This window comes from Zea mays, chromosome 8 (genome assembly GCF_902167145.1).
Source record: "Zea mays cultivar B73 chromosome 8, Zm-B73-REFERENCE-NAM-5.0, whole genome shotgun sequence".
NCBI lineage: Eukaryota > Viridiplantae > Streptophyta > Magnoliopsida > Poales > Poaceae > Zea > Zea mays.
The window spans coordinates 125,524,466-125,596,042 of record NC_050103.1 but is presented as its reverse complement, the minus strand read 5'-3'; the positions used below and the strand labels follow the sequence as shown (position 1 = coordinate 125,596,042).

Below are 71,577 nucleotides of genomic sequence, written 5' to 3'. Positions count from 1 at the left end.
TCATTATATTTGCAGAGATTGGAAGCGGCGTAAACTATTTGGCCGATGAGGCGCATGCGAGATATGTTCAAGATAAAATGGCAACGGTTGAGCTGATGGAGGAGGAGGACGACACATCTAGATTGAGTGAGCTTATCGCTCTCGCAGAGGCAGGATTACATGAAGAAGAGGAGGACGACACATCAAGGTTGAGTGAGCTCATCGCACTAGCTGAGGCAGGATTACGTGCTCAAGAGGAAGAGGATGAGTTTATGTCTCAGGCCGCCGAAGAGGTAGAGGCGGCTTATTACAAGAAGTCTGATGAGGCTGAGGCTGAGGATGAGCTATTCTCCCAAGCTGCAGATGAAGCATAAGCCAATTATTACAAGAGAACTGGTGACAAGTGTGATGCAGGACAATGCAGCAAGTGGAATGAGGTTGTCGTTGAGGATTGCACGACGGATGACTCTGAAGATGAGTTACTCATAGATTGTGATTCAGACTGAAGAATTGTAGCCTGTTATGTAGTATTTTCGTATCAAAAATAATTTAGAACTCTAAAGATGCGTTACTTATTGCTTGTTATGTTTTTTACAATTCACAAAAAAAATTTGCAAGAGTTCCTCTTGTTTTATTAACAACCACAGTTCAAATAATCACATATTATAAGACATGTAAGCATTTCAACATATAATACATCACAAAATAACATCGAATATAAAAACATCCACAGAACATAGTTCTTCATACAATGTCCACAAACAAAGTCCAAAATACAATGTCCACAACACATAGTCCAAAACACATAACATAGTTCATATTACAACGTCTCCAGCATGAGTCAAAATCACACAGTTTTCAGCATAAGACCAACATCACAAAAGTATTCATTTCCTCCTAGTCTTACCCTTGCCCTTGGCCCCAAGAGCGTCGGTGCCTGGAGTGTAAGGGTCTCGTGGACGCCTTCTATGTGGTGTCAGCTGTGATGGCTGAGTTGTAGGAGCATTCTGCAACTGAGCTGTGACCGGTCACTGGACGACCAATAATGCTGAGACCAAGAATCTTCTGGCAATCTTCAAGCGTCACAGTCATCTCGCCGCAGGGAAGGTGGAAAGTGTGAGTCTCTGGCCGCCACCTATTGGAAGACAAACGAATACAAAATCATTAGTATGCAAAGTAGATTTGATAATTGTAAATATTAAACAACTAGATAAGTCTTTACCTGTCGACCAGAGCCGTCAACGCCGCTGGGTTGAAAGTGGGCAGCCCACGGCGAACCTGGTACGATAAGACGTCCAAGCCAGCCCTCTGTAGGAGAGGAGTGTACCTCTCATCGTACCTCATCTCCTCCAGAAACCGGTCGTGGGTCCGGACCCGCAGAACGGGCAACACCTAGCAATCAAAAGAATTTCATTAGTCAAATATAGGTCGCATATATTAATTCGAAAATTTAATATATGTGCAAAATATTACCTCTCCCTCTGCGGTGAGACGGCCCCTGTGGTGCTCGTCGTAGTGAGGGTCCAGCAAGTGGAACTGCGCCATCCTGCAAATTAAGATATCAACATATTAGAATATAAGTTGTGTACAAAGTGTGACAAAAACATCGACATATTAGACTAAAATTTGTGTACAATAAAATATATCACACCTGACTAAGTGTCCAAATACATGTACGTGAGTTGTGGCCAAGTCTACCGCATTTTCCGCATTCATTCTGCTCTGGGTCCACGAGAAAGGGGGACGCTCGACCTCTCCTACTGCGACCGGAAACCTGATCCATAACCATGTTGCATCGGCTCCTTTTCCTACTACCACGTTTGTCCCATCGATGCGCTGGATTAGCAACGTATACCGGACCGGTGTACGTTGGCCATTGTGACTCATCAAGAAATGGCTCAAAACGAGGGCTCCAGGTACGTACTAAGCTCTCTACACTGAACTCAGAAGGTATTCTGCTCTCAAATGCAAAGTTACGATGACGTGCGACCGCAACATAATGAGAACATGGAAAATGGTATTGTCTAGGTTTACCACAACCGCACGAGAATGCATCAAGTAACACGACATGTGTCCTCGAAGGTCGCACCTCACCGTCGGAAGTTATGCCGCCTAGTGTTGTTACCTCGTATTTACCCAACTCCTCATCAAAGCATTGTACCTCATGTCTATGGGCACGTTCCTTTGCATTATTAAGGTGTGATGTTGGTTTAGGTGCCCATCTCTGCCCTCGCGTCTGCATTGCCTTGGCCTGCGCGTGTCTATCATTAAACCAAGCCACAAGCCTATAAAAAGTGAATGTTACTATAGCATTGACTGGCATGCCCCATATACCCTTGAGCACACTGTTAAATGACTCGGCCATGTTGCTAGTCTGAAACTCGAACCGCCAGCCACCTTCGTCGTAGGCCCTTGTCCATTTCTGCGGTTCCCTCAGCAATCCAGTTCTTACCTTCAGCATTTGTTGCATCTTTTAGTTCCTTCAACTTATCCTCGAAAAACGAAACCTCCAACTGTCGACATACCTCCTCAAAAAGGGGGAAGTTAGCCTTGCTATGATCCTTTCGAAGAAGATTTTCTGCTAGATGTCGAGTGCACCATCTGTGGTGCATGGGTGCGTAGCCAGGAATCTGCTCTTGCACTGCATTAAGAATACCTTGGTGTCTGTCAGATATGACACCAACCTCGCGTCCAGGGCCTACGACATGGATGCGTACAAGCCACAAGAACCAAGACCAACTATCTCTGTTCTCCCTCTCCACCAAAGCAAATGCCAAAGGAACCAGTGCGTTGTCTGTGTCGCATGATATGGCAACCAACAATGTGCCCTTATACTTCCCAAGCAGAAAAGTACCATCAATAGAGAGCACGGGACGACAATGCCTGAAGGCCTCTACGCACTGCGAGAAACACCAGAAAGCACGAAAAAATATCTCTCTGTCGTTCCTCCATTCATTAGGTTTGGGGATGTACTCGTAATGCATGCCTGTGTTTTTTGCTTTCATTGCATTGAACAATGCTGGTAACTTCTCATAACCCTCCTCCCAATCCCCGTATATCATCTTCCATGCTCGCTGCTTTGCCCTCCGTGCTTTCCCATATTTGATCCTATAACCAAACAGCTCCAAAGTCATGGTCATAATTGACTTCACCTTCAAGTTTGGCTGACCCTTCAATATCCCCAATATCCTTTTCGCAATCAGGGTAGATGTCAACTGACGATGCTTAGAGCTCAGCTCTGTCTGGGCACAAGTGTGTGGACCTACAATTTTGGTGATCTTAAACTTTCCGGTGTCCTTCTGCCTTCAGGCACATACCCTCCAATTACATTCCGACACCTCGCACACAACAGTGTAACGACGCTGTGCATACGAATGTCTCACCTTGAACGGCCTCTTGCGGTTCACAGAATATTCCTGTAGCCATCATCTCAGTGTAGGCAGGTCCTTGAAAAGTAAGCCTACCTTAATCTCAATGCTGTCGGCGTTATCCGGAGCCTCTAGCAGTTCATCGTCACGTCCTTCAGCATATGCACGGGTGGAATGACTTAAACTGCTAAATTCATGTACTACAGGGTCACGCTCCAGACACAAACATCTTATGAGTTCAATTTCTTGCTCGGTCATTTCTTGAACCAGACGGTCATCATCAGAATCTAAGGCCCGTGCAGCCTCATATGGCTCCTCCTCATCCTCAATCTGAACATCAACACTATTGGATGCCCTGCATATGTTGTCCATATTATATGACACATGCACATCAAGATAAGCATCATTATCGATATGTGGAGATCCTGCATCGGGTCGAAGCAAGAAAAACCACATTAAAAAGTCTAATCAAACGAAATAACGATGGATACGAACAACGTGTCAAAGACACTTACTAGGATGATCGTGAACTGGATCCTGGGTCAATGGGATCTCTTGGGGGGGGGGGGTACCACCGGATTAGAAGCCCCACAAACGCCAGGAAGAGGACGAGAAATCCCATACTCGTGCAGACCCGATTGAGCATCGGGCACAACAACCACTTCTTCATGAAGCTCTACCAAAGGAGCTTCAATACGAGATGCATTTGGCATTTGTGGAGACAACCCGACTGGACCATCGCAATGACTAACAGGTAACTTTTGAACAACCACATCCAAACATGGTGGAACCATCATCTTCACAATTCTTAAATATATCACCCAATCATCTTCTGAGGTAATGAAGATCAACCGTCGGACAACTGTTCCATATGTAATATGGGACAACAAACCCTGAATTGATATTCTAGGGCCGTTTATGTCGCAACTAATCTCCTCACAAGCTCGAGCCAAAAGCTTGTCAAAAGATGGTCTTTCATCGAACAACATGGTCACGATCTTCATACCATCAAAAGTAACATTCCCATAAACATCTATCTCCACCCTTCCTCCATGGTATAGTTGTCGGCGTCTCGAGACCGGGGGGTCCCTAAGCCGACGAGTGAGTGTGCCGCGTGCCCCAGCCCAGATGGGTCGAGCGCGTGGGCGAGCGCGAAGGGGGGAAGCGAGGTGGCCGGAGACGGGCGTGAGAGAGGTGGAAATCCCACGGCCTTCGTGTTCGTCCCGCACCCAGGTCGGGTGCGCTTGCAGTAGGGGGTTACAAGCGTCCACGCGGGTGAGGGAAGCGAGCGGCCCCAAGAGAGTGCCTGTCCCGTCCTCGTCCCCGCGCGGCCAACCTTCTCTAAGAAGGCCCTGGTCCTTCCTTTTATAGGCGTAAGGAGAGGATCCAGGTGTACAATGGGGGTGTAGCAGAGTGCTACGTGTCTAGCGGGGGAGAGCTAGTGCCCTAAGTACATGCCGATGTGGCAGCCGGAGAGATCTTGGCACCCAGTCGGTGTGATGTCGTGGCCGTCGGAGGAGCAACGGAGCCTGGCGGAGGGACAACTGTCGGAGCGGTCGAGTCCTTGCTGATGTCCTCCTGCTTCCGTAAGAGAGCTGAGAGCCGCCGTCGTCACAGGGCACGTGGGGCGCCATCATTGCCTATCTGGCGGAGCTAGCCAGATGGGACACCGGTCTTGTTCTCTGTGGCCCGAGTCGGCTCGGAGTAGGGTGATGATGGCGCTTCCTGTTGACGTGGCGGGCCTGCGCCCGAGGTCGGGCGACGTGGGGGCTCCTCCGAAGCCGGGGTTGAGTCTGTTTTCCGTGGCCGAGGTCGAGCCCGAGCCCCTGGGTCGGGCGAGGTGGAGGTCGTTCGGCAGAGGCCGGGGCGGAGTCCGAGCCCTAGGTCGGGCGAAGTGGAGTTCGTCGTCTTCTGGGGCTGAGCCCGAGTCCGAGCCCTGGGTCGAGCGGAGCGGAGGTCGTTTGGCAGAGGCCGGGGCGGAGTCCGAGCCCTGGGGTCGGGCGAAGCGGAGTTCGTCGTCTTCTGGGGCTGAGCCCGAGTCCGAGCCCTGGGTCGGGCGGAGCGGAGGTCGTCGTCTTCCGGGGCTTAGCCCGAGTCCGAGCCCTGGGTCGGGCGGAGCGGAGTTCGCCGTCTTCCGGGGCTTAGCACGAGTCCGAGCCCTGGGTCGGGCGGAGCGGAGTTCGCCGTCTTCCGGGGCTTAGCCCGAGTCCGAGCCCTGGGTCGGGCGGAGCGGAGTTCGCCGTCTTCCGGGGCTTAGCCCGAGTCCAAGCCCTGGGTCGGGCGGAGCGGAGTTCGCCGTCTTCCGGGGCTTAGCCCGAGTCCGAGCCCTGGGTCAGGTGGAGCGGAGTTCGCCGTCTTCCGGGGCTTAGCCCGAGTCCGAGCCCTGGGTCGGGCGGAGCGGAGTTCGCCGTCTTCCGGGGCTTAGCCCGAGTCCGAGCCCTGGGTCGGGCGGAGCGGAGTTTCCTATGGCGCCTTTGGCAAGGCCTGACTGCCTGTCAGTCTCACTCTGTCAAGTGGCATTGCAGTCGGAGTGGTGCAGGCGGCGCTGTCCTTCTGTCAGACCAGTCAGTGGAGCGGCGAAGTGACGGCGGTCACTTCGGCTCTGCCGGGGGGCGCGCGTCAGGATAAAGGTGTCAGGCTACCTTCGCGTTAAATGCTCCTGCGACTCGGTCGGTCGGCGCGGCGATTTAGTCAGGGTTGCTTCTTAGCGAAGGCAAGGCCTCGGGCGAGCCGGAGATGTGTCCGCCTTTAAAAGGGGGGCCTCGGGCGAGACGGAAACCCCTCGGGGTCGGCTGCCCTTGCCCGAGGCTAGGCTCGGGCGAGGCGTGATCGAGTCGCTCGTATGGACTGATCCCTGACTTAATCGCACCCATCAGGCCTCTGCAGCTTTATGCTGATGGGGGTTACCAGCTGAGAATTAGGCGTCTTGAGGGTACCCCTAATTATGGTCCCCGACAGTAGCCCCCGAGCCTCGAAGGGAGTGTTAGCACTCGCTTGGAGGCTTTCGTCGCACTTTTTTGCAAGGGGACCAGCCTTTCTCGGTTGCATTTTGTTCCGGTGGGTGCGCGCGAGCGCACCCGCCGGGTGTAGCCCCCGAGGCCTCGGAGGAGTGGTTTCACTCCCTCGAGGTCTTAATGCCTTGCGCAATGCTTCGGCTGGTCTGGTTGTTCCCTCATGCGAACTGGCCGTAGCCCGGGTGCACGGTCGGGGCCCAAGTTCTCGGGCTGGTATGTTGACGCTGTCAACGGTTCGGCCAGAGCCGGGTTTGCGAGAGCAGCCCCCGAGCCTCCGCATAGGGCGAGAGGGCGATCAGGGACAGACTCGGCTTTTTTACATACGCCCCTACGTCGCCTTTCCGCAAGGAGGAGGGGGGGAGAGCGCCATGTTACCCTCGATGGGCACCGAACATGGTGTCTCCGGTGAGCTGCAAGCGGGTAATCCGAGTGGACGTCCGTGCCCCGTTCGTTGGGGGTCGGCTAGGGGCCCAGAGGCACGCCCAAAAGTACCTGCGGGTGATCTGCCGGACCCGGTCCCCTGGCGACGGGGTCCGAGGGCTCGATGCCTCCCTCCGATGGGATTCAGTTACAAGATCGCTCCCGCTGGTCTCGGAAATGTCCTAGGGTACCTCGGGAGCGCAGCCCGAGCCTTGGTTATGTATCGACGTCTGGTCATCCCTCGCTCGGCGTCTGAGGCGACTGTGAACCCTTCGGGGGCCAGCCTTCGAACCCCTGATCAGTAATGGGCGCGGAGCCCGAGTAGCCTGAGGCGGCCGTGGAGCCCTTCGGGGGGCCGGCCTTCGAACCTCTGACCAGTAGTGGGTGTAGGGCTCACGCGATCTGAGGCGACTGTTGAACCCCTCGGAGGGCCAGCCTTCGAACCTCTGATCAGTAGGGGGGCTCGGAGCCCGGTTCCTTCACAGGGAAGGATCCTTTTCGGGGTATCCCCCTTTCCCGGTCCCTGTTGCAAGAGATAGAGAAAGAGGAAAAAAGGAAAAGGATACGAAATCGAACGACGTGGCGTACCTTTTTTGGCGCGGTTATTACGGCGTAGGCGAAGCGTCGCCCGCTTCTCCTGCCAGAAGCGCCGCCTGTCCCGCCGCGGAGTTAATGCGATGGGGTGAGTTGTTGGCAGGGCGGCCGTTGCGCGTGCGCGAGCCGTTCGAGGAACGGATCACGGGCACCCTGTCTTCACGCCGTGAGAGGGGGTTCTCTTGCTGCCCCCGGACGGGACGTGAGTCTGGCCGACAACGTGACCACTGCTCCCGCCCGCCTGCCACCGTCATTACTGCCGGCCCACTTTCGGCTGTATTTACCGTCGCGCCAGGCTGGCGCTGCTGGGTCGCGCGCTGGGCCGCCTCGAGTCGCGGTATTGGTTCCGCAACCGAAGAGGCGCGGTGGTGGCGCAAGTGGCGGTGCAGTTGCTTGCATGCAGCATCTGGCACGCCGGTTGCGTGACGCGTGGGCCTGGGCCTCCATGCTGGCGCGTTGGGAGTCGGAGAAGCGCGTCCACCTGGCGCGGTTGCATGCCGCCTGCATGACTGCCCGCCCCTTCCGCCCGTTGGTCTGGGCAGAAGTGGGGGGTCGCTTGTAACCGCTGGGCGGTTGTGTGCACCGCGCGCGGCGGTTTGGCTTCTTCTGCTCTGAGCCAGTTTGCATGACACGCGGGACCCAGCCCCCGCGCCGCAGGGAGGGGCCTTGGAGCGTGTTGGAGAAGACTCAGCCCGTGACGTTTGGGGGCGCACGTAGGGAGAGTTGCCTTTAAAAGGAGGGCGACCCCTTTCGTAAGGTGACCATGTCTTCTCGCTCCCTTATGCGCCGCGTCTTTCCACCTTCCAAGCCCCCGGATGGGGGGTACCCGCCGTCTTTTCGCCTCATCGTTGGAGGAACGCAACTCCATGGGAGTTGGTACCTTTCAGCCATCGCTCGGCTTCAAGGATTTTCATCACACAGCCCGGTTGCTCCCCTCCGCTGGTGGTCACCCGAGACGGTGACCTTCAGCTCCTGGATGGGGAGAGGCAAGCCGGGCTGTGATCCCGATCCCGCCCTCAGCGTCGAGGGTGTTCGTCATCCTCGCTGGGGCGGGGAGCGAGGCGAGCCGGGGCTCTACCTCCTGCGTTGGTCGGCGGGCCACCTCTTCTTCCAGCTTCTGGTGGTGGCAATCGCCCTCCAGCCCCGCGGCGGAGACGTCCTCCAGCCATGCCGGGGAAGGCGAACTGTTGTTGCCCAGCTAGGATGCAACATTCCGCCCCCTCCCTCGCATTCGCGGCGAGGACGGCAGCGAGGACCTGCCGGTGCACTTGGGAGCGGCCCGCTCTTTGGCTTTAATAGCTGGTTCGCATCCCTTGAGCGGGAACGCGAACGAGAGCCCTCCGGTGGCCGCGTCTACCTGGGACCATGGCTGCTGCTGCAGAGGTCGCTGGCAGGTCTCCTGACGCTCGTCGCCCCGCAGGCTCGAGGTTGCTCATACCCGCGGGGACGGAACCAGAGTTCCGTTTGTAATGGCACTTCGAATGCCGGTGTTTTTTGTTCATTGTGGCTGTCGAGGCCTGAACATGTGTGTAATTTTGGCACGGAGCCGTGTTTTTTCCTTATTTTTTAGCACTAAGACTCGCCTGTCGATTATCTGAATCGCTTCACCAAGCATGAGTCGCCCCGTGTCAAGGTGACGAGTGAGGTATCCGTATCCCGGAGGCGTAGGAGTCCCTCGGCTCGATCGACCTTGTTGTCTGAGGCTCCTCTAGCTTAGTTAAAGAGACCCCTTGGCTGCTCTTCGACGAGCCGAGGCCAGGGGTAGCGATATCAGCACGAACAGAGGCGGAGTTGGCTTGAAAAATGAAAACCTGGTTGGCCGGAGCCTAGCCGGGTTGTCCGTCAGCGGGACCGATGCCGGAGTTGATCAGCCGAGGCCTCGGACCGGGCTGGCGCCCTTGGAAGATGGTAGGCTGAGGCCCCTGGGGTAACCGGCCGAGCCGCCTGCTCGGGCCGGATTCTCGGAGAAGTCCCTGGACCGTGTCGCCGTCCGAGGCTGGGTCGGACCTCGCTGAAGGCGTCGTCGATGCCGAGGGTGCTACAGCCCCCTTCCAGCGTGAAGACCCGAGCCTGCAGGATCAGATTGTCTTGTAGCGTGTGCCTCGCTGCGTTGTAAAGCTGCGTCTCTTTTCCTCTTGTTTCGAGTATCTGGACTTTTTGTTGGTAACAGGGATGTTTGTGCGGGCGAGAGTTGCTTCTCGCGGAAGGTGATGAGTGAGGTATCCGTATCCCGGAGGCGTGGGAGTCCCTCGGCTCGGTCGACCTTGCCGCTTACGCGTACTTTCACCCGTCCATGGGGCCCTGTCACTGACTCAGTCGAGAAGGCTCGAAGGATCGCTTCGGCAGAAGGGCTTCCGAACGTAAAGACTTGTTCGGTCCGCGGAACCACTTTATCCGAACGCGAGTTACTTATCGCAGAAGGTGATGAGTGAGGTATCCGTATCCCGGAGGCGTAGGAGTCCCTCGGCTCGGTCAGCCTTGGCTGCTTACGTGTACTCCGTCGTTTCCAGGACCCACTTTTCGAAGTAGTCAAAAAGCACGAAAGATATTCTGGCAGAAGAGATCTTTTTTCGAGGAAAATTTCGACGCAGAGGGGGTTCCCCCCTTTTTAGCCCCCGAGGGAGGGTCGGGCTTTGCCGAGGCAAGGCCGACCCTTCCTTGATGACTAAACTCTGCGTGGGTGCGAGGTATATGAACAACTTGAAAACATCTTAAGGGTAGAAGCGACGTAGCTGTTTGATGTTCCAAGCGTTGCCGTAGACCTCGCCTTGACTGTTGGCTAGCTTGTACGTTCCGGGCTTCAGAACTTTGGCGATGACGAATGGCCCCTCCCAGGGGGGCGTGAGCTTGTGCCTCCCTCGGGCGTCTTGCCGCAGCCGAAGCACCAGGTCGCCCACCTGGAGGTCCCGGGGTCAGACCCCTCGGGCGTGGTAGCACCGCAAGGACTGCTGATACCGCGTCGAGTGTAGTAAGGCCTTGTCCCGAGCCTCTTCCAGCTGGTCCAGCGAGTCTTCTCGGCTAGCTTGGTTGCTTTGATCGTCGTAGGCCCTCGTCCTCGGGGAGCCGTATTCCAGGTCAGTGGGCAAGACGGCCTCGGCCCCGTAGACCAGGAAGAACGGCGTGAAACCCGTGGCCCGGCTTGGCGTCGTCCTCAGGCTCCAGACCACCGAGGGGAGTTCCTTCATCCATCGCTTGCCGAACTTGTTGAGGTCGTTGTAAATCCGAGGCTTGAGCCCTTGTAGAATCATGCCGTTGGCACGCTCTACTTGCCCATTCGACATGGGATGAGCCACGGCGGCCCAGTCCACCCGGATGTGGTGATCCTCGCAAAAATCCAAGAATTTTCTGCCGGTGAACTGGGTGCCGTTGTCGGTGATGATAGAGTTTGGGACTCCGAAGCGATGGATGATGTTGGTGAAGAACGCCACCGCCTGCTCGGACCTGATGCTGTTCAGGGGTCGGACCTCGATCCACTTGGAGAATTTGTCGATGGCGACCAGCAGGTGCGTGTAGCCCCCGGGCGCCTTCTGCAAGGGACCGACGAGGTCCAGACCCCACACAGCAAAGGGCCAGGTGATGGGTATCGTTTGCAGAGCCTGAGCAGGCAGGTGGGTCTGCTTCGCATAGAATTGGCACCCTTCGCAGGTGCGGACAATTCTAGTGGCGTCATCCACCACCGTTGGCCAGTAGAAACCTTGCCGGAAGGCATTCCCGACGAGGGCTCGAGGCGCTGCATGATGGCCGCAAGCCCCCGAGTGTATTTCTTGCAGGAGTTCCTGACCTTCGGCGATGGAGATGCATCGCTGGAGGATGCCCGAGGGGCTGCGGTGGTAGAGCTCCTTCTCATCGCCCAGCAAGACGAACGACTTGGCGCGTCGCGCTACCCGCCGAGCCTCGGCTGGGTCGAGGGGTAGCTCTCCTTGGCGGAGATATTGCAGGTACGAGGTCTACCAATCTCGATCAGGCGTGGCCCCGCTCCGCTCCTCCTCGACGTGCAGTGCCTCGCCCTCGGGGGCCGAGGGTACCTCGGGCTGAACCGAGGACGTCTCGGGCTGGGCCGAGGGTACCTCAGGCTGGGCCGAGGGTACCTCGGGCTCGGGCATGTCGTTGATCTTGACGGAGGGTTGATGCAGATCCTGGGAGAAGACGTCCGGGGGAACCGTCGTTCGCCCCGAGGCTATTTTTGCCAGCTCGTCCGCAGTCTCGTTGTAGCGCCGAGCGATGTGGTTAAGCTCGAGCCCGTAGAACTTGTCTTCCAGGCGCCGAACCTCATCGCAGTAGGCCTCCATCTTCAGGTCGCGGCAGTGGGAGTTCTTCATGACTTGGTCGATGACGAGCTGTGAGTCACCGCGGGCGTCGAGGCGTCTGACCCCTAGCTCGAGGGCGATCCGCAACCCGTTGACCAGAGCCTCGTACTCAGCCATATTGTTGGACGCCGGGAAATGGAGGCGTAGCACGTAGCGTAGGTGTTTCCCAAGGGGCGAGATGAAGAGCAGGCCCGCGCCGGCTCCCGTCTTCATCAGCGACCCGTCGAAAAACATGGTCCAGAGCTCCGGTTGGATTGGAGCCGTCGGCAGCTGGGTGTCGACCCATTCGGCTATGAAGTCCGCCAACACCTGGGACTTGATGGCCTTCCGAGAGGCGAACGAGATTGTCTCGCCCATGATTTCCACCGCCCACTTTGCGATCCTGCCCGAGGCCTCTCGGCACTGGATGATCTCCCCCAGGGGGAAGGATGACACCACAGTTACCGGATGAGACTCGAAGTAATGTCGCAACTTTCGCCTCGTTAGGATCACTGCATACAGCAGCTTCTGAACTTGTGGGTAGCGGATCTTGGTTTCGGACAGTACCTCGCTGACGAAGTAAACTGGCCTCTGAACGGGCAATGCATGCCCCTCTTCTTGCCTCTCGACCACAATCGCGGCGCTAACCACCTGAGTGGTCGCGGCGACGTAGATCAAGAGGGCTTCTCCATCAGCTGGGGGTACCAAGATAGGTGCCTTTGTGACTTTGTGAGGAGCGCCTTCAGGTTCCCGAGAGCTCCCTCGGCCTCAGGGGTCCAAGCGAAACACTCGGCCTTCCTTAACAGGCGGTACAGAGGCAGACCTCTTTCGCCGAGGCGTGAGATGAAGCGGCTCAGGGCCGCGAGACATCCCATGACCCTCTGTACGCCTTTTAAGTCCTTGATGGGCCCCATGCTGGTGATAGCTGCGATCTTCTCCGGGTTGGCTTCGATGCCTTGCTCGGAGACGATGAACCCCAAGAGCATGCCCCGGGGCACCCCGAAGACACACTTCTCGGGATTGAGCGTGACGCCTTTCGCTTTGAGACATCGGAATGTCACTTCAAGGTCGGAGAGGAGGTCGGAAGCCTTCCTTGTCTTGACTACGATGTCATCGACGTAGGCCTCGACTGTGCGACCGATGTGTTCGCCGAACACATGATTCATGCACCGCTGGTACGTCGCGCCCGCATTCCTCAAACCGAACGACATGGTGACATAGCAGTACATGCCGAAGGGCGTGATGAAAGAAGTCGCGAGCTGGTCGGACTCTTTCATCCGGATTTGGTGATACCCTGAGTAGGCATCGAGGAAGGACAGGGTTTCGCACCCAGCAGTGGAATCCACGATTTGATCGATGCGAGGTAGAGGGTAGGGAACCTTCGGACATGCTTTGTTGAGACCAGTGTAGTCTACACACATCCGCCATTTCCCCCCTTTCTTCCTCACAAGCACAGGGTTGGCAAGCCATTCGGGATGGAATACCTCTTTGATGAACCCTGCTGCCATTAGCTTGTGGATCTCCTCGCCTATCACTCTGCGCTTCTCCTCGTCGAATCGGCGCAGAGGCTGCCTGACGGGTCGGGCTCCGGCCCGAATATCCAGCGAGTGCTCGGCGACATCCCTCGGTATGCCGGGCATGTCCGAGGGACTCCACGCAAAGACGTCGGCGTTTGCGCGGAGAAAGTCGACGAGCACTGCTTCCTATTTGGGGTCGAGCCCGGAACCGATCCGGATCTGCTTGGAGGTGTCGCCACTGGGGTCGAGAGGGACGACCTTAACCGTCTCCGCTGGCTCGAAGTTGCCGGCATGTCGCTTCACGTCTGGCACCTCTTTGGAGAGGTTCTCCAGGTCGGCGATGAGGGCCTCGGACTCGGCGAGGGCCTCGGCGTACTCCACGCACTCCACGTCGCATTCGAACGCGTGTTTGTACGTGGGGCCGATGGTGATGACCCCGTTGGGGCCCGACATCTTGATCTTCAGGTAGGTGTAGTTGGGGACGGCCATGAACTTCGCGTAGCATGGCCTCCCCAGTACCGCGTGGTAGGTTCCTCGGAACTCGACCACCTCGAACGTCAAGGTCTCCCTTCGGAAGTTGGAGGGCGTTCCGAAGCAGACGGGAAGGTCGAGTCGTCCGAGGGGCTGGACGCGCTTCCCAGGAATGATCCCGTGGAAGGGCGCAGCGCCTGCTCGGACGGAGGACAGATCGACGCGCAGGAGCCTGAGGGTCTCGGCGTAGATGATGTTGAGGCAGCTGCCCCCGTCCATCAGGACCTTGGTGAGCCTGACGTCGCCGACGATGGGGTCGACGACGAGCGGGTATTTCCCCGGGCTCGGCACGTGGTCGGGGTGGTCAGCTTGGTCGAAGGTGATGGGCTTGTCGGACCAGTCTAGGTAGACTGGCGCCGCCACCTTCACCGAGCAGACCTCCCGACGCTCTTGCTTGCGATGCCGAGCCGAGGCATTCGCCGCATGCCCACCGTAGATCATGAAGCAGTCGCGGACCTCGGGGAACTCTCCTGCTTGGTGATCTTCCTTTTTGTCGTCGTCGCGGGCCCTGCCACCCTCTGCGGGTGGCCCGGCCCTGTGGAAGTGACGCCGAAGCATGACGCACTCCTCAAGGGTGTGCTTGATGGGCCCCTGATGGTAGGGGCACGGCTCCTTGAGCATCTTGTCGAAGAGGTTAGCACCTCCGGGGGGCTTCCGAGGGTTCTTGTACTCGGCGACGGCGACAAGGTCCGCGTCGGCGGCGTCGCGTTTCGCTTGCGACTTCTTCTTGCCTTTCTTCTTGGCGCCGCGCGGAGTAGACGCCTCGGGAGCCTCTTCCGATGGGCGGCCTTGGGGCTGCTTGTCCTTTCGGAAGATAGCCTCGACTGCCTCCTGGCCAGAGGTGAACTTGGTGGCGATGTCCATGTGGCAGAACCACCCGAATTATTCCAGTTTAAGTGCCTAAGTCACGCCCCAGGGGTCGTAACACACATAAATCAGAATAACCCGTCAGTCCCTCAGATCTAGTCTGATAGAGCCACTTAACCAGGATCAAATTCCACAATCCCACTCGAAGGTGAGTCACAGAAGAAATACAATAAAACAGGAAACCTCAAATTAAGTACCGAGTTATTACATAAATCGGAGTTTTTGAGTAGCAAATAAAGTTCACAAAATAAAGCGCAGCGGATAATCGATGTCGTCGGTAATGAGGAAATGGGCAAGGCCTAGCCCACTACTCCTCATGCTCCTCTCCTGCCGGAGCAACATCCCACTCGACCGTCTAACCCGGTGGCAGGGTGGTAGGCCAAGTCACACCATCAACCAATTCCTGCATGGTACCTGCAAAAATTGTGCCACAAGCAAGGCTGAGTATACTAATACTCAGCTAGACTTAACCGGTGTGAGGAGTCTACTCCTCTACCTCTAGACTATGCAGCTGTTTGGCTGAGGGGTTTGGTTTGCCAAAAGCACTAGCTGTTTCTAAAATCAATTTTTTTTAGCTTTTCAATTTCTACCATCATTAACTTAGCTAGATTTGCTCCTTCTAAGCATACATGGTAACAATCAATTAGTTGAATCAACAAGTTATCTCATGTAGTCCACATTTCACTTCTTACTCGATGCAGTACAAGGAATCAAGCAGTCTCATTAGCTGCGAGAAGCAGACGATTCGAATCGAGTTTTAAACCTTGCAAGGTAAACCTAAACACACGGCATGTCAGGGTACTCCGACCCCGCACATGACAACCGTCCCCATCGATTCCCTGTTCGCGTCCAGGCCTCACCGCCTTGGCATACAATGCTCCACTGACCCCGGCTGCCGCCGTGCAGTGACCGCACTTGTACCCACCATAGCTAGCATGGGAGACCCAGTCTCAGGTCGCATGAGGGATAAAGTCCACGCCCGACTTCACTCAGGTACTAGGTTTACCGGTTACCATTTTTCCCGGCATGTGCTTAGTACGTTCAAAAGCTTGACTCAGGTATCCACACATTAATCCTTAATTCATTTTTCCCGTCTCATGGACAAGGCATCCTCCCTGGATCCAAATCCATAGACCAACATAGATCCCGTTATCAAGATGAATACAATCAATTCCTGACCTCGCGCGAGTGCTAGAAAAATCACTCGACTTCTACCGAGATCCTGATTAGCAAGCAGCTACTCGACCTAGCATACTAGTATTCATCTCAAAAAGGAATCCTAAGTTCATGCAACTAGAGGTTTCAAGCAACTCCTACACTTAAGTGCACATTGCAATCCTACAAGCATTAAGTGTAGTAAAGTAGCATATAATAACATGGTTATGCATAAAACCGGGGCTTGCCTTCAATTGCTGGGGCTGCGGGGAGATCCTCAATAGCAGCCTCTGAAGCCTGCTCCTGGTCCTCCTCTTGGACAGGTCCTTGCTCGGGGATGAGCACGTACTCTCCGTCGGCAAGATTACAATCTAATGAATGCAATGCGTAAGATATATGCATGATATGATATGTGCTTTTAGAAATTACAACTTTTAAAGGTGTAGGATCTTTTGAGTTTAAAACAAGTTAACTTTACTTATGTAAAACCCTTAGTGGTATACTTGGTAAATTGGGTTAGACTTAGCTAAGGTAAGTGGTAGGTTTATTTTTTTGGGGTTCCACTGAATTCCTTTTAAGTCTTAGGGATAAATGATAAGTTCTCAAGTTAGACTTATTGGGATGAGGTTTATTCCTTCTTCTCTTTTCTTTTATTCTCTTTAATGTTTTGGAGTAGGTTTGAACTACAAGTTGCTTTTATAAAATTCTAAAAATTCCACAAACATTATAGTTGCTTGTTACTGGTGTATGTTTCCCTGTCTCAAAATTTGGGGGTCAGCAAGTGAATAGTTTTCTCTGGACAAAATTATTAAACTCTGGGGCAGAAGGGGTGCTTTGAACTACAACTACTATTTAATAGTGGGTAATTCTCTAAAACTTATTTTTGCTAGCTTTTAGGTGTTATAACATGACTTGATACAAATTTCTAATCATTAATACCTCTTAATAAAGTTTCTATGGTTTTCTCAAGTTTCTAGCCAAATGGGTGCTTTCTACTACCACTATATTTGAAAAATATCAAACAACAGAGTTCTTATTTTTCATAGTTAGTATTTTGTGCAAGAGCAATCATTCTGAAGTTTGGCTTCTTTTTGCTTAAGGGAAGGGGTGGTTTGCATTATTTGAATTAAGTGGTCTTTCTCTTTAATTATTAGCAAAAGGTATGGGTTTACTTCTTCTTCATGGGTTTGCATTTTTCTCTGGTAGTTTACCTCATCATGAGCTTAGCAAATTTTTGGTTGCCTATTATCACATTAAAAGGGGTTGTTCATGATTTATTTGGAAAATGCCTTATTATCACCTTGTATTTATTTTCTTTACTTAAAAAGTTGGGCTGAGGTGCTCTGTATTTTTGTAGTGGGGCTCTGGTGGTTATAAGTCCACTAGATTTTTATTAATCATTTTGGTTATAGTTTTGTAACTCTAATAATTGATTTTCAGTCTATATGAGGCTAAACAAATCATCTTAATTTAAAACTGGTCCAAATTAATGGTCTCTGCATTTTTCCTAGGTTCTCTGTTGCATAAGTAAACTAGGAAAAATAATATTAATCACTGTTCATCAATTTCTAAGGCCTTTCTGATTTTCTCTAAGTTTTGGACAAATTAGCTTTAAATGAAAAACTACATCATATTTTTCAATGCTGGGGTTCCTACTATTTTTAAATAGTGTCTAAATAAGGTTTAAACATCTACAAATTTTCTTAAGTTCAGCACAGAAGAAAAACTAATTTTCCTTAATTAAACAAGGTTTAGTGGGTTTCTGTTTTTAATTTTAAACTTTAAAATTTTGAACAGAAAGCATGGAGTTTACTATTTTTAAATGATAGATCATAATATTCAGGAGCTAGCAAAATTGGTTTGACAACTTTTTATTAAGATTTCATCAAGTTATGGGTTTTCTAAGTTCTGTGGTCATTTTAAAAAGAATAACAGAATTGATTAAATGGAAATCCACTTTGCACTGGGGTCCCTGGCGATTTTCTAAGTTTCCCTCGCGAATCAGTCCTTAGGTTACTATTCGCATGAGTCACTGACATTACAGAAAACCCCTCGGGTTCTACCAATCCTAACCCGAGGTCCTTCTTCTACCTTAAACAGTAGCCGCGGCGGAGAAAAGGGCGGAGGGGCTTACCGGCGGCGAGGTTGCTCCGGTGAAGTGGTTGAGGATGAAGGGGAGGTCTCGGGGATCACAACGGTGTGCGGAACGCCGTCAGAGATGGCCGGAGTCGGTCGGTCCACGCGCGCAGGCAGGGATGCTCGTCGGCGGCGAGGAGACCGGCCTTGTCACGGCGAGATAGTTCAATCAAATAGGTCAGGGAGGTCCACGGGATGCCAGAGAAGATATGAGCGAAAGGAATTGGGCGGAGACTCACTGGATAGCTCGGTCCACGCGCGGCGGCGGAAGACCAAAGTCCGGTGAGGTCGATCTCGGGCCTCCGGTGAAATCTGGCCGGGTCCGAGGGCTTGGCAAGCTTCACGGGCTACTGGCGAAGCTAGCCGAAGCACTGGCTGGGCTTGAGGGTGGCTGGAGTGGGCTGGCCACGGTGGCCGAAGCTCTGGCGGCAATGGTGGGCGGGATTAAGCTCGCCGGAGCTAAGGAAAGGTGGCTGGCCGGAGAGGGTGAGTGCAGGGCGAAGAGAGGTGCGCCCGGGGAGGCTTTATAGGCGCGGGCGGGCATGGCCGAGGGCGTGGGCGCGCGGCGGACTTGACCGGACGCCGGGGTGAGCGCGCGCGCGGGTTGGGCGAGCTCTAGCGTGCCGACCAGGGTCGAACACGTGTGCCCATGCGTTCTGCCCAAGTTCTGGCGCGTGTGGTCGCTCATCCGAGCCTGCTCTCGCCTTGGTCAGTGCACAAAACCTCTTCTTCTCCCTACAAGCTACCATTCTTGTGTGGGGGTCATAGGATTTTGCCTACTGGTTGCAGAGATATGGAGCCAGGAAATCTGGTCTGTCTCCCTGCCCAAACCCGAGGCAAATCCAAGGTTTTGTCGTGTCTAGGGCTCGCGTCCCAATGCCATCTTCTGGCACACGACAGAGGGGTTAGTTAGACACAATTTTGTCAATGGGGCCATTAGGATTCGAGTTAGGGATCAAGGTGAACATCCCTGATCTTTGGCTCAAGGTCTGAATTTCAGAATTCTGAAATTCAGAAATCCCAATGAGTCCCCACATGAGAAGCTTGATTTGGGGTTTTATTTGAGTTATTTTGGCTAAGCTTTCTCAACATTTCTTGTTGCCCATTAAATATTCTTTAATTTTCATAATTGGCTCAAGTCATAATTTTAAACTTTTCATTCCCTTTTTCTTATTTTCTTGAATTTTGCTCATGGGGCTCACTTAGGGTTCTTAATTAGGGTTGCACATTTTTATCTTTTCAAAGACTCAATTGTTTTGATCATGTTACTTTTATGTATATACTTGGTGAATTCTTTATTACTTAAGTTGTTTTGATGCTCATGCTTACTTTGGTTCACATAAAATGATGGTTCTTGGTTTGGCATTTGAGAAAAACCCTAAGTGACACTGGGGTGTCACAGCCTTCCCCCCTTAAAGGAATCTCGTCCCGAGATTCGGGCCAGAGTCCTCCCAGGGTGAAGCGAAGGGTGAGACTGATAGGAAAAAGGGTGATGATTGTTATCATTAGGGCAAAACTGCTCTTCGAATGTCATTCTCTTTGCAACTTCAGAAGGAAGTCCTTTTAAGTTTTACTTTATAGTTTCTTCATTCTGAATTGAGATCATATTTTTGAAAATTAGATTCGAAAGGCAGGAGGAGGGGTTGGGGGGTGATTACGTACCAGCTTCCTTAGGTAGGTAATCGGGAAAGTTGGATCTCAGGAATTCCTCGGTTTCCCAAGTAGCTTCCTCCTCTAAGTGATTACTCCACTGGACCTTGAACATCTTGATCGATTTAGCTCGAGTTGATCTTTCCTTGCAATCCAGAATCTTGGAGGGGTACTCTTGGTACGATAGATCTGGCTCTATCTCCAATTCTGGTTCTGCTATGATCTCGGTCGGCAATCGAACACACTTCTTCAGCTGAGATACATGGAATACACTGTGAATGGCAGACATCTTTGAAGGTAACTTCAGCTTGTATGCCACGGGTCCACATGCTTCGATGATCTCATAAGGTCCAATGTAACGAGGGGCTAGCTTGCCTTTGATCCCAAACCTCTGCACTCCCTTGGTGGGTGATACCTTGAGGTATACGAAACTTCCCACCTCGAACTGGAGAGGTTTCCTTCTTTTATCATGATAGCTCTTCTGCCTGGCCTGAGCAACTTCTAGATTTTTCCTGATTAGCTTGACCTTCCTTTCGGCTTCAGTCACTAAATCAGGTCCAAAAACTTCTCTCTCACCAGGTAGAGACCAATGGAGTGGTGTCCTGCACCTTCTTCCATAGAGAGCTTCAAAAGGTGCCATCTTTAGGCTGGATTGATAACTATTGTTATAAGCAAACTCTGCCAAGGAGAGGTGCTTATCCCAGTTCTTGCCACAATCGATCGCACAAGCTCTCAGCATATCCTCCAGAATCTGGTTTACCCTTTCCGTCTGACCATCAGTCTGTGGGTGGTAAGCTGAACTCCTGATTAGCTTGGTTCCCAAAGACTCTTGCAATTGTTCCCAAAATCTGGCAACAAATTGGGCTCCTCGGTCAGAAACAATGGTCCGAGGTAATCCGTGCAAACACACGATCCGGTCAATATACAATTCTGCATATTTCTGAGCCTTATCAGTGGTGTGCACAGGAAGAAAATGTGCCACTTTCGTCAATCGGTCCACAATAACCCAAATTGAATCATGATGACGAGAGGTGTTGGGCAGACCCACAATGAAATCCATGCTGATGTCGTCCCACTTCCACGAAGGTACGGACAGTGGTTGCAAGGCTCCAGCGGACTTCAAGTGGCTTGCCTTTATCCTCTGACAGGTGTCACACTCTGATACATACTGGGCTATCTCCCTCTTCATTCTGGTCCACCAGTACAAAAGCTTCAAATCATGGTACATCTTGGTGCTTCCCGGATGCATAGAGAATTTGGAGAGATGAGCCTCATCCAAAATTTTCCTCTTGAGCTCCTGGTCCTTAGGAATCACCAATCTGCTTTTGAACCATAACACACCTTTCTCATCCTGGCGGAAACAATTATACTTCTCAACCTTCTGATGGAGATTCTTCTTGATAATCTGCACTCCCTTGTCACTGAGCTGGGCCATGATAATCTGGTCTTGCAAAGCTGGCTCAACAGAAATTTGAGACAAAGAACCAGAAGGAATCACTTCAATTTGCATCTTGCTCAACTCATCACACAAGGTGTTAATGCGAGAATCCATCAGAACACAATTGCATTGCAACTTCCGACTCAAGGCATCTGCTACCACATTAGCTTTCCCTGGGTGATAATGTACCTCCAGGTCATAATCCTTGATCAGCTCTAGCCATCTTCTCTGCCTCATGTTGAGATCAGCCTGAGTAAAAATGTACTTAAGGCTCTTATGATCAGTGAAGATGTTGCAGTGGGTTCCCATTAGATAGTGCCTCCACATCTTCAATGCATGAACCACTGCTGCTAACTCAAGGTCATGAGTGGGATAATTTTGCTCATGAGGCCTGAGTGCTCTTGAGGCATAAGCAATGACTCGGTTGTCTTGCATCAAGACACAACCTAGTCCGGTGCCAGAGGCATCACAATATACATCAAAAGGCTTGCTGCTGTCGGGTTGCGCCAACACTGGTGCTGTGGTCAGATGCTGCCTTAATGCATGGAAGGCATCTTCGCACTTCTGACTCCACACAAATTTGACCTCTTTGTTCAGCAACTCAGTGATAGGCTTCGCAATTCGAGAGAAGTCTGGAATAAATCTTCGGTAATAACCAGCTAATCCCAGAAAACTCCGAATCTAGCGAACAGTTGTTGGTGGCCTCCAGTTCATCACCTCTTGCACTTTATCAGGATCAACATCTATTCCATCCTAAGAGATAGTGTGACCCAAGAATTTGATTTCCTTCAGCCAAAAATCACACTTGGATAATTTGGCATAAAGGTGGTGCTCTCGCAGACGTTGAAGCACTACATGCAAATGCCCGACATGTTCTTCTTCGTTCTTTGAGTACACTAGAATGTCATCGATGAAAACCACCACGAACTTGTCCAATTCCGGCATGAAAACAGAATTCATCAGATATATGAAATATGCTGGTGCATTTGTCAACCCGAATGACATCACCAAGAATTCATATAGCCCATATCTGGTTGAGAATGCCGTCTTCAGAATATCACTTGCTCGTATTTTGATCTGATGGTAGCCAGAGCGAAGGTCTATCTTGGAAAACACCTTGGCCCCGACCAACTGGCCAAAGAGAACATCAATACGAGGCAAAGGATACTTGTTCTTGATAGTTACCGCATTAAGAGGGCGGTAATCTATACACAGCCTCAAGCTTTCATCCTTCTTCTTCACAAACAGTGCTGGACATCCCCAAGGCGAAGTGCTTGGGCGAATAAAACCCTTATCCAGCAACTCTTGCAATTGCTTCTTCAACTCTGCCAACTCAGCGGGTGGCATTCGGTAGGGCCTCTTGGAAATTGGGGCCGTTCCCGGTTGCAACTCGATGGCAAATTCAACATCCCGGTCCGGTGGCATTCCTGGCAATTCATCAGGAAAGACATCTGCATACTCACAGACCACTGGGATCTTCTTCAGGGGTAACTCCGTCATAGAGAAAGCACATGACTGAGAAGAACCCTGACTAGGCAGAATCAAAGTGAAATTCCCGCAGAAAGGAGAATTAACTTCCACGGTACGACTGGCTACATCAAGCACAACTTGGTGCAAGGTCATCCAATTTGCCCCTAGAATAATGTCCACATTTTCCAATCCCAACACAAGAAGAGTGGTTTTGATAATGTGGCTTCCCAGTTGAATAGGCACACTTTGGTTTAATTGATTAGTTGCAATTTTACCCCCAGGTGTGACTATCATGAATGACCCTTTTGAGTGAGAGAATGGCAGTTTGCATTTAGCACTGAACTTTTGGCTAATGAAACTATGAGATGCACCAGAATCAAACAGAATTAAAGCAGGTTGATTATAAACTGAAAAGATACCGGTCATGATAGGAGCTCCTTCTGGCACTTCCTCTAGAGCAGTGAAGTTGAGCTTCCCTTGCCTGACTTGCACCTTCTGCTTTCTTCCCTTGTCTTGATTTGGTGCTGGCATCTGCCTCTGCTGGTTCCTGGGACAATTCTTGGCATAGTGGCCCACGTTGCCACAAGTGAAACACTTGTTCCCATTGCCCTGGCGGAACTGCTGCTGCTGCGGAGGCTGATTGTTCCTTGGGGCGGGAGCTGGATAGCGGTTGGGTGCCGGCTGCTGCTGCTGCTGAGGTGGCCTGATCACCCATCTGCCTGCCTGCTGCTGAAAACCCCTGCTCTGATTGTGAGAAACAATCCGGAACCTCTGAGCCTGAGCGGATGGTGCTGCCATTGGTGCCTTTCTCTTCTTCTCTGCCCGGTGAGCAACAATGCAATCCTCCTGGGAGATGGCCATGTTGACCAACTCATTGAAGCTATCAGCCCGGACAGTGTTGAGTCGTTCCCGCAGCTTGGTATTGAGACCCCTGCGGAAGCGATCCCTCTTCTTTTCATCAGAATCAGCATGATACCCTGCATACTGGCATAAGTCGTTGAAGGCTTGTGCATACTGCAGTACCGTGCGGGTTCCTTGATTAAGGGCCAGAAATTCATTCAACTTCCGATCAAGAATGCCAGCTGGGATGTGGTGTCCCCTGAAGGCAGTCTTGAATTCCTCCCAAGATACCTCACGATCAGCGGGGAGCATAGCACGGAAGTGGTCCCACCAAGTCCGAGCAGGGCCGCGAAGCTGCTGTGCGGCGAAGCGAGCCTTGGTCTCATCAGGGCAGTCTCCTGTGAGGAGGGGAAACTTGGACTCGACGACGCGGAGCCACACGTCGGCGTCCAACGGATCCTCTGCCTTGGTGAACAAGGGCGGCTGCGTGCTCAGAAACTCCTGGTATGTTGCCATAACCGGAGGTCGCTGATGCTGGCCTCCACCATGATGCTGTTGGTGGGGCTGGCGCTGCAAGAGCTGTCGCAGAATCTCATTCTGCTGGGCCATCAGCTCCTGCACTGTGGGAGCTGGGGGAGGTGGCGGGGGAGCTTGCTCGTTCTGCCCGTGACGCTGCCTAGCTGCCATCTGAAAACAGAGATTGTCGCCATCGTTATCCCAACTCACAGTTTCGAACGACAAGATATCATCTCATATGGAAGGAAAAATACCATAATCATAATATTAGGTTCGAAATGAAGATAACATGGTGACAAAAGATCCCACAGATTTCAAAAGTTTACAGGGTTACATCAATCAGGGGAAAGTACCCATAAGCCTAGTCCAAAATGTGATACTACTAAGCTCGCATAGGTTTCTATCCGCCTAAAAATGTCAAAGCGACTGCTTAACCCTGAGTGGTAGAAGCGACACTGGATACGGGTGAAGGAGGCATCGCGGAGGTAGTCCCATTGGCACCCGGGGCTGGTCCTAGCTCCTCGGGAGCCTCTTCTCCCTCGCTTCCTGCTTCATTGGCCTCCATCTCCAGGTGGTGCATGTCCAAGTGGTCATTGGCTTCCTCGAGTTCCCTCTGCACATCGTGAAGCTGGTTCTCCAAGACATCAATAGTGTTGTCTCGGATCTCCACTTGCTGCTCCAGGGTGGTAATACGCTGGCTCAGCCTTTCCACCTGCAGATCCTTCTCCACCAACTCTGTGGATAGGTCGACCACAAAATCTTCCCGACTGTCGAGAGTGAGCTTGGCAGCCTGAGCGGTGTTAGCAAGAAGTGTCATAGCATCGCTCTGAAGGGCCTGAAGGCGGTACAGCGCACTCATGCACTGAATAGTGACCCTCCCAACCAAGTCAGGATACATTGCCCACACATCCTTCACATGGCTCACGCGGTTACACCACATGGGATCATCCTTCTTCTCAGCAGGGAAGAGTCCCAAGGGGTGCATCACCATCTCCAGGGGATGGTAGCCATAGAAAGTCGTCAGAGTCTTCATGGCCGCTGCCTCAACGGTGTCGTCCGTCCTGAGTCCAATTGTCTCAGAGTCAAGAGAACGCCAACCCGGCTGAAGGGTATGAGCCTCCAAAGTCAGCCAGACCCGACAACGAGGTACCCGATGCTCCTCATACAACTGCACCGTGTACAAAGGGGGCGTAGGGTAACCGGCGGAGTTAAGCACTTCCCACAAGATGGAAGGAAAGCCATCGCGAGAAAGGAAGTCAGAACTGAAACGAGAGTCTCCTCCACTGGCGGGGATGGGTGAATTCATCTGCGGAAGGGAATCAAAGACAAAGATTATGGTGGAAGGAAAAAGAAAAAGAGAGCCCGGATGGTTTTAAAGAAAGGGGGTTAGCTCAAATTTTAATTCCTCTTTGGGGTTTTATAATGCATGCATGCTGGAAGAAACGTTGCCTCTCAAAAGAAAGATAGGGTGCCTTTTTAGGGCATCCTTAAAATATAAGTATTGGCCCATAGGGCCTAATTAATTAGCCACCTATTTCTCCCTCTATGCCTAAGGCCTTTCGTCCTAGGTCTAGCGGTCTAGTCCTGTCGATCCGTAACAGTTTCTAGGCAAGTTTTATATTTTGAAAATTGGTATTCATGGTTTATTGTCCTTCTCTGTGGTGGAATTTGCTCCGATACCAGCTGTGGCAGAACCACCCGAATTATTCCAGTTTAAGTGCCTAAGTCACGCCCCAGGGGTCGTAACACACTTAAATCGGAATAACCCGTCAGTCCCTCAGATCTAGTCTGATAGAGCCACTTAACCAGGATCAAATTCCACAATCCCACTCGAAGGTGAGTCACAGAAGAAATACAATAAAACAGGAAACCTCAAATTAAGTACTGAGTTATTACATAAATCGGAGTTTTTGAGTAGCAAATAAAGTTCACAAAATAAAGTGCAGCGGATAATCGATGTCGTCGGTAATGAGGAAATGGGCAAGGCCTAGCCCACTACTCCTCATGCTCCTCTCCTGCCGGAGCAACATCCCACTCGACCGTCCAACCCGGTGGCAGGGTGGTAGGCCAAGTTACACCATCAACCAATTCCTGCATGGTACCTGCAAAAATTGTGCCACAAGCAAGGCTGAGTATACTAATACTCAGCTAGACTTAACCGGTGTGAGGAGTCTACTCCTCTACCTCTAGACTATGCAGCTGTTTGGCTGAGGGGTTTGGTTTGCCAAAAGCACTAGCTGTTTCTAAAATCAAATTTTTTTTAGCTTTTCAATTTCTACCATCATTAACTTAGCTAGATTTGCTCCTTCTAAGCATACATGGTAACAATCAATTAGTTCAATCAACAAGTTATCTCATGTAGTCCACATTTCACTTCTTACTCGATGCAGTACAAGGAATCAAGCAGTCTCATTAGCTGCGAGAAGCAGACGATTCGAATCGAGTTTTAAACCTTGCAAGGTAAACCTAAACACACGACATGTCAGGGTACTCCGACCCCGCACATGACAACCGTCCCCATCGATTCCCCGTTCGCGTCCAGGCCTCACCGCCTTGGCATACAATGCTCCACTGACCCCGGCTGCCGCCGTGCAGTGACCGCACTTGTACCCACCATAGTAGCATGGGAGACCCAGTCTCAGGTCGCATGAGGGATAAAGTCCGCGCCCGGCTTCACTCAGGTACTAGGTTTACCGGTTACCATTTTTCCCGGCATGTGCTTAGTACGTTCAAAAGCTTGACTCAGGTATCCACACATTAATCCTTAATTCATTTTTCCCGTCTCATGGACAAGGCATCCTCCCTGGATCCAAATCCATAGACCAACATAGATCCCGTTATCAAGATGAATACAATCAATTCCTGACCTCGCGCGAGTGCTAGAAAAATCACTCGACTTCTACCGAGATCCTGATTAGCAAGCAGCTACTCGACCTAGCATACTAGTATTCATCTCAAAAAGGAATCCTAAGTTCATGCAACTAGAGGTTTCAAGCAACTCCTACACTTAAGTGCACATTGCAATCCTACAAGCATTAAGTGTAGTAAAGTAGCATATAATAACATGGTTATGCATAAAACCGGGGCTTGCCTTCAATTGCTGGGGCTGTGGGGAGATCCTCAATAGCAGCCTCTGAAGCCTGCTCCTGGTCCTCCTCTTGGACAGGTCCTTGCTCGGGGATGAGCACGTACTCTCCGTCGGCAAGATTACAATCTAATGAATGCAATGCGTAAGATATATGCATGACATGATATGTGCTTTTAATAATTACAACTTTTAAAGGTGTAGGATCTTTTGAGTTTAAAACAAGTTAACTTTACTTATGTAAAACCCTTAGTGGTATACTTGGTAAATTGGGTTAGACTTAGCTAAGGTAAGTGGTAGGTTTATTTTTTTGGGGTTCCACTGAATTCCTTTTAAGTCTTAGGGATAAATGATAAGTTCTCAAGTTAGACTTATTGGGATGAGGTTTATTCCTTCTTCTCTTTTCTTTTATTCTCTTTAATGTTTTGGAGTAGGTTTGAACTACAAGTTGCTTTTATAAAATTCTAAAAATTCCACAAAAATTACAGTGGCTTGTTACTGGTGTATGTTTCCCTGTCTCAAAATTTGGGGGTCAGCAAGTGAATAGTTTTCTCTGGACAAAATTATTAAACTCTGGGGCAGAAGGGGTGCTTTGAACTACAACTACTATTTAACAGTGGGTAATTCTCTAAAACTTATTTTTGCTGGCTTTTAGGTGTTATAACATGACTTGATACAAATTTCTAATCATTAATACCTCTTAATAAATTTTCTATGGTTTTCTCAAGTTTCTAGCCAAATGGGTGCTTTCTACTACCACTATATTTGAAAAATATCAAACAACAGAGTTCTTATTTTTCATAGTTAGTATTTTGTGCAAGAGCAATCATTCTGAAGTTTGGCTTCTTTTTGCTTAAGGGAAGGGGTGGTTTGCATTATTTGAATTAAGTGGTCTTTCTCTTTAATTATTAGCAAAAGGTATGGGTTTACTTCTTCTTCATGGGTTTGCATTTTTCTCTGGTAGTTTACCTCATCATGAGCTTAGCAAATTTTTGGTTGCCTATTATCACATTAAAAGGGGTTGTTCATGATTTATTTGGAAAATGCCTTATTATCACCTTGTATTTATTTTCTTTAATTAAAAAGTTGGGCTGAGGTGCTCTGTATTTTTGTAGTGGGGCTCTGGTGGTTATAAGTCCACTAGATTTTTATTAATCATTTTGGTTATAGTTTTGTAACTCTAATAATTGATTTTCAGTCTATATGAGGCTAAACAAATCATCTTAATTTAAAACTGGTCTAAATTAATGGTCTCTGCATTTTTCCTAGGTTCTCTGTTGCATAAGTAAACTAGAAAAAATATTATTAATCACTGTTCATTAATTTCTAAGGCCTTTCTGATTTTCTCTAAGTTTTGGACAAATTAGCTTTAAATGAAAAACTACATCATATTTTTCAATGCTGGGGTTCCTACTATTTTTAAATAGTGTCTAAATAAGGTTTAAACATCTACAAATTTTCTTAAGTTCAGCACAGAAGAAAAACTAATTTTTCTTAATTAAACAAGGTTTAGTGGGTTTCTGTTTTTAATTTTAAACTTTAAAATTTTGAACAGAAAGCATGGAGTTTACTATTTTTAAATGATAGATCATAATATTCAGGAGCTAGCAAAATTGGTTTGACAACTTTTTATTAAGATTTCATCAAGTTATGGGTTTTCTATGTTCTCTGGTCATTTTAAAAAGAATAACAGAATTGATTAAATGGAAATCCACTTTGCACTGGGGTCCCTGGCGATTTTCTAAGTTTCCCTCGCGAATCAGTCCTTAGGTTACTATTCGCATGAGTCACTGACATTACAGAAAACCCCTTGGGTTCTACCAATCCTAACCCGAGGTCCTTCTTCTACCTTAAACAGTAGCCGCGGCGGAGAAAAGGACGGAGGGGCTTACTGGCGGCGAGGTTGCTCCGGTGAAGTGGTCGAGGATGAAGGGGAGGTCTCGGGGATCACAACGGTGTGCGGAACGCCGTCGGAGATGGCCGGAGTCGGTCGGTCCACGCGCGCAGGTGGGGATGCTCGTCGGCGGCGAGGAGACCGGCCTTGTCACGGCGAGATAGTTCAATCAAATAGGTCAGGGAGGTCCACGGGATGCCAGAGAAGATATGAGCGAAAGGAATTGGGCGGAGACTCACTGGATAGCTCGGTCCACGCGCGGCGGTGGAAGACCGAAGTCCGGTGAGGTCGATCTCGGGCCTCCGGTGAAATCCGGCCGGGTCCAAGGGCTTGGCAAGCTTCACGGGCTACTGGCGGAGCTAGCCGAAGCACTGGCTAGGCTTGAGGGTGGCTGGAGTGGGCTGGCCACGGTGGCCGAAGCTCTGGCGGCAATGGCGGGCGGGATTAAGCTCGCCGGAGCTAAGGAAAGGTGGCTGGCCGGAGAGGGTGAGTGCAGGGCGAAGAGAGGTGCGCCCGGGGAGGCTTTATAGGCGCGGGCGGGCACGGCCGAGGGCGTGGGCGCGCGGCGGACTTGACCGGACGCCAGGGTGAGCGCGCGCGCGGGTTGGGCGAGCTCTGGCGTGCCGACCAGGGTCGAACACGTGTGCCCGTGCGTTCTGCCCAAGTTTTGGCGCGTGTGGTCGCTCATCCGAGCCTGCTCTCGCCTTGGTCAGTGCACAAAACCTCTTCTCCTCCCTACAAGCTACCATTCTTGTGTGGGGGTCATAGGATTTTGCCTACTGGTTGCAGAGATATGGAGCCAGGAAATCTGGTCTGTCTCCCTGCCCAAACCCGAGGCAAATCCAAGGTTTTGTCGTGTCTAGGGCTCGCGTCCCAATGCCATCTTCTGGCACACGACAGAGGGGTTAGTTAGACACAATTTTGTCAATGGGGCCATTAGGATTCGAGTTAGGGATCAAGGTGAACATCCCTGATCTTTGGCTCAAGGTCTGAATTTCAGAATTCTGAAATTCAGAAATCCCAATGAGTCCCCACATGAGAAGCTTGATTTGGGGTTTTATTTGAGTTATTTTGGCTAAGCTTTCTCAACATTTCTTGTTGCCCATTAAATATTCTTTAATTTTCATAATTGGCTCAAGTCATAATTTTAAACTTTTTATTCCCTTTTTCTTATTTTCTTGAATTTTGCTCATGGGGCTCACTTAGGGTTCTTAATTAGGGTTGCACATTTTTATCTTTTCAAAGACTCAATTGTTTTGATCATGTTACTTTTAAGTATATACTTGGTGAATTCTTTATTACTTAAGTTGTTTTGATGCTCATGCTTACTTTGGTTCACATAAAATGATGGTTCTTGGTTTGGCATTTGAGAAAAACCCTGAGTGACACTGGGGTGTCACAGTCCATCAGCTCGCTCGCCCAGGTGGGGGTCTTGCGACCCAACTTACTCACCAGGTCGCGGCAGGTGGTGCCGGCAAGGAACGCGCCGATGACATCCGAGTCGGTGATGTTGGGCAGCTCGGTGCGCTGCTTCGAGAATCGCCGGATGTAGTCCTGAAGAGACTCTCCCGGCTGTTGCCGGCAGCTTCGGAGGTCCCAGGAATTCCCGGGGCGCACGTACGTGCCCTGGAAATTGCCGGCGAAGGCTTGGACCAAATCATCCCAGCTAGAGATCTGCCCCGAAGGCAGGTGCTCCAACCAGGCGCGAGCAGTGTTGGAGAGGAACAGGGGGAGGTTGCGGATGATGAGGTTGTCGTCGTCCGTTCCACCCAGTTGGCAGGCCAGGCGGTAGTCTGCGAGCCACAGTTCCGGTCTCGTTTCCCCCGAGTACTTTGTGATAGTAGTCGGGGGTCGGAACCGGGCCGAGAACGGCGCCCGTCGGATGGCCCGACTGAAGGCCTGCGGACCGGGTGGTTCGGGCGAGGGACTCCGATCCTCCCCACTGTCGTGCGTCCCCCACGCCTGGGGTGGTAGCCTCGGCCCACCCTTTCGTCGAGGTGGGCCCGACGGTCGCGACGATGGTGCTCATTGCCGAGGTGGCCCGGGGCCGCAGGCGCGGTGTTGCGCGTGCGCCCGGTGTAGACCGAGGCTTCCCGCATGAATCGAGAAGTCGCGGCATGAGGTTCCGAGGGGTATCCCTGCCTTCGGGAGGCAGAGCTCTCGGCCCGTCGGGCCGCAGCGCCTTCCAGGAGATTCTTGAGCTCTCCCTGGATTCACCGACCCTCGTTGGTTGATGGCTCCGGCATCGCGCGGAGGACCATCGCTGCGGCTGCCAGGTTCTGACCGACCCCGCTGGATGCGGGTGGCGGCCTGACCCTGACGTCGTTGGCGACGCGGTGCTGGAAACCCTGGGGCAGGTGACGTATTTCTCCGGCCGGGGGTTGGCCCGCCCATACCTGCCCGATGTCCCGGCGGATCGACTCAAGCGCTCCTGCTCCCTCGTCGAGCCTGGTCTGCGCCCTGCGGACTTGCTCGAGCTGTGGGTCGTGACCCCCCGCCGGAACGGGGACCACAGCTAGCTCCCGCGGGATGTCAGCGCGAGGCACCGGCCTAGGGAGATCACCGTCCTCCGGCATGCCGAGATGGTTGCCTTCGGAGGGATCCCCTAGCTCGACGTGGAAACATTCGCGGCTTGGGCCGCAGTCCTCGTCGTCAAGGCTGCGGCTACCGTCGGAACAGTCGGAGAGGCAGTAGTCACATGCGGTCATAAAGTCCCGCATGGCACTGGGATTGCCAAATCCAGAGAAATCCCAACAGATGATGGGATCGTCATCTTCCTCGGACCCAGAGGGCCCGTAGGTTGAGACGTCCGTCAATCGGTCCCAAGGCGACCGCATACGAAACCCCAGAGGGGTTGCACCCGCCTCAACGAGAGCGCCCGCCAAAGCGAGGTCGCTAGGCGGGTTGAGGCCGAGTCTAAATAACGTAGGATGGGAATCAGTCAGTACCTTTTGGTCGACGAGGAGCGACATAGTCACGTCGGGGACTGATTGCACCGTCGTCTCAGGTACGAGGGCGACACCCTGCAAGCCCTCCGCGAGCGCGCTGGCGTCGTCCACTTGCTCGGGCTTGGTGTGTCGCGGGGGGATGGCGTTCGCCTTCGTCTCAAACGCGAGGTCGACGCCCGACGCGCCCCCCGTTGGGGCGCTGGGGACGTCGATTCGCTCGACAGCCGACGAAGCACGGCCTCCCGCTTGGCCTTGGTTGCCCCGCCTCCTCCTCCGTTGGCGGGGGAGAGGACGGGGCGAGCTCGAATGTTGTTCTTCCACCACGCGGGGAAGATGTCGTCGATTCCGCCGCCGGCGGGCGGGTTGTCGGCCGCCATTGTCGTTGTCGCGCGGCGATGGAAGGAGTATCATGTCATTGCTGCCGTCGAAGGACATGAACTCAAGACTCCCGAAACGGAGCACCGTCCCGGGCCGGAGAGGTTGCTGGAGACTGCCCATCTGGAGCTTGACGAGAAACTGTTCGTCAGCACGCAGCAGGCCCCTACCTGGCGCGCCAACTGTCGGCGTCTCGAGACCGGGGGGTCCCTAAGCCGACGAGTGAGTGTGCCGCGTGCCCCAGCCCAGATGGGTCGAGCGCGTGGGCGAGCGCGAAGGGGGGAAGCGAGGTGGCCAGAGACGGGCGTGAGAGAGGTGGAAATCCCGCGGCCTTCGTGTTCGTCCCGCGCCCAGGTCGGGTGCGCTTGCAGTAGGGGGTTACAAGCGTCCACGCGGGTGAGGGAAGCGAGCGGCCCCAAGAGAGCGCCTGTCCCGTCCTCGTCCCCGCGCGGCCAACCTTCTCTAAGAAGGCCCTGGTCCTTCCTTTTATAGGCGTAAGGAGAGGATCCAGGTGTACAATGGGGGTGTAGCAGAGTGCTACGTGTCTAGCGGGGGAGAGCTAGTGCCCTAAGTACATGCCGATGTGGCAGCCGGAGAGATCTTGGCACCCAGTCGGTGTGATGTCGTGGCCGTCGGAGGAGCAACGGAGCCTGGCGGAGGGACAGCTGTCGGAGCGGTCGAGTCCTTGCTGACGTCCTCCTGCTTCCGTAAGAGAGCTGAGAGCCGCCGTCGTCACAGGGCACGTGGGGCGCCATCATTGCCTATCTGGCGGAGCTAGCCAGATGGGACACCGGTCTTGTTCTCTGCGGCCCGAGTCGGCTCGGGGTAGGGTGATGATGGCGCTTCCTGTTGACGTGGCGGGCCTACGCCCGAGGTCGGGCGACGTGGGGGCTCCTCCGAAGCCGGGGTTGAGTCTGTTTTCCGTGGCCGAGGCCGAGCCTGGGTCGGGCGGAGCGGAGTTTGCCGTCTTCCGGGGCTTAGCCCGAGTCCGAGCCCTGGGTCGGGCGGAGCGGAGTTCGCCGTCTTCTGGGGCTTAGTCCGAGTCCGAGCCCTGGGTCGGGCGGAGCGGAGTTCGCCGTCTTCCGGGGCTTAGCCCGAGTCCGAGCCCTGGGTCGGGCGGAGCGGAGTTCGCCGTCTTCCGGGGCTTAGCCCGAGTCCGAGCCCTGGGTCGGGCGGAGCGGAGTTCGCCGTCTTCCGGGGCTTAGCCCGAGTCCGAGCCCTGGGTCAGGCGGAGCGGAGTTCGCCGTCTTCCGGGGCTTAGCCCGAGTCCGAGCCCTGGGTCGGGTGGAGCGGAGTTCGCCGTCTTCCGGGGCTTAGCCCGAGTCCGAGCCCTGGGTCGGGCGGAGCGGAGTTCGCCGTCTTCCGGGGCCTAGCCCGAGTCCGAGCCCTGGGTCGGGCGGAGCGGAGTTTCCTATGGCGCCTTTGGCAAGGCCTGACTGCATGTCAGTCTCACTCTGTCAAGTGGCACTGCAGTCGGAGTGGCGCAGGCGGCGCTGTCCTTCTGTCAGACCGGTCAGTGGAGCGGCGAAGTGACGGCGGTCACTTCGGCTCTGCCGGGGGGCGCGCGTCAGGATAAAGGTGTCAGGCTACCTTTGCGTTAAATGCTCCTGCGACTCGGTCGGTCGGCGCGGCGATTTAGTCAGGGTTGCTTCTTAGCGAAGGCAAGGCCTCGGGCGAGCCGGAGATGTGTCCGCCGTTAAAAGGGGGGCCTCGGGCGAGACGGAAACCCCTCGGGGTCGGCTGCCCTTGCCCGAGGCTAGGCTCGGGCGAGGCGTGATCGAGTTGCTCGTATGGACTGATCCCTGACTTAATCGCACCCATCAGGCCTCTGTAGCTTTATGCTGATGGGGGTTACCAGCTGAGAATTAGGCGTCTTGAGGGTACCCCTAATTATGGTCCCCGACAATAGTGTTACTAGGCTGTCCATCTATTGCAAAAATGGATTACTAACTCAATAATGGCTATATACTTAAGCCTACAAACTTACTAAGTAATAAATATATATTAACTAATAACTATATAGTAAATATTAAATGAACACATCAAACGAAATTACATAATCTATAAATAATGTACGAAAACAATGTATACCTGAGATCGCGTACGAGTCCAGCTAACGGTGGAGAAGGTCAAGTCGGACGAACACCTACGTACAAAAAAAACTATTGTCAATAAAAAATTTGGCAGCACCTCCCCTGTAAAGTGATGTTTATAGAACCTGCGAATAAACGACAACACGATGGTTGCCAACACAGAAAACATGTAATATCAATGCGCTAAACAAAATGCTAACTATATAATCACTAAGAATTTACTAAACACTAACAATATGCTAAGCAAGAAACTAGCTAACTATTTTAATAAACACTAACAACAAAATATCTAACTATTTACTAAACAATAAATAAGTGGATAGCTAACTAATTACTAAACATTAACAATAGCTAACAATTTACTAACTAAGAAATTAAAAAAAATTACCTGGCGGCAGTGGGCGGGCCGGGGGCGCGCGGCGGCCGGGGCGGGAGATGGCGCGGTGGCCGGGCCGGGGCGGAAGCAGGCGCGGTGGCGCGGTCGCCGGGCCGGCGGTGGCGCGGTGGCGAGCTCGGCGGCCGGTGCCGTGCGCGCGGCGGCCGGCGCTGGCGAGGTCGGCGGGCGGGGCGGGCGAGCTCGGCGGCCCGCCGGAAGCCAAGCGCGGTCGCCGGAGCTGGGCGGGCGGGGTGGCCGGAGCTAAGAACAGCGGCGGCGATTTCCTAGCTCGGGAACGGCGGCGGCGGGTAGAAGTGAAAAGAAACAGAGAAGAAACGCAGAGAGAAAGGTGGCTTGCAGTTATTTCCTAGCTCGGCGCCAAGATCTGTGGCGCCGAGCTAGGTGCCACGCGGACTTCCACGTCACATAGCTCGGCGCCATAGGCTGTGGCGCCGAGCTGTGTTACCTCGGCGCCACAGCCTATGGCGCCGAGCATCGGGTCCAAACGTGCAAATAAAATTTATGGGGGTCCAAACGTAAATTTGTGTCACAAAAGGGGCTAAAAAACAAAAAATTCGTCCAGTAGGCAAGGCAAAGGACGCTGCCCAGTGTTGATCCTTTTTTTAGTGCACTAATCACTCAACAAGAACCAGCGGCGGTGCTCTCTGGTCAAGCACGGACGGTCCGCGGCACAGGGTCGGACAGTCCGCGACCTGGCGCGAGGCTAGGTTTTCCTGCCTGACGGCCGGACGATCCGCGCTCTAGGGCCAGACGGTCCGCGCGTGTGCAGAGGCGGCGGAGGATCGTCGGCGGCGCCTAGATCTCGCTCCTGGGAGGGACCCCGTCGGGGAGTAGAGATCCTAGGTAATGTCTAGGCTCGGGTAGACCGACCTAGACTACTCTAATCGACGTAGAGTCAAAGAGAAGCGGAAGATTTGGGGATTGAAAGACTAAACCTAGACTAGACTAGAACTATTCCTAGGATAAAATGTAAATTGTATTGATTGAAGGTTCGATTGATTCTTTCAAATCGGACGTATACCTCTCTATTTATAGAGGAGGGGGCTGGACCCTTTACAAACTAATTTCTGAGCTTATCACGAGATTCTCGCCAACAAACATAGCAAGAAACTCGGAACCCTAATCTGTTTTATGCTTGCGCGGACCGTCCGGGCCACAGGCGCGGACTGTCCGGACCACGGACCGTCCGGCCCCAGGGCCGGACCATCCGGCCACTCATTTTGGTGCCCAACATATGCCCCCCTACCTTTTGGTGGAGCTGAGCAAACAAAAGCATCTTAACTCGATATGATTACATCGGTTTTCTTAAGCATCTTGCCACATATTAGGATGGTACCGCTTGAGGAAACGTCCATTCAAAGCTTTGGGTAAATCCTTGCCTTGTAATGTTTATAGTAAATAGGTGTTACCAGACATTACATGTTTTACTTTATAAGGACCCTCCCAGCTTGGCGACCATTTTCCAAACTTTTGGTCTTTATTCCTTAGAGGCAGGATGGTCTTCCACACCAGGTCCCCTACTTGAAATGACTTTGCTTTGACCTTCTTGTTGTAGGCCTTGGCTACTATGATCTTGTCCTTTTCTATTACTCCCAAAGCTATCACCCTCTTGTCGGTCACCTCATCAATATTATCCATCATTGAATTATAATAATCAGTGATGGTTAGATCATTTTGTCTAGCGAACCTGACAGCATTCAAACTTATTTTCACAGGCAACACTGCTTTCTACCCATAGACAAGCTTCAAAGGAGATACTTTAGTAGCACTATGTTTAGATATTCTGCGATCCCATAAGGCTTCAGACAAGATCTTATGCCAATGTTTAGGATTATCAGATATCTTCTTTTTTATCAAGTTAATCAATGTCCTATTACTAGATTTGGTCTGTCCATTGGCCTGAGCATAATATGGAGATGAATTAAGCAACTTAATTCTATATAATTCAGCAAATTCACGTACCTCCTTTGACATAAAAGAAGTCCCTTGACCTGTAGTCAAGGTCTGGGGAATGCCGAATCTATGAATAATATGCTCAGTTATGAACTCAATTACCGCCTTATGTGTCATGTTTTTAGAGCAACAGCTTCAGTCCATTTGGTAAAGTAGTCAGTGGCAACACACAAACCGATGCCCCTTTGATGATGAAGGATGATTTTTTCCAATAAAGTCTAATCCCTATCCTCTGAAAGGCCAAGGCTTGATGATAGGATGTAATTCGGGTGTAGAGACCAACTGTAGGTCGCCGAATTTTTGACACACTTGGCAACACTTATAGTACTTGAAACAATCAGGTATCATGTTAGGCCAATAAAAACCAGACCTTCGCAACAGCCACTTCATCTTTGGCGCTGATTGATGGGTACCACAAATTCCTTCATGTACTTCGGCCATGGCTAATATAGCATCATCTGGGACTAAGCACTTAAGCAGGACGTCGTTGACTGTTCGGCGGTAGAGTTCATCACTCATCAAAACATACTTGAAAGCTGTATGCCGAATGTTCTTATATGTCCTGACATTGGGATTTCGTAAATAATTAGTTATGGGCGTCCTCCAATCACTTGCATCGGCTTCATTATCAGCCAAATCGATTAGGAGAACTTTCCTGGTAACCCCGGACTGTCCGGTGTCTTCGCGCGGATGGTCCGCGACCTAGGAATTGGCCCTACACCGGTTATCAGATTTTCAGTGTTGTGAAATCTCCCTCGCTTTATCCGATAACCTGATGCATCTTGTGCCAATTTGTTAGCTCTATGATTCTCAACTCTAGAGATATGCCGAATACTGAATTCGTCAAAAGAATGGATTATGCTCCAACATTTTTCAATGTAACTATTTAGAGTACCATCAAAACATTGATATTCTTCTAACACCTGTTGGGCGACCAATTGAGAATCACCAAATGCCTTTACATGCTTTACTCCCATACAATTTAAAAATTCCAAGCCAAACAAAAGGCTTCATATTCGGCTTGATTGTTAGTGCAATAAGTTTTCAATCGGCTTGAGAAGTCGAAGGAGACATTACTTGGTGAAACAAGCACAATGCCAATCCTTTGCCCTTCATTGCAAACCGATCCATCAAAATATAAAGTCCAAGGAGTAATAGTGAGGTATGACATGTCTAGTTTATGAGTATCATTAATCCGATGTTCTACAATAAAATCCGCTACAACCTAGCCTCTCATAGATTTCAATGGTTCATAGGCCAAGTCATATTCTATGAGTGCATAAGCCCACTTACCAATTCTACCACTCATAATTGGGTTATGCAACATGTATTTAATTACATCGGCTTGACCAGAAAAAGTGCAATGACTAGACAGTAAATAACATCTACACTTGGTGCATGCATAAAACAAGCATAATCATAACTTCTCAATAAAAGTGTACCTCGTTTCAGCATCCACCAACCTCCGACTTAGACATGTCACCACATGCTCCTTTCCTTCAGTTTCTTGTGTCAGAACAGCCCCAATGACCTTATCTTCAGCTGCAATGTATAATCGGAATGGTACTCCTGCTCGTGGTGCTTTTAATACGGGAGCTGAAGACAAGTATTTTTTAATGAAATCAAATGCTTCCTGCTGCTCTGCCCCCAAGCGAATTCAGCATCATTCTTAAGTCGAAGGATAGGGGTGAAGGCATCAATCTTCCCGGCTAGGTTAGAAATAAACTTTCGTAAATAATTCACCTTGCCGAGAAATTTCTGCACTTCGACCTTACAGGTCGGAGGTCCCACATTTCGAATAGACTTAATTCAGTCAGGGTTTATCTCTATGCCATGTTCATGGATGACAAATCCTAAAAACTTACCAGCCGACACCCCAAAAGCACATTTATGTGGGTTCATTTTCAAACCATACCGACGTATTTTATCAAAGGCTTTGCGCAAATCAGCTATATGAGAACTAAATTCAGCCGATTTGACTACAATATCATCAATGTATACTTCCACAATGTTTCCTAACAACTCATGGAAGATCAAATTCATAGCCCTCTAATAAGTAGCACCAGCATTTTTAAGACCAAATGTCATGACAACCCATTCAAATAAGCCAATGAAGCCTGGACATATAAAGGCCGTTTCAGACGCGTCTTCTTCGGCCATGAAAATCTAGTTATATCCGGCATTACCATCAAGAAAGCTAATGATTCTATTTCCTAATGCATTATTGATTAATGTGTCGGCTATGGGCATGGGATACTCATCTTTAGGAGTTGCTCTATTTAAATTGCGAAAATCAATGCATACTCTAAGCTTATCTGACTCCTTCTTCTCCACCGGCACAATATTGGAGACCCATTCTGCGTATCTGCAAGGTCTAATAAAATCAGCTTCTAGCAGCTGGTGGATTTCGTCCTTGATTCGTGGGAGAAGAACTGGACGAAATGTTCTAGCTTTCTGCTTGAAAGGTCTGAAACCGGACTTAATAGGCAGCCGATGCTCTACGATCTCTCGGCTTAATCCAGGCATCTCAGTGTAATTCCAAGCAAAGCAATCTGAATATTCCTTCAATAGACCGATCATCTCATTTCTAGGATCGGTCTCCAGGGACTTGTTTACAAAAGTTGGCCTTGGAGTTTTACCATCTCCTATGTCAATCTCCTCCAAAGGATCAGCCGATGTAAACCCCTGTCCTAGTTTATCAAGATCTCTGAATTCCTCTATCATGTGTCCCACAGAGGAATAAGATGATCTTTGTGTGATGGCGGGCTTTCCAGTCTCGGGGACCGGATCATCCGTAACACTGTCTTTACGCTGCGGTAGATGTTTGGTCTTAAAGTCCGAATTGTTTTGTGAAAGACCAGACCATCTGGCCTTAGAAGCCGAACTGTCCGTGACCAAAGACTCATGAACTTTGTGTGTACTCATCATTTAAACTTTATTTAGGATTTAGCTGATTCTCCATCGGCTCTAGCATTATAGGAATGAAACCCTTCTTATCTATTCTTATGAACTGATAATCAGAAAAATCTACTCCTGTGAGACATGTAGCAGTCTCATAAGTCCAGAGTATAGGGGCATCGACCACAGTGATACAGGCCGATACATCAGCATGTACTTGTTCTACATCATCGCCTACCCATTGTATTAACATTTGATGTAGTGTAGAAGGTATACATTGATTGGCATGAATTCAATCTCTGCCTAGGATTAAACTGTAATTTCCTTCTACATCAGCGACGAAGAATGCAGCAGCAAGGGTCTTAGTCCTGATGGTTAATTCAACGGACGTGACTCCCCTGGCTTTGATCGAACTATCAGTTCCAACACCGCTAAGGGTCATGTTGGTCTTGACAAGTTCGTCATCTTGTTTACCTAATTTTCTGTATAATGAATAAGGCATTAGATTTACAGCCGCCCCTCCATCTACCAACATTTTAGCAATCGGTATCCCATCAATGTGACCGCGCACGAAGAGCGACTTTAAATGATTTACCGATTCCTTTGGTTTAGTAAAGGCGGCTTCTTTAGGACCAAAATCAAACTGGGTAACAATAGGTTCATCGTCGCCGACAATAGTACAGTCGGCGGAAAATGTAATAACATTTACATCCATACCTGGGCGCTCTGGAGAAGCTTCATAGTCGACCAGGTCTTCTCCCAGTAGGTCGTCCTCTTCCATTGATGTTGGCATGTCGTTGGAGGCTTCCTGGTGTGGTGCGGACGGTCCGGACTCCGGGGGCGGACGGTCCGCGCCTGGTGCAGATTGTCCGGCCTTGTTGGCCAAGCTATCTGACATACCTGCAGGGTGCTGCACAAGTGCTGTTTTATTTTCTATTTTTGTGGCCGTTTGTTTTTCCTCAAAGGCCTTTGGTCTCCATTTCTTTTGTGGTGGCGGGTACTGTGGATGTGTGTCATTGAATATCTTTTCCGCCTCCTTCTCCTGGCTCTCCTTCGCTCTTAGGCGCTGTAATTTCCACTTTTGGGACCGTGTCAATCCCGCTGGGCACCATTGAGGCATGGAGTATTTTGGATCGGCTGTTTTGATGGTAGACGTATCTTCTTTTTTGGTTGTGTTGGCCGATTCACCAAAAATCATCGGTCCTTTGTTATCTTCCTGTATGACAACATCTGCAGTACCTATTTTGATGATGTCCTTTTTTGTTGTTCTTTCGGTCGCTGCAGGTATATGCCCCCCTGCCGGATTGGTCAGCCTTTGAGTCCGAGTACTCCGGCACTCTTGTTGGGCCTATGCCTGATGACCGGATTGAGCGGCGCTCAATCGATCTTGTACTGGAGGTGCCAACATGTCGAATACAGATGTTTGGGGTGCCCCCCAAGCGGGATACTATGGCATCCCAAATGGATATGGTGGCATGGTCCACATTTGATTTGGGACATATGGTGGAGGTAAATATGTGTATGGATATGGCATAGGCGGATAAGGGGGTGGAGGTGTCCATGTAGGTATGTTAGGTCTCAATTGTACAATATGACCTTTCATTTCTTCCGATTGGTGGGGTGGTCCAATCGGCCTGACCTGACGTTGCTCATGAATGGTTGAGCGGGGTCGCTTTGCTGGCCGGTCACTGGGGACAGCCTTCTTTTTCACGTATTTAGACAATAATTGATCGAAAGTCGGTCCGGTTTTGACCAACCGACCAGCTGCCTTGAATGTATTTGTTTTCCACATACCTATCTCTGGTCGTCGTGGTTTGAAGGTACGTGGTCGTTGCGAGTCTTGAGTAGGGCCGGATCGTCCGCTAGAATTATCCAGACCGTTCGGCGTGGTCCCGGACCGTCCGCGCCTATGTGTCGGGCCGTCTGGGATGCGTAGCATGGGTTCTTGCTCCTTGGCCAGTACTTGCCCCCCAGTGCCGAAGGTCGTGATGGTCACTTTAAGAGTTTCCCCTCCATCGGGAGTCTTCTCGGACACTACTTTCCTGCAAGAAATTTTATGATTCTCATCGGCCTCTCTTGCATTGCTGATGACTATCTGAAAGTCGCCTAGAGGAGGGGGGGGTGAATAGGCAAATATGAAATTTATAAAGTTTAAGCACAACTACAAGCCGGGGTTAGCGTTAGAAATATAATCGAGTCCGAAAGAGAGGGCGAAAACAAATCACAAGCAAATAAGAGCGGATGACACGGCGATTTGTTTTACCGAGGTTCGGTTCTTGCAAACCTACTCCCCGTTGAGGTGGTCACAAAGACCGGGTCTCTTTCAACCCTTTCCCTCTCTCAAACGGTCACTTAGACCGAGTGAGCTTCTCTTCTCAATCAAACGGGACACTAAGTCCCCACAAGGACCACCACACAATTGATGTCTCTTGTTTTGATTACAAGTGTGTTGGAAACAAGAATGGAGGAAGAAGAAAAGAGATCCAAGCGCAAGAGCTCAAAAGAACACAAAAGTCTCTCTCTCTAGTCACTAATTTGTTTGGAGTGATTCCGGACTTGGGAGAGGATTTGATATCTTTGTTTGTGTCTTGGAATGAAGTCTAGAGCTCTTGTATGAGGTTTGATGGCTGAAAACTTGGATGCATTGAAGTGTGGTGGTTGGGGGGTATTTATAGCCCTAACCACCAAAAGGACCGTTGGTGAGGGCTTCTGTCGTATGGCGCACCGGACAGTCCGGTGCGCCAGCCACGTCACCAGGCCGTCGGGTTCCGACCGTTGGAGCTTCTGACAACTGGGCCACTGGACAGTCCGGTGGTGCACCGGACAGGTCCTGTTCACTGTCCGGTGCGCCTTCTAGCGCCTGCTCTGGCTCTGCGCGCGCAGGCGCGCACTGTAGCGTTTCACTGTTCCTTGGCAGACAACCGTTGGCGCTGTTTAGCCGTTACTCCGCTGGCACACCGGACAGTCCGGTGCTACACCGAACAGTCCGGTGAATTATAGTGGAGTGGCTCCCAGAATTCCCGAAGGTGGTAAGTTCGGAGTTGATCTCCCTGGTGCACCGGACACTGTCCGGTGCGCCAGACAAGGGCAGCCTTCAGTTGTCTTTTTGCTCTTTTTATTTGAACCCTTTCTTGGACTTTTTATTGGTTTGTGTTGAACCTTTGGCACCTGTAAAACTTATAATCTAGAGCAAACTAGTTAGTCCAATTATTTGTGTTGGGCAATTCAACCACCAAAATCATTTAGGAAAAGGTGTAAGCCGATTTCCCTTTCAATCTCCCCCTTTTTGGTGATTGATGCCAACACAAACCAAGGCAAATAAATAAGTGCGGAATTGAACTAGTTTGCATAATGTAAGTGCAAAGGTTACTTGGAGTTAAACCAATATACATTTCATAATATATGCATGGATGCTTTCTTCATATTTAACATTTTGGACCACTCTTGCACCACTTGTTTTGTTTTTGCAAATTCTTTTCAAAGTCTTTTGCTAAAATAGTCAAAGGTAAATGAATAAGATTTTGAGAAGTATTTTCAAGATTTGAAAATTTCTCCCCCTATTTCAAATGCTTTTCCTTTGACTAAACAAAACTCCCACTCGATCAAATTCTCCTCTTAGTGTTCAAGAGGTTTTTAGATATTAATTTTGAAAGGGGTTATACCAATTTGAAAATTCTATCAAAAATAAGATACTAATTGAAAGACCTTCTTTTAATACATTCTATCAAAAATAAGATACTAATTGAAAGACCTTCTTTTAATACAAATTTGAAAGACTACATTTTTGAAATTGGTGGTGGTGCGGTGAAATTGGTGGTGGTGCGGTCCTTTTGCTTTGGGCTAATACTTTCTCCCCCTTTGGCATGAATCGCCAAAAACGGATACTTGTGAGTGAAATATACGCCCTTTTTCAAACATTCTCCCCTTTGGTAAATAATATAGGAGTGAAGATTATACCAAACTGGAGAACGGTGCGAAGTGATGACGAAGGATGAATAATTCGATGGAGTGGAGTGGAAGCCTTGTCTTCGCCGAGGACTCCATTTTCCCTTTCAATCTATGACTTAGCATGAAATACACTCGAGAACCACATTAGTCATAGCACATGAAAGAGAGATGATCAAAGGTATATAAATGAGCTATGTGTGAAAATATCAATCAAAATTCCGAGAATCAAGAATATTTAGCTCATGCCTAAGTTTGATAAAAGTTTTCTCATCTAATGGCTTGGTAAAGATATCGGCTAATTGATCTTTACTGTTAATATAAGCAATCTCGATATCCCCCCGTTGTTGGTGATCCCTTAAAAAGTGATACCGAATGGCTATGTGCTTAGTTCGGCTGTGCTCAACGGCATTATCCGCCATGCGGATTGCACTCATTATCACATAGGAGAGGAACTTTGGTTAATTTGTAACCATAGTCCCTAATGGTTTGCCTCATCCAAAGCAATTGCGCGCAACAATGGCCTACAGCAATATACTCGGCTTCGGCGGTAGAAAGAACTACAGAATTTTGCTTCTTAGAAGCCCAAGACACCAGAGATCTTCCCAAGAACTGGCAAGTCCCTGATGTGCTCTTTCTGTCAATTTTACACCCTGCCCAATCAGCATCTGAATATCCAATTAAATCAAAAGTGGATCCCCTGGGGTACCAAAGGCCAAACTTAGGAGTATAAACTAAATATCTCAAGATTCGTTTCACGGCCCTAAGGTGAACTTCCTTAGGATCGGCTTGGAATCTTGCACACATGCATACAGAAAGCATAATGTCCGGTCGAGAAGCACATAAATAGAGTAATGAACCTATCATCGACCGGTATACCTTTTGATCTACGGATTTACCTCCCGTGTCGAGGTCGAGATGCCCATTGGTTCCCATGGGTGTCTTGATGGGCTTGGCATCCTTCATCCCAAACTTGGTGAGTATGTCTTGAATGTACTTTGTTTGGCTGATGAAGGTGCCCTCTTGGAGTTGCTTCACTTGAAATCCTAAGAAATACTTCAACTCCCCCATCATAGACATCTCAAATTTTTGTACCACGATCCTACTAAACTCTTCACATGTAGATTTGTTAATAGACCCAAATATAATATCATCAACATAAATTTGGCTTACAAACAAATCATTGGCAATTGTTTTAGTAAAGAGAGTAGGATCGGCTTTTCCGACCTTGAAGCCATTAGCGATAAGAAAATCTCTTAGGCATTCATACCATGCTATTGGAGCTTGCTTGAGCCCATAAAGCGCATTAGAGAGTTTATAGACGTGATTAGGGTACTCACTATCTTCAAAGCCGGGAGGTTGCTCAACATAGACCTCTTCCTTGATTGGTCCATTGAGGAAGGCACTTTTCACGTCCATTTGATAGAGCTTAAAGCCATGGTAAGTAGCATAGGCAAGTAATATACGAATTGATTCAAGCCTAGCTACGGGTGCATAGGTTTCACCGAAATCCAAACCTTCGGCTTGTGAATATCCCTTGGCCACAAGTTGGGCTTTGTTCCTTGTCACCACACAATGCTCATCTTCTTTGTTGCGGAAGACCCATTTGGTTCCTACAACATTTTGGTTAGGACATGGAACTAAATGCCATACCTCATTCCTCGTGAAGTTGTTGAGCTCCTCTTGCATTGCCAACACCCAATCTGAATCACTTAATGCCTCTTCTACCATGTATGGCTCAATAGAAGACACAAAGGAGTAATGTTCACAAAAATGAGCAACACGAGATCGAGTAGTTACCTCCTTATGAATATCGCCGAGGATGGAGTTCACGGGGTGATCTCGTTGTATTGCTTGGTAGACTCTTGGGTGTGGTGGTCTTGAACCGTCATCATCTTCCTTGTCTTGATCATGGGCATCTCCCCCTTGATCATTGTCCCCTTCTTGAGGTGGCTCATCCTCTTGATCTTCATTTTCATCCTCTTGAGCTTGCTCCTCATCCCGAGTTGGTGGAGATGCTTGCATGGAGGTAGATGGTTGATCTTGTGCTTGTGGAGGCTCTTCGGATTCCTTAGGACACACATCCCCAATGGACATGTTCCTTAGCGCGACGCACGGAGCCTCTTCATCATCTAGCTCATCAAGATCAACTTGCTCTACTTGAGAGCCGTTAGTCTCATCAAACACAATGTCACAAGAAACTTCAACTAGTCCAGTGGACTTGTTAAAGACTCCATATGCCCTTGTGTTTGAATCACAACCAAGTAAAAAGCCTTCTACAACCTTAGGAGCAAATTTAGATTTTCTACCTCTTTTAACAAGAATAAAGCATTTGCTACCAAAGACTCTAAATATGAAACATTGGGCTTTTTACCGGTAAGGAGTTCATATGATGTCTTCTTGAGGATTCGGTGAAGATAGAGACGGTTGATGGCGTAGCAAGCGGTGTTGATTGCTTCCGCCCAAAACCGATCCAAAGTCTTGTACTCATCAAGCATGGTCCTCGCCATATCAAGTAGAGTTCTATTCTTCCTCTCCACTACACCATTTTGTTGTGGCGTGTAGGGAGAAGAGAACTCATGCTTGATGCCCTCTTCCTCAAGAAAGCCTTCTATTTGTGAGTTCTTGAACTCCGTCCCATTGTCGCTTCTAATCTTTTTGATACTTAAGCCGAACTCATTTTGAGCTCGTCTCAAGAATCCTTTTAAGGTCTCTTGAGTTTGTGATTTTTCCTGCAAAAAGAACACCCAAGTGAAGCGAGAATAATCATCCACAATAACTAGACACTACTTACTCCCGTCGATGCTTATGTAAGCTATCGGGCCGAATAGGTCCATGTGGAGTAGCTCGAGTGGCCTGTCAGTCGTCATGATGTTCTTGTGTGGATGATGAACACCAACTTGCTTTCCTGCTTGGCATGCGCTACAAACCATGTCTTTCTCAAAATGAACATTTGTTAGTCCTAAAATGTGCTCTCCCTTTAGAAGCTTGTGAAGATTCTTCATCGCAACGTGGGCTAGTCGGCGATGCCATAGCCAACCCATGTTAGTCTTAGCAATTAAGCAAGTGTCGAGTTCAGCTCTATTAAAATCAACTAAGTATAGCTGACCCTCTAACACTCCCTTAAATGCTATTGAATCATCACTTCTTCTAAAGACAGTAACACCTACGTCAGTAAATAGACAGTTGTAGCCCATTTTACATAATTGAGAAACGGAAAGCAAATTGTAATCTAAAGAATCTACAAGAAAAACATTGGAAATAGAATGGTCAGGAGATATAACAATTTTACCCAATCCTTTGACCAAACCTTGATTTCCATCCCCAAATGTGATAGCTCTTTGGGGATCATGGTTTTTCTCGTAGGAGGAGAACATCCTTTTCTCCCCTGTCATGTGGTTTGTGCACCCACTATCAATGATCCAACTTGAGCCCTTGGATTCATAAACCTACAAAACAAATTTAGGCCTTGTTCTTAGGTATCCAAACGGTCTTGGGTCGTTTCACATTAGAAACAAGCACCTTGGGTACCCAAACACAAGTCTTGGAGCCCTTGTGTTTGCCCCCAACATATTTGGCAACTATTTTGCCTGATTTGTTAGTTAAAACATATGAAGCATCAAAGGTCTTAAACAAAATGTTATGATCATTTGATGCAATAGGAGTTTTCTTCTTAGGCAATTTCGCATGGGTTGATTGCCTAGAACTAGATGCCTCACTCTTATACATAAAAGCATGATGAGAGCCAGAGTGAGACTTCCTAGAATGAATTCTCCTAATTTTGTGCTCGGGATAACTGGTATGGTATAAAATGTAACCCTCGTTATCCTGAGCCATGGGAGCTTTGCCCTTAACAAAGTTAGACAATCTTTTAGGGGCATTAAGCTTGACATTGTCTCCCTTTTGGAAGCCAATGCCATCCTTAATCCCGGGGCGTCTCCCACTATAGAGCATGCTTCTAGCAAATTTAAATTTCTCATTTTCGAAGTCATGCTCATTAATCTTAGCACTAAGTTGAGCTATGTGATCATTTTGTTTCTTAATTAAAGCTAGGTGATCATGAATAGCATCAACATTAATGTCTCTACATCTAGTGCAAATAGTAACATGCTCAACGGTAGATGTATAGGGTTTGCAAGTACTTAAATCAACAATCTTAGCATGTAAAATAGCGTTCTCATCTCTAAGATTCGAAATAGAAACATTGCAAACATTTAAATCTTTAGCCTTAGCAATTAATTTTTTATTCTCAATTTTAAGGCTAGAGAGAGATACATTCAATTTGTCAATCTTAGCAATTAAATTAGCATTATCATTCCTAAGGTTGACAAGAGAATCATCAGTAACATTTAATTTCTCAACCTTAGCAATCAATTTGTCATTTTCAAATCTAAGGTTGGAAATAGTGTCATGGCAAGTGCTTTGCTCACTAGTTAATTTTTCATGTTTTTCTATCTCTTGAGCATAAGCATTTTTAACTTTAACATGCTTTTTATTTTCCTTAATAAGGAAGTCCTCTTGGGTATCCAAAAGTTCATCCTTGTCATGAATAGCACTAATCAATTCATTTAATTTTTCTTTTTGTTGCATGTTTAAGTTGGCAAAAAGGGTGAGCAAATCATCCTCATTATCACTAGAGCTAGCCTCATCACTAGAAGTTGCATACTTAGTGGAAGCTCTAGATTTTACCTTCTTCTTTTTGCCGTCCTTTGCCATGAGGCACTTGTGGCCGACGTTGGGGAAGAGAAGGCCTTTGGTGACAGCGATGTTTGCGGCATCCTCGTCGGAGGAGAAGTCGATGTAGCTCTCGTCGGAGTTCCACTCCCGGCAAACATGGGCATCGCCGCCCTTCTTCTTATAGTACCTCTTCTTTTCTCTTCTCTTTCCCTTCTTGTCGTCGCTCCTGTCACTATCACTAGATAATGGACATTTAGCAATGAAATGACCGGGCTTACCACACTTGTAGCACACCTTCTTGGAACGGGGCTTGTAATCTTTCCCCTTCCTTTGCTTGAGGATTTGGCGAAAGCTTTTGATGATTAAAGACATCTCCTCATTGTCGAGCTTGGAGGCATCGATGGGAAGCCTACTTGATGTAGACTCTTCCTTCTTCTCCTCTGTCGCTTTGAAGGCGACGGGTTGCACCTCGGGTGTGGAGGTGGCGCCTCGCTCGATGATTTGTTTGGAGCCTTTGATCATTAGTTCAAAGCTCACAAACTTTCCTATTACTTCCTCGAGAGACATTAGTTGATATCTTGGATCACCACGAATTAATTGTACTTGAGTAGGGTTAAGAAAAACAAGTGATCTAAGAATAACCTTGACCATTTCATGGTCATCCCATTTGGTGCTCCCGAGGTTGCGCACTTGGTTTACCAAGGTTTTGAGCCAGTTGTACATGGCTTGTGGCTCCTCTCCTTGGTGAAGCATGAAGCGACCGAGCTCCCTCTCGATCGTTTCCCTCTTGGTGATCTTGGTCACCTCGTCTCCTTCGTGCGCGGTTTTGAGCACGTCCCAAATCTCCTTTGCACTCTTCAACCCTTGCACCTTGTTATACTCCTCTCGACTTAGAGAGGCGAGGAGTATAGTAGTGGCTTGGGAGTTGAAGTTTATACTCCTCTCGACTTAGAGTTGAACCCTTGCACCCTTGCACCTTGTTATACTCCTCTCGACTTAGAGTTGAAGTTTATACTTGATGTAGACTCGTATTTGTTTGACCTCCTCCGAATCATAATCCTTATCCCCTCTCTTTGGTACCTGCGCTCCATACTCAACAATATCCCATATGCTTTTGTGGAGTGAGGTTAGGTGATGCCACATTTTATCACTCCACATAGAATAATCTTCACTTTCAAACATAGGTGGTTTGCCTAATGGGACCGAAAGTAATGGAGTGCATTTTGAAATACGAGGATAGCGAAGAGGCAACTTACTATACTTCTTGCGCTCATGGCGCTTAGAAGTGGCGGATGCCGATTCTGAGCCGGAGGTGGAGGGTGACGAAGAGTCAATCTCGTAGTAGACCACCTTCTTCATCTTCTTCTTCTTGTCACCCTTCCGTTGGGACTTGATGGAGGAAGAGGATTCCTCCTTGTGCTTGTGGGCGGACTCCCTTGAGTGTGTTCTCCCCGAGCTTGCGGACTTGTCGCCGGTCCCGATCTCCCTCATGGCGGATGCTCCCGACATTACTTCGAGCGGTTAGACTCTAATGAAGTACCGAGCTCCGATACCAATTGAAAGTCGCCTAGAGGGGGGGTGAATAGGCAAATCTGAAATTTATAAAGTTTAAGCACAACTACAAGCCGGAGTTAGCGTTAGAAATATAATCGAGTCTGAAGGTACGTGGCCGCTGCGAGTCTTGAGTAGGGCCGGATCGTCCGCTGGAATTATCCGCACCGTCTGGCGTGGTCCCGGACCGTCCGCGCCTGTGTGTCGGACCGTCCGGGATGCGTAGCACGGGTTCCTGCTCCTTGGCCAGTACTTGCCCCCAGTGCCGGAGGTCGTGATGGTCACTTTAAGAGTTTCCCCTCCATCAGGAGTCTTCTCGGCCACTACTTTCCTGCAAGAAATTTTATGATTCTCATCGGCCCCTCTTGCATTGTCGATGACTATCTGAAAGTCGCCTAGAGGAGGGGGGTGAATAGGCAAATCTAAAATTTATAAAGTTTAAGCACAACTACAAGCCGGGGTTAGCGTTAGAAATATAATCGAGTTTGAAAGAGAGGGCGAAAACAAATCACAAGCAAATAAGAGCGGATGACACGGTGATTTGTTTTACCGAGGTTTGGTATTTGCAAACCTACTCCCCGTTGAGGTGGTCACAAAGACCGGGTCTCTTTCAACCCTTTCCCTCTCTCAAACGGTCACTTAGACCGAGTGAGCTTCTCTTCTCAATCAAACGGGACACTAAGTCCCCACAAGGACCACCACACAATTGGTGTCTCTTGTTTTGATTACAAGTGTGTTGGAAACAAGAATGAAGGAAGAAGAAAAGCGATCCAAGCGCAAGAGCTCAAAAGAACACAAAAGTCTCTCTCTAGTCACTAATTTGTTTGGAGTGATTTTGGACTTGGGAGAGGATTTGATCTCTTTGTTTGTGTCTTGGAATGAAGTCTATAGCTCTTGTATGAGGTTTGATGGCTGAAAACTTGGATGCATTGAAGTGTGGTGGTTGGGGGGGTATTTATAGCCCCAACCACCAAAAGGACCCTTGGTGAGGGCTTCTGTCGTATGGCGCACCGGACAGTCCGGTGCGCCACCGGACACTGTCCGGTGCGCCAGCCACGTCACCAGGCCGTTGGGTTCCGACCGTTGGAGCTTCTGACAACTGGGCCACTAGAGAGTCCGGTGGTGCACCGGACAGGTCCTGTTCACTGTCTGGTGCGCCTTCTGGCGCCTGCTCTGACTCTACGCGCGCAGGCACGCACTGTAGCGTTTCACTGTTCCTTTGCAGACGACCGTTGGCGCTGTTTAGCCGTTACTCCGCTGGCACACCGGACAGTCCGGTGCTACATCGGACAGTCCGGTGCTACATCGGACAGTCCGGTGAATTATAGCGGAGTGGCTCCTAGAATTCCCGAAGGTGGTATGTTCGGAGTTGATCTCCCTAGTGCACCGGACACTGTCCGGTGGCACACCGGACAGTCCGGTGCGTCAGACCAGGGCAACCTTCGGTTGTCTTTTTGCTCTTTTTATTCGAACCCTTTCTTGGACTTTTTATTGATTTGTGTTGAACCTTTGGCACCTATAAAACTTATAATCTAGAGCAAACTAGTTAGTCCAATTATTTGTGTTGGGCAATTCAACCACCAAAATCATTTAGAAAAAGGTGTAAGCCTATTTCCCTTTCACTATCTCTTTGCCTTTGCCTTTATCAACTGTGTTTGGCCTCACCAGGACTTTCTTGCCTTCGAAGTCGATCATGTTCATTAGAAAAGGCTCTGTGTCTATCTGCATTTCCTGAAATTTTAATCATCCTTCGTTAATGGCCGATTGAATCTGTCGACGAAATACATTACAATCATTAGTGGCATGAGAAAATGAGTTATGCTACTTGCAGTATGCACGACGTTTTAGTTCGTCGGCGGATGGAACAATATGATTTATTTTAATATTGTCATTTTTGAGTAATTCATCGAATATCTTGTCACATTTGCCAACATTAAATGTAAATTTAACCTCCTCTTGTCGTTTCTTTTGAACCAACTGTAAGTAGGAACAAGCTGAAGATTTGGCCTGCTTTGGCCAAACCATTTCAACAGCATACACTTCTGTTGATTCATCATCTAAGCTACTTTGGTCACACTCTACTATATGCACATTGTGACGAATTGTTTTAGCAGTTTCTTTGCTTCGGCTTTCATAGGCCAAAGCTCTCTGGTGTAACTGTGCTAGTGTAAAAAATTGGATGCCTTCTAATCTTTCTTTTAAATGATATCGCAGACCATTAAAGGCTAATCCTGCTAGCTGTTTTTCTGCCAAATGAATTTGGAAGCATCGGTTTCTTGTATCCCGGAATCTCCGGTTGTATTCATTAACCGATTCGTCCTTCCCCTGTCGAAGGGCCACTAGGTCTACCAGATCTAATTCATAGTCACCGGAGAAAAAGTGATCATGAATTTTTTGTTCTAAATCCCCCCATGACAAAATAGAATTAGGAGGTAAAGTAGTGTACCATGCAAACGCGGTTCCTGTTAAAGACAGTGAAAATAAACGTACGCGAAATGCTTAAGTGTCGGCCAATTCTCCTAATTGTGCTAAAACTAGCCTATGTGTTCGCGCGTGTTTTTTCCTTGGTCACCCGAAAATTTTGCGAATTCGAATATCCTGGTTCCCTGTGGGTATGGGTGGTGATCAAATCAGCTGTCATAAGGTTTTCGATATGATTGCCCCCAGGGACCATGCTTACTCCGAGCTTATCTCAGAACGCCCCAGCTATTTCCTCTCTCACTATGTCAATGGCAGCCGGTGCGAGACCACTGGCTCTCTAGTCAAACATAGTGGGGTTGGCTAGATATTAGCATGTTGTCTTTCCCCCCATGGGTTTGCGCTATGCGGTGCATTGCCATTTGCCCTATATGGCTCATAGGATTGATCGTTCCTTTCCGGTCTTCTACGTGGAGCCGGAAAGCTTTCCTGGGCTCTGGATTTTGAATTAATGGGCTGATGCATAGCATAGTGTGTTGGGAAGTGTTGCTGGGACAGGTGAAGATTCAGGTAACAATCCTTCTCAAAAAGGTCATGCGCGGACTGTCCGGACATTGGCCCGGACTGTCCGTGATTATATGCGGACCGTCCGTTGTTGTATGCGGACGGTCCGACTAGGTAGTTTAGATTATGCGCCATATGTTGTGGTTCGGGTGCATGTCTAGGTAACTCATTAAAAATGGGCCCAACTATTGCTGGCCTGGACGGTCCGCGCTCACGGGCGGACAGTCCGGGCATGTGCAGATCGGCTGATTTACTGCCGATTTGCGGTTGCTCAAGGTATGTGTCCATCGGCATCCCATAAAAGGGTTATGACTAGTCGTGACAACCTATAGCCGATGTATTACGCGTGTTACCTCTTAATTCAACCTCGTGCGAAGGAAAATTTGCAATACTAGATTTATCAAATGCACGTACTAGTCTCCTATAGTCGTTTTGTATATCCCCTATGATATTTTGCATTTGTTCTCGTTGTTCATCTACATAATTCTTAAGAGATTGCAGCTCGTTTGTATTACTTACATTGGGGACATCTGGTGTGGGTCGAAGTGAAGCCGGATCTGTCGCCCATTGTCGGACGACCTTGTTGTTCCTGCCCACTTTGAAGTTGGCCAAGAACTTTGATTTTGCCTCCTGGATCAGCTGCTCCTTATGCTCCTCGAACTGGAGCTGTTCGTCAGCCGACAAGGTTTCCCAAGTCAGCTCTATAATGTTGCTGGGGGAGACTTCAGAACTATCCCTTGAACCAGCCATGGAGGGCCGATTTGATAGGTCTAGATGTCTTGTCCCCATCGGAGTCGCCAAAAAGTATGTTGACCCCTTTTTAGGGCACCAATCACTCAACAATAACCAGCGGCGGTGCTCTCAGGTCAGGCGCGGACGGTCCGCGACCTGGCACAAGGCTAGGTTTCCCTGCCTGACGGTCGGACGGTCCGCGTTTCGAACCCCAGGGGACCCTCAACCGAGCCGACCAGTGAATTTATCGCTGCGTGCCCCTGCCCAGATGGGTTGGCGCAAGATGGAACACAAGAGGGAAATGTGGCTCGTGTTATCTCGCACCGGGGGTGCTTGTAGTAGGGGATACAAGCGTCGAGAGAGAGAGAGAGCCTGTTCGTTTGCTCATCCCCCACGCGACCCCCCCGCAGGAAGGTCCTGGACCTCCCTTTTATAGATTCAAGGAGAGGGTCCAGATGTACAATGGGGGGTGTAGCTATGCGCTAACGTGTCTGGCAGAGAAGTGCCTGAGCCCTGTGTACATGCCAACAAGGCTATCGGAGAAGTGCTTGAGCCCTGCGTACGCGATAACGTGGCCGTCGGAGAAGTGCCTGAGCCCTATAGAAGCACAGTTGGCGGTGCGGCTGGGATCCTGCTGACGTCTCCTTGCTTCCGTAGGGGGCTGAGAACCACCAACGTCATGGACGCACGCGGGGAACCATCATTACCTGTTACCGGGGTGAACCAGATGGGACGCCGGTCTTGTTCCCTTGTAGCCTGAGCTAGCTAGAGGTAGGGTAATGATGTATTCCTTGTGGCACGTTCGGTCCGAGCCCAAGGTCGGGCGAGGCGGAGACTTCTCCCGAGGCCGAGGCCGGGGTCGGGCGGGGACGCGATTCCTCCCGAGGCCGAGGCTGAGGCCGAGTCCTGGGGTCGGGCGAGGCGGAGACCTCCTTCCGAGGCCGAGGCCTAAGGTCGGGCGAGGCAGAGCTTCCTGTTGCGCCCGAGGCTGAACTCGGCTGTTGTTAGCCTTACCCGGGTGGTTGGCACGGCAGTCGGAGCGGGGCGAGCGGCGCTGTTTTCCTGTCAGATCGGTCAGTGAAGGGGTGAAGTGACTGCGGTCACTTCGACCTTGCCGACTGCGGCGCGCGTGTCAGGATAAGGTGCCAGGCGATCTTCGCATTGAATGCGTCTGTGATACGGTCGGTTGGTAAGGCGATTTGGCCAAGGTTGCTTCTCAACGAAGCCTGCCTGAGCTGGGCTTCGGGCGAGCCGAGGGTGCGCCCACTGCCTGAGGAGGCCCTCGGGCGAGGCGTGAATTCGTCTGGGACTACAGTTCCCGCCCAAGGCTGGGCTCGGGTGAGATCGCGTCCCTTGGGAGACGAAGCCTTGACCTGAACCGTGCCCATCAGTCTTTGCGGTTTGTGCTGAGGGTGGTTACCAGCCGTGTTTAGGAGTGTTGGGGGTACCCCTAATTACGGTACCCGACAGTAGCCCCCAAGCCTCGAAGGGAGTGTTGGTACTCGCTTGGAGGCTTTGCCGCATTTTTTGTGAGGGGACCGTCCTTTCTCGGTTATACTTTGTTCCGGTGGGTGCGCGCGAGCGCACCCGCCGGGTGTAGCCCCCGAGGCCTCGGAGGAGTGGTTTGACTCCTCTGAGGTCTTAATGCTTTTCGTGATGCCTCGGCCGGCCTTGTTGTTCCCTCATGCGGCCTGGCCGCGGCCCGGGTGCATGGTCAGGCGCCGAGTTTTTAAGCTGGTTCGTTGACGCTGTCAATAGTTTGGCCGTAGCCCGGTACGAGAGCAGCCCCCGAGCCTCTGCACGGAGTGAGAGGACGATCAAGGACTGTCTCGACTTTCGTTATACGCCCCTTCGTCGCCTTTCCGCAAGGAGGAAGGGGGGGGGGGGAAAGCGCCATGTTGCCCTCGGAGGGCGCCGAACATGGTGTTTCCAGTGAGTTGCTAACGGGTGATCCGAGTGGACGCCCGTGCCCCGTTCGATAAGGGTCGGCTAGTGGCCCAGAGGCGCGCTCCAAAAGTACCTGCAGGTGATTTGCCGGACCCGGACCCATTCGATAGGGTCTGAGGGCTCGATGCCTCCCTCTGGTGGGATTCCGTTACAAAATCACTCCTGCTGGTCTCGGAAATGTACTAGGGTACCTTGGGAGCGTAGCCCGAGCCTCGGCCATGTAACGGACATACCTAGAGTCATCCCTCACTCTGCGTGCTCTAGGGCGGTTGTCGAACCCTTCCGAGGGGCCAGCCTTCGAACCCCTGATCAGTAATGGGCTCGGAGCCCGAGTGCTCTGGGGTGGCTGTCGAACCCTTTCGAGGGGCCAGCCTTCGAACCCCTGATCAGTAATGGGCTCGGAGCCCGAGTGCTCTGGGGCGGCTGTCGAACCCTTCCGAGGGGCCAGCCTTCGAACACCTGATCAGTAAAGGGCGCGGAGCCCGAGTGCTCTGGGGCGGCTGTCGAACCCACTTTGAGGGGCCAACCTTCGAACCCCTGATCAGTAATGGGCTCGGAGTCCGTTTCCTTTTCGAAATATCCCCTTTCTCGGTCCCTGTAGCAAGAGAGAGAAAGAGGAAGAGGAAAAGGATATGAATTTAAATAGTGTGGCACACCTTTTTTTGACGCGGTCATCATGGCCGAGGTGAAACGACGCCCTCTTCGCCTGCCAAAGGTGTCGCTTGCCCTGCCGAGGAGTTAATGCGACGGGACGGGCGATTTGCGGGGCGGCTGTTGCGCGTGCGCGAGTCGTTCGAGGAACGGAACACGGGCGCGTCGTCTTCATGTCGTGGGAGAGGGCTCTCCTGCCGCTTCAGGAGGGGACGCGAGCCTGCAGGCAATTTGACCGCTGCTTCCGCCCGTCTGCTGCTGTAATTACTGCCGGCCTGCTGCTGCAATTACTGCCGGCCCACTTTTGGCCATATCAATCGCCACGCCTCCTCCCGCGGCTGACTGACCCGTGATCGTTGCACTCAATTGGCACTGTTGGGTCATGCGCAGGGCTGCCTCGAGTCGCGGTACTGGTCCCGCAGTCAAGAAGATGCGGCATTGGCGCAAGTGGCGGTGCGGTTTCTTTGCACGCAGTAACCGTCGCGCCGGTTGCATGACATGCGGGCCCGGGCCTTCACGCTGGCCCACCAGATGCGATGAAGCCAAAAGGGTGCACAACCGTGGTGAGGTTACACGCCTCTTGCATAGCGGCCCGCCCTTTCGCCCGCTGGTTTCGGCGAGGACGGGGGAACGCTTATAACCGCGGGGCGGTTACCTGCTTCGCGTGCAGCGATTTGGCTTCTTCTATTTCCGGTCCGCTCGCATGACATGTGGGACCCAGCCCCTATGTCGGAGGGTGGGAACCCTGGAGCTCGTCGGTGGAGACTTTGCCCGTGACGCTTGGAATGCGAGTGGGGAGAGCCGCCTTTAAAAAGGGATCGATCCCCCGGGCAGTGAACATGCCTCCGCACTCTCCTCATGCATTGCGCCCTTCCACCTTCCGAGCCCCTAGATGGGGAGCACCTGTGTTGCCTTCTCCTTGCCGCTGTTGGAGGAGCGCGACCCCGCGGGGGTTGGCGCTCGTCAGACATCGCTCGGCTTCAAGGATTTTCATCACGCAGCCCGACTGCAGTCCCCTGCTGGCGGTCACCCAGGATGATGACCGTAGGCCTCGTGGTGGGGAGAAGCAAGCTAGGCTGCGGCCTCTGCCCCGCCTTCAGCTTCAAGGATGTTCATCATCCTCGCTGTGGCGAAGGGCGAGCCGAGCTGGGGTTCTACCTCCCACATGGGCCGGCAAGCCGCTTCTTCCTTCAGCATTCAGGGGAGAGGGCGCTCACCGGCCTTGCGGAGGGGGCGAACTTCGACAATGCGGGTTCGGTCAGCCGCAAGCGTCGTTAGCTGCAGCGTGCCTGGCATGCTGGCTCAGCTGGCTCTGGCGCCGCCTCCGACGCTGCCTCCTGCCGCTTGGTTCGGGCGTGGCTGTCCGTTCACCGCACGGGCGACTGTCGCGCCGCGCGCAGGTCGGGCATGTTTGTGGCCCTTCCCGCGCCACCGACTGCACCGGGGGATTGTACAAGACGTCGCACGCCGCGAGGGCGGCGTTCGTGTTCTTGGATTGTCTTGTCCTCACTCCGACACGATGCCTCCGCGCGGAGGCTGGCGCCGGCCCGTCTGCGAGGACTTGAGTGGGGATCTACCGGTGCAGGCTGGGCGGCCGCCATTCGCCGGCGTGGCGCTAGCGCGCGGGTGGCCGCTGCCGTCAGTGCTGAGGTGGTGGCAGCCAGAGGAGGTTGTCTCCGCCGACGAGACCGTCGGCGCCACCTGCGGTCGGACCTCCGGCTCTTTGGCTTTGATGGCTTGTCCTCGCCCCTCGTGTGGGGATGTGGGTGAGGGCCTTTTCACAGCAGCGTTTGCCCTGAGGTCATCGCTGCTGCTGTTTAGCCGCCTGAGGCGGAGGTCATTGTCGCGCTGTTGGTGCAGCGGTCGCCGGCGAGCCACCCGGAGTTTGTTATCCTGCAGGCCCTCTGGTGTGGAGGTTGTTCATACCTGCGGGAATGGAACCGGAGTCCCATTTGTAATGGTACCCTGAGTATGGGTGTTTGTTCTTTGCGGCTGCTGAGGCCTGAGCATTTGGGTATTTGAGCGTGAAGCCGTGTTTCTTCCTTATTTCGAGCACTAGGACTTGCCTGTCGGCTAGCGGAACCACTTAACCGAGCGTGAGTTGCCTTGCGCGGAAGGTGACGAGTGAGGTATCCGTATCCCGGAGGCGTACGAGTCCCTCGGCTCGGCCGGCCTTGCCGCTCAAGGCCTCTCTCGCCTAGTTTTAGGACCTTCGGCCGCTCTGCGATGAGCTGAAGCCGAAGGCAACGGTGTCGGCGCAGACAGAGGCGGTGTCGGCTCGAATAGAGGCTTCGTCGGCCCAGAAGCAGGTGGCTTCCTAGGCCGAGGAGGTGCAGCAGCGGTGGCTGGAGCTTGGCCAGGTCATCCACGAGCGGGACCAACCCCGGAGTCACGCTGCCGAGGCCATGAGTCGGGCTGAGGTCCTCGGGGGACAGCTGGCTGAGGCTACGGAGCGGCCAGCCGAGGCGTCTGCTCGAGCCAGGACCCTTGCGGAGAGCCTGGCCGTGAGGGCCCAAGCGCGGTGTTGGCGTCTGAGAGCACCTAGGGGGGGTGAATAGGTGATCCTGTAAAACTTTAAACTTAAGCCACAAAAACTTGGTTAGGCGTTAGCACAATAATCGCCAAGTGGCTAGAGAGGAGTCTCAACAAAACACAATAACCACGAAGATATCAATCACAGAGATGGCACAGTGGTTATCCCGTGGTTCGGCCAAGACCAACGCTTGCCTACTCCATGTTGTGGCGTCCCAACGGACGAGGGTTGCAATCAACCCCTCTCAAGCGGTCCAAAGACTCACTTGAATACCACGGTGTTTTGCTTTGCTTTTCTTAATCCCGTTCGCGAGGAATCTCCACAACTTGGAGTCTCTCGCCCTTACAAAGATGTTCACAAAGAAGCACGGAGTAAGGGAGGGATTAGCAATTCACACAAGACACAAAGATCACACCAAGTACGCACACACAAGACCCAGACTTAAGCTCAAAAGACTAGCACACTAGAACAGAGCTCAAATCACTAGAATGTCGAACAAGTGCGCAAGAATGGAGTGTGAGTGATCAAGAGTGCTCAAGGAATGCTTGGTATGCTCCTTCATGCGCCTAGGGGTCCCTTTTATAGCCCCAAGGCAGCTAGGAGCCGTTAAGAGCAATCCAGGAAGGCAATTCTTGCCTTCTGTCGACTGGTGCACCGGACAGTCCGGTGCACCACCGGACACTGTCCGGTGCGGATCTCTTTCCTTATTTGGCGAAGCCGACCGTTGGCGCCTGGGAGCCGTTGGCGCACCGGACAGTCCGGTGCCCCCTCCCGACCGTTGGCTCGGCCACGTGTCTCGCGCGGTTCGCGCGGCCGACCGTTGGCCCGGCCGACCGTTGGCTCACCGGACAGTCCGGTGCACCAACAGACAGTCCGGTGAATTTTTAGCCGTACGCCGTTAATCAACTCCCGAGAGCGATGAGTTCGCCAGAGCCAGTCTGGCACACCGGACACTGTCCGGTGCACCACCGGACAGTCCGGTGCACCCAGACTGCGCTGACCTTGGCTGAACTTAGCCATCTCTTCTCCAATTCGATTTTTCCTGTTTCCAGCACTTAGACACAATACATTAGTCCATAAAACAATGTACTAAGTCTAGAAACGTACCTTTTGACATGATTTGCACTTTGTCCACCACTTTGCATAGATTAACACAAAAGCACTTGTGTTGGCACTCAATCACCAAAATACTTAGAAATGGCCCAAGGGCACATTTCCCTTTCAATCTCCCCCTTTTTGGTGATTTATGCCAACACAACATAAAGCAACTAGAACAAGTGCAATATCAATGCAAATGAAGACTCAAGGTAGTTTTGAATCAATATTTGGCATATATGGATCACTCTTTGCCACCACTTGGTTTGTTTTTGCAAATCAAACTCAAATTTCTATCTCTAAGTTAAACACACATATTAAGACATAAAGAGAGTCATTCCAAGAGAAATTGGTTCAAGATTTCAAAAACTCCCCTTTTTCCCATAATCAACACTTCTCCCCACAAGAAGCCAACTTTTGACAATAAAAGAGTTTTGACAAACCAAAAGCTCTATTCTACTATTTTCAAAAGCTCTATTCTACTATTTTCGAAAACTCTCAAGTAGTAGCTGATCCATTTATTGCTTTGGCCTTTATTTTCTCCCCCTTTGGCATCAAGCACCAAAACAGGATCAATCTTGGCCCTTCAACCCCATTGCCTCACCAAAATCTTCAACTAAGAGTAAAAGGCAATAAGATCATAAAGATGAACTTGGAATACGTTACCCTCTCATCGGAGTGCAGTGGAAGTCTTGCATGGTCCAAGTCCACCTTTTCCCTTTCAATCCTCCTTAGAGACTAAATCAAGCAAACTCAAGCACATGGTTAGTCTCAAAGGGTCAAGTTGTAACACATCTCCCCCTAAATATGTGCATCACTTTGCAACGGACTTGTGAGGTCCGGGGAGTGCATGTACAACTTGAGCACCATAAATAAACAACACAATGCAAAGGAACATGATCAAAGGCATAAACACATGTATGCTATAAATCAATCCAAGTTCCGCGAATCTAAGACATTTAGCTCACTACGCAACTTGCAAAAGGTCTGCTCATCTAAAGGCTTGGTAAAGATATCGGCTAGCTGGTTCTCGGAGCTAACATGAAACACTTCGATATCTCCCTTTTGCTGGTGGTCTCTCAAAAAGTGATGCCGGATGTCTATGTGCTTTGTGCGGCTGTGTTCAACAGGATTATCTGCCATGCGGATAGCACTCTCATTATCACACAGGAGTGGGACTTTGCTCAAATTGTAGCCAAAGTCCCTGAGGGTTTGCCTCATCCAAAGTAGTTGCGCGCAACTGAGAGCACCTAGAGGGGGGGTGAATAGCTGATCATGTAACACTTCAAAAACTTAAGCCACAAAACTTGATTAATTGTTAGCACAGTAATTTGCCAAGTGGCTAGAGAAGGATCTCAACACAACACAATAACCAAGAGATATCAATCACAGAGATGGCACGGTGGTTATCCCGTGGTTCGGCCAAGACCAACGCTTGCCTACTCCACGTTGTGGCGTCCCAACGGACGAGGGTTGCAATCAACCCCTCTCAAGCGGTCCAAAGACCAACTTGAATACCACGGTGTTGCTTTGCTTTTCTTAATCCCACTTGCGAGGAATCTCCACAGCTTGGAGCCTCTCGCCCTTACAAAAGATGTTCACAAAGAATCACGGAGCAAGGGAGGGATTAGCAACTCATACACGACACAAAGATCACAGCGAATACGCACACACAAAACCCAGACTTGAGCTCAAGAGACTAGCACACTAGAACGGAGCTCAAATCACTAGAATGTCGAACAAGTGCGCAAGAATGAAGTGTGAGTGATCAATGATGCTCAAAGGATGCTTATTCGCCTCCTCCATGCGCCTAGGGGTCCCTTTTATAGCCCCAAGGCAGCTAGGAGCCGTTGAGCACAAATCTGGAAAGCCATTCTTGCCTTCTGTCATCGGGGGCACCGGACAGTCCGGTGCCCGATTTCCTTCCTTAAATAGCAAAGCCGACAGTTGGCAGGCTGAGAGCCGTTGGCGCACCGGACATGTCCGGTGCACACCGGACAGTCCGGTGCCATCTTCTAGCCGTTGGCTCGGCCACGTGTCCCGCGCAGATTGCGCGGCCGACCGTTGGCCCGGCCGACCGTTGGCTCACCGAACAGTCCGGTGAATTTTAGCCGTACGTCGCCGGTGAATTCCCGAGAGCGGCCAGTTCGCTCGAGCCAGCCTGGCGCACCGGACACTGTCCGATGCACCACCGGACACTGTCCGGTGCACCACCGGACAGTCCGGTGCTCCCAGACTCAGCAGATTCTTGGCTGCTCGAGCCAAGACATTTCCAATTGGTTTTTTCCTGTTTCCAGCACTTAGACACAATACATTAGTCCATAAAACAATGTACTAAGTCTGAGAAACATACCTTAATTCTTGATTTGTACTTTGTCCACCTTTTTACACTTAGGCACTTGTGTTGGACACTAAATCACCAAAACACTTAGAAATGGCCCAAGGGCACATTTCCCTTTCAATCTCCCCCTTTTTGGTGATTTATGCCAACACAACATAAAGCAAGTAGAACAAGTACAAAATCAAATCAAATAAGAACTCAAAATTGTTTTGATTCAATTTTGACATATATGGATCACTCTGTGCCACCACTTGGTTTGTTTTTGCAAATCAAACTCAAATTTCTATCTCTAAGTCAAACACACATGTTAAGACATAAAGAGAGTCATTCTAAGAGAAATTGATTCAAGATTTCAAAAACTCCCCCTTTTTCCCATAATCAATACTTCTCCCCACAAGATGGATCCTTTTGACAAGAGAGATAACAAAAGAGTTTTGACAAACCAAAAGCTCTATTCTACTGTTTTCAAAATCTCTCAAGTGGTAGCTGATCCATTTATCGCTTTGGCCTTTATTTTCTCCCCCTTTGGCATCAAGCACCAAAACGGGATCAATCTTGGCCCTTTAACCCCATTGCCTCACCAAAATCATCAAAAGAGAATACAAAGGCAATAAGAGTATGAAGATGAACTTGGAAAGTTACTCATTTCATTGGAGTGCAGTGGAAGTCTTGCATGGTCCAAGTCCACCGTTTCCCTTTCAATTCTCCTTGGAGACAAAAATAACCAAACTCAAGTACATGGTTAGTCTCAAGGGGTCAAGTTGTAGCACAGCTCCCCCTAAATATGTGCATCACTTGCAAACAGGACTTGTGAGGTCCAGGGAGTGTTTGTACAACTTGAGCACCACAATAAGCAACAAAATGCAGAATGAACATGATCAAAAGCATAAACACATGTATGCTACATTTCAATCCAAGTTCCGCGAATCTAAGATATTGAGCTCACTACGCAGCCTGCAAAAGGTCTTCTCATCTAGAGGCTTGGTAAAGATATCGGCTAGCTTGTTCTCGGTGCTAACATGAAACACTTCGATATCCCCCTTTTGCTGGTGGTCTCTCAAAAAGTGATGCCGGATGTCAATGTGCTTTGTGCGGCTGTGCTCAACAGGATTTTCCGCTATTCGGATAGCACTCTCATTGTCACACAGGAGTGGGACTTTGCTCAGATTGTAGCCAAAGTCCCTGAGGGTTTGCCTCATCCAAAGTAGTTGCGCGCAACACTGTCCTGCGGCAACGTACTCGGCCTCAGCGGTGGATAGGGCAACGGAGGTTTGTTTCTTAGAGTTCCATGACACCAGGGACCTTCCTAAGAATTGGCACGTCCCCGATGTACTCTTCCTATCGACCTTACATCCAGCATAGTCGGAATCTGAGTACCCAATCAAGTCAAAGTTAGACCCCTTTGGATACCAGATCCCGAAGCAAGGCGTAGTGACTAAATATCGAAGAATTCGCTTCACAGCCACTAAGTGACACTCCTTCGGATCGGATTGAAATCTAGCACACATGCATACGCTAAGCATAATATCCGGTCTACTAGCACATAAATAAAGCAAAGAACCTATCATGGACCGGTATGCTTTTTGATCAACGGACTTACCTCCTTTGTTGAGGTCGGTGTGTCCGTCGGTTCCCATCGGCGTCTTTGCGGGCTTGGCGTCCTTCATCCCAAACCTCTTTAGCAAATCTTGTGTGTACTTCGTTTGGGAGATGAAGGTGCCGTCCTTGAGTTGCTTCACTTGGAACCCAAGGAAGTAGGTCAACTCGCCCATCATCGACATCTCGAATTTCTGCGTCATCACCCTGCTAAACTCTTCACAAGACTTTTGGTTAGTAGAACCAAATATTATGTTGTCGACATAAATTTGGCACACAAAAAGATCACCATCGCAAGTCTTAGTAAAAAGAGTTGGATCGGCTTTCCCAACCTTGAAGGCATTAGCAATTAAAAAGTCTCTAAGGCATTCATACCATGCTCTTGGGGCTTGCTTAAGTCCATAGAGCGCCTTAGAGAGCTTACACACGTGGTCGGGGTACCGTTCATCCTCGAAGCCAGGGGGTTGCTCCACGTACACCTCCTCCTTGATCGGCCCGTTGAGGAAAGCGCTCTTCACATCCATTTGGTACAACCTGAAAGAATGGTGAGCGGCATATGCTAGCAAGATGCGAATTGACTCTAGCCTAGCCACAGGAGCAAAAGTCTCCTCAAAGTCCAAACCTGCGACTTGGGCATAACCTTTTGCCACAAGTCGAGCCTTGTTTCTCGTCACCACCCCGTGCTCGTCCTGTTTGTTGCGGAACACCCACTTGGTTCCCACAACATTTTGCTTGGGACGAGGCACCAGTGTCCAAACTTCATTGCTCTTGAAGTTGTTTAGTTCCTCCTGCATGGCCAGCACCCAGTCCGGATCTAGCAAGGCCTCTTCTACCCTGAAAGGCTCAATAGAAGAGACAAAAGAGTAATGCTCACAAAAATTAACTAATCTCGAGCGAGTAGTTACTCCCTTGCTAATATCACCCAATATCTGGTCGACGGGATGATCCCTTTGAATCGTCGCTCGAACTTGGGTTAGGGGTGCCTGAGGTGCTTCTTCCTCTTCAACTTGAACATCCTGTGCTTCCCCTTGATCATGCGCCTCCACTTGAGGTACCTGTTCGTCACCTTGGGTAGGGGGAAGCACCATAGTTGAGGAAGACGGTTGATCTTGCTCCAAATGTTCTTGAGGCCGTACATCTCCAATCGCCATGGTGCGTATCACGGCCGTTGGAACGTCTTCTTCATCTACATCATCAAGATCAACAACTTGCTCTCTTGGAGAGCCATTAGTCTCATCAAATACAACGTCGCTAGAGACTTCAACCAAACCCGATGATTTGTTGAAGACCCTATACGCCTTTGTATTTGAATCATAACCTAATAAAAACCCTTCTACGGCTTTGGGAGCAAATTTGGAATTCCTACCCTTCTTCACTAGAATGTAGCATTTACTCCCAAAAACACGAAAATACGATACATTAGGTTTGCTACCGGTTAGCAGCTCATACGACGTCTTCTTGAGGAGGCGGTGAAGGTAGACCCTGTTGATGGCGTGGCAAGCCGTGTTCACGGCTTCCGACCAAAAGCACTCGGGGGTCTTGAATTCTCCAAGCATAGTCCTCGCCATATCTATGAGCGTCCTGTTCTTCCTCTCTACCACACCATTTTGCTAGGTGTGTAGGGAGCGGAGAACTCGTGCTTGATCCCCTCCTCCTCAAGAAACTCCTCCACTTGAAGGTTCTTGAATTCGGACCCGTTGTCGCTCCTTATCTTCTTCACCTTGAGCTCAAACTCATTTTGAGCTCTCCTGAGGTAGCGCTTGAGGGTCCCTTGGGTTTCAGACTTATCCTGCAAAAAGAACACCCAAGTGAAGCGGGAAAAGTCATCAACGATAACTAGACCATACTTACTTCCTCCTATGCTCAGATAGGCGACGGGTCTGAAGAGGTCCATATGTAGCAGCTCCAGGGGTCTTGATGTTGTCATCACATTTTTGGTGTGATGAGAGCCTCCCACCTGTTTCCCTGCTTGACAAGCTGCACAAGGTCTATCTTTTTCGAAATGAACATTGGTTAGACCTATCACGTGTTCTCCCTTTAGAAGCTTGTGAAGGTTCTTCATCCCCACATGTGCTAAGCGGCGATGCCACAGCCAGCCCATGCAAGTCTTAGCCATTAAGCATGCATCTAGACCGGCCTCTTCTTTTGCAAAATCAACTAAGTAAAGCTTGCCGTCTAGTACACCCCTAAAAGCTAGTGAACCATCACATCTTCTAAAGACAGACACATCTACATTTGTAAATAAGTAGTTATATCCCATATTACATAATTGACTAACAGATAGTAAATTATATCCAAGACTCTCCACTAGAAACACATTAGAGATAGAATGCTCATTGGAAATTGCAATTTTACCTAGCCCTTTTACCTTGCCTTGATTCCCATCACCGAATATTATTGAATCCTGGGAATCTTTGTTTTTAACGTAGGAGGTGAACATCTTCTTCTCCCCCGTCATATGGTTTGTGCATCCGCTGTCGATAATCCAACTTGAACCCCCGGATGCATAAACCTGCAAGGCAAATTTAGGCTTGGGTCTTAGGTACCCAACTCATGTTGGGTCCTACAAGGTTAGCACAAATATCCTTAGGGACCCAAATGCAAGTTTTGTCTCCCTTGCATCTTGCCCCTAATTTTCTAGCAACTATCTTCCTATCCTTTCTACAAATAGCAAAAGAAGCATTTAAAGCATGATACATTGTAGAAGGTTCATTTACTTTCCTAGGAACATTAACAACATTTTTCCTAGGCATATTATGAATAACATTTCTCCTACCAACATTTCTATCATGCACATAAGAAGAACTAGAAGCAAACATGGCATGAGAATCAAAGACATTATATGCATTACAACTCCTATAAGCATTTCTAGGTTGTCTTCTATCATGGTACATAAAGGCATGGTTCTTTTGCACACTACTAGCCATAGGGGCCTTCCCTTTTTCCTTGGCGGAGATGGGAGCCTTATGGCTTGTCAAGTTCTTGGCTTCCCTCTTGTAGCCAAGTCCATCCTTAATTGAGGGGTGTCTACCAATCGTGTAGGCATCCCTTGCAAATTTTAGCTTGTCAAATTCATTCTTGCTAGTCTTAAATTGGGCATTAAGACTAGCTAATTCATCATTTAATTTGGAAATTGAAACTAAATGATCACTACAAGCATCAATGTCAAAATCTTTACACCTATTACAAGTTTCAACAATTTCTGCACAAGAATTAGATTTACTAGCTACTTCTAGTTTAGCATTTAAATCATCATTAAAACTTTTTAACTTAGCAATAGTTTCATGACAAGAAGATAATTCACTAGAGAGCATTTCATTCCTCTTAATTTCTAGAGCAAGAGATTTCTGAGCTTCTACAAATTTATCATGCTCTTCATACAACAAATCCTCTTGCTTTTCTAAAAGTATATTCCTATCATTCAAGGCATCAATTAATTCATTAATTTTGTCTACCTTGGTTCTATCTAATCCCTTGAATAACCATGAGTAATCTATCTCATCATCATCACTAGACTCATCCTCACTTGAAGAAGCATAAGTACTAGTATTATGAGTGCTTACTTTCTTCTCCCTTGCCATGAGGCAAGTGTGACGCTCGTTGGGGAAGAGGGATGACTTGTTGAAGGTGGTGGCGGCGAGTCCTTCATTGTCGGAGTCGGACGAAGAGCAGTCCGAATCCCACTCCTTGCCAAGATGAGCCTCGCCCTTTGCCTTCTTATAGTTCTTCTTTTTCTCCCTCTTGTTCCCTTGATCCTGATCACTATCATTGTCGGGACAGTTAGCAATAAAATGACCAAGCTTACCGCATTTGAAGCATGAGCGCTTCCCCTTGGCTTTGGTCTTGCTTGGCTGTCCCTTGCGACCTTTGAGCACCGTCTTGAATCTTTTGATGATGAGAGCCATCTCTTCATCATTAAGTCCGGTCGCCTCAATCTGTGCCACCTTGCTGGGTAGCGCCTCCTTGCTTCGTGTTGCCTTGAGAGCAAGGGGTTGCGGCTCGTTGATCGGACCATTCAAGGCGTCGTCCACGTACCTCGCCTCCTTCATCATCATTCGCTCGCTAACGAATTTCCCAAGAACTTCTTCGGGCGACATCTTGGTGTACCTGGGATTTTCACGAATATTGTTCACCAAATGAGGATCAAGAACGGTAAATGACCTTAGCATTAGGCGGACGACGTCGTGGTCCGTCCATCGCGTGCTCCCGTAGCTCCTTATTTTGTTGATAAGGGTCTTGAGCCGGTTGTATGTTTGTGTCGGCTCCTCGCCCCTTATCATCGCGAACCGTCCAAGCTCGCCCTCCACCAACTCCATTTTGGTGAGCAAGGTGATGTCGTTTCCCTCATGAGAAATCTTGAGGGTGTCCCAGATCTGCTTGGCATTGTCCAAGCCGCTCACCTTGTGATACTCGTCCCTGCACAAAGAGGCTAGCAACACAATAGTAGCTTGTGCATTTTTATGAATCTGTTCATTAATAAACACAGGGCTATCCGAGCTATCAAATTTCATTCCACTTTCCACAATCTCCCAAATGCTTGGATGGAGAGAAAACAGGTGAGTACGCATTTTGTGGCTCCAAAATCCGTAATCCTCTCCATCAAAGTGAGGGGGCTTGCCAAGTGGAATGGGGAGCAATTGAGCATTTGAACTATGCGGGATGCGCGAATAATCGAAAGAAAAGTTTGAGTTAACCGTCTTTCGTCTATCGTAGTCGTCGTCGTCCTTTTGGGAGGAGGAAGATTCGTCGCTGTCGTAGTAGACAATTTCCTTGATGCGCCTTGTCTTCTTCCTCCCGTCTTTTCTTTTGTGGCCCGATCCTGAGTCGGTGGGCCTGTCATCATTGGGCTCGTTGACGAAGGACTCCTTCTCCTTGTCGTTGATCACCATCCCCTTGCCTTTAGGATCCATCTCTTCGGGCGGTTAGTCCCTTTCTTGAAGAGAACGGCTCTGATACCAATTGAGAGCACCTAGAGGGGGGGGGGTGAATAGGTGATCCTGTAACACTTCAAAAACTTAAGCCACAAAACTTGATTAATTGTTAGCACAGTAATTTGCCAAGTGGCTAGAGAAGGATCTCAACACAACACAATAACCAAGAGATATCAATCACAGAGATGGCACGGTGGTTATCCCGTGGTTCGGCCAAGACCAACGCTTGCCTACTCCACGTTGTGGCGTCCCAACGGACGAGGGTTGCAATCAACCCCTCTCAAGCGGTCCAAAGACCAACTTGAATACCACGGTGTTGCTTTGCTTTTCTTAATCCCACTTGCGAGGAATCTCCACAGCTTGGAGCCTCTCGCCCTTACAAAAGATGTTCACAAAGAATCACAGAGCAAGGGAGGGATTAGCAACTCATACACGACACAAAGATCACAGCGAATACGCACACACAAAACCCAGACTTGAGCTCAAGAGACTAGCACACTAGAACGGAGCTCAAATCACTAGAATGTCAAACAAGTGCGCAAGAATGAAGTGTGAGTGATCAATGATGCTCAAAGGATGCTTGTTCGCCTCCTCCATGCGCCTAGGGGTCCCTTTTATAGCCCCAAGGCAGCTAGGAGCCGTTGAGCACAAATCTGGAAAGCCATTCTTGCCTTCTGTCATCGGGGGCACCGGACAGTCCGGTGCACACCGGACACTGTCCGGTGCCCGATTTCCTTCCTTAAATAGCGAAGCCGACAGTTGGCAGGCTGAGAGCCGTTGGCGCACCGGACATGTCCGGTGCACACCAGACAGTCCGGTGCCATCTTCTAGCCGTTGGCTCGGCCACGTGTCCCGCGCAGATTGCGCGGCCGACCGTTGGCTCACCGGACAGTCCGGTGCACACCGGACAGTCCGGTGAATTTTAGCCGTACGTCACCGGTGAATTCCCGAGAGCGGCCAATTCGCTCGAGCTAGCCTGGCGCATCGGACACTGTCCGATGCACCACCGGACACTGTCCGGTGCACCACCGGACAGTCCGGTGCACCCAGACTCAGCAGATTCTTGGCTGCTCGAGCCAAGACATTTCCAATTGGATTTTTCCTGTTTCCAGCACTTAGACACAATACATTAGTCCATAAAACAATGTACTAAGTCTGAGAAACATACCTTAATTCTTGATTTGTACTTTGTTCACCTTTTTACACTTAGGCACTTGTGTTGGACACTAAATCACCAAAACACTTAGAAATGGCCCAAGGGCACATTTCCCTTTCAGCAACACTGTCCTGTGGCAACATACTCGGCCTCAGCGGTAGATAGGGCAACAGAGGTTTGTTTCTTAGAACTCCATGACACCAGGGACCTTCCTAAGAATTGGCACGTCCCCGATGTACTCTTCCTATCGACCTTACATCCAGCATAGTCGGAGTCTGAATATCCAATCAAGTCAAAGGTAGACCCCTTTGGATACCAGATCCCGAAACAAGGCGTAGCGACTAAATATCTATGAATTCGCTTCACAGCCACTAAGTGACACTCCTTAGGATCGGATTGAAATCTAGCACACATGCATACACTAAGCATAATATCCGGTCTACTAGCACATAAATAAAGTAAAGACCCTATCATAGACCGGTATGCCTTTTGATCAACGGACTTACCTCCTTTGTTGAGGTCGGTGTGTCCGTCGGTTCCCATTGGAGTCTTTGCGGGCTTGGCGTCCTTCATCCCAAAATCGCTTGATCAAGTCTTGCGTGTACTTGGTTTGAGAGATGAAGGTTCCATCCTTGAGTTGCCTTACTTGGAACCCAAGGAAGTAGCTTAACTCGCCCATCATTGACATCTCGAATTTCTGAGTCATCACCCTGCTAAACTCTTCACAAGACTTTTGGTTAGTAGAACCAAATATTATGTCATCGACATAAATTTGGCACACAAAAAGATCACCATCACAGGTCTTAGTAAAAAGAGTTGGATCGACTTTCCCAACCTTGAAAGCATTAGCAATTAAAAAGTCTCTAAGGCATTCATACCATGCTCTTGGGGCTTGCTTAAGTCCATAGAGCGCCTTAGAGAGCTTACACACGTGGTCGGGGTACCGTTCATCCTCGAAGCCAGGGGGTTGTTCTACGTACACCTCCTCCTTTATTGGCCCGTTGAGGAAAGCGCTCTTCACATCCATTTGGAACAACCTGAAAGAATGGTGAGCGGCATTTGCTAGCAAGATATGAATGGACTCTAGCCTAGCCACAGGAGCAAAAGTCTCCTCAAAGTCCAAACCTGCGACTTGGGCATAACCTTTTGCCACAAGTCGTGCCTTGTTCCTTGTCACCACCCCGTGCTCGTCTTGTTTGTTGCGGAACACCCACTTGGTTCCCACAACATTTTGCTTGGGACGAGGCACCAGTGTCCAAACTTCATTTCTTTTGAAGTTGTTGAGCTCCTCCTGCATGGCCAACACCCAGTCCGGATCTAGCAAGTCCTCTTCTACCCTGAAAGGCTCAATAGAAGAGACAAAGGAGTAATGCTCACAAAAATTAACTAATCGAGATCGAGTAGTTACTCCCTTGCTAATGTCACCCAAAATTTGGTCGACGGGATGATCCCTTTGAATCATCGCTCGGACTTGAGTTGGAGGTGTCGGTTGCGCTACTTCCTCCATTACATGATCATTTTGTGCTCCCCCTTGAACTTGTTCATCATCTTGAGTTGGGGTTTGCACCTTTGTTGAGGAAGAAGGTTGATCTCGCTCATCTTGTTCCTGTGGCCGCACATCTCCAATCGCCATGGTGCGTATTGCGGTCGTTGGAACTTCTTCTTCATCTACTTCATCAAAATCAACAACTTGCTCTTTTGGAGAGCCATTAGTCTCATCAAATACAACGTCGCTAGAGACTTCAACCAAACCCGATGATTTGTTGAAGACTCTATACGCCTTTGTATTTGAGTCATAACCTAATAAAAACCCTTCTACAGCTTTGGGAGCAAATTTAGAGTTCCTACCCTTCTTCACTAGAATGTAGCATTTACTCCCAAAAACTCGAAAATACGAAACATTGGGTTTGTTACCGGTTAGTAGCTCATATGACGTCTTCTTGAGGAGGCTATGAAGGTAGACCCTATTGATGGCGTGGCAAGCCGTGTTCACGGCTTCCGACCAAAAGCGCTCGG

General features: G+C 49.9%; 1 protein-coding gene across 1 annotated transcript; it reads right to left on the bottom strand.

Moving 5' to 3' along the window:
- Nucleotides 1-476: 476 nt before the first annotated feature.
- LOC103637244 (protein MAIN-LIKE 1-like) lies at nt 477-1,642 on the bottom strand. Its single transcript, XM_035961981.1, has 5 exons — nt 1,631-1,642; nt 1,453-1,525; nt 1,202-1,371; nt 1,005-1,114; nt 477-481 (listed from the first exon to the last, which is right to left on the bottom strand). Exons 2-5 carry the CDS (start codon nt 1,522-1,524, stop codon nt 477-479), a joined length of 357 nt encoding a protein of 118 aa, XP_035817874.1. The 5' UTR covers nt 1,525; nt 1,631-1,642.
- Nucleotides 1,643-71,577: the final 69,935 nt, after the last annotated feature.

Coding starts and splice junctions, on each gene's coding strand:
- LOC103637244 (XM_035961981.1), bottom strand. CDS start 1,524: ATGGCGCAGTTCCACTTGCTGGACCCTCACTACGACGAGCACCACAGG. Junction 1,372..1,452: donor GTCTCACCGCAGAGGGAGAG/GTAATATTTTGC, acceptor TTTGATTGCTAG/GTGTTGCCCGTTCTGCGGGT. Junction 1,115..1,201: donor TTGACGGCTCTGGTCGACAG/GTAAAGACTTAT, acceptor GTCTTCCAATAG/GTGGCGGCCAGAGACTCACA.